The sequence below is a fragment of the Lepidochelys olivacea genome (genome assembly GCF_965140295.1).
Source record: "Lepidochelys olivacea isolate rLepOli2 genome assembly, chromosome: 2".
NCBI classification, from domain to species: domain Eukaryota; kingdom Metazoa; phylum Chordata; order Testudines; family Cheloniidae; genus Lepidochelys; species Lepidochelys olivacea.
Window position 1 is genome coordinate 193,794,686 of NC_140412.1, and position 71,483 is coordinate 193,866,168.

General features: G+C 44.5%; 2 protein-coding genes across 6 annotated transcripts; both read left to right on the forward strand.

Annotated features, from left to right (window-relative positions):
* Window positions 1–10,855: 10,855 nt before the first annotated feature.
* Window positions 10,856–41,907, forward strand: ENTPD3 (ectonucleoside triphosphate diphosphohydrolase 3). 5 transcript variants are annotated; one of them, XM_084620213.1, is made up of 12 exons: window positions 11,136–11,422; window positions 12,806–12,856; window positions 16,950–17,077; window positions 19,463–19,580; window positions 24,981–25,131; window positions 26,687–26,846; window positions 29,711–29,941; window positions 30,950–31,225; window positions 31,330–31,440; window positions 35,004–35,141; window positions 40,604–40,754; window positions 41,409–41,552. In XM_084620213.1, exons 2-12 carry the CDS (start codon window positions 12,817–12,819, stop codon window positions 41,414–41,416), a joined length of 1,512 nt encoding a protein of 503 aa, XP_084476339.1. In that variant the 5' UTR covers window positions 11,136–11,422; window positions 12,806–12,816; the 3' UTR covers window positions 41,417–41,552. The 5 variants fall into 5 exon arrangements, with proteins under 5 accessions (XP_084476337.1, XP_084476339.1, XP_084476336.1 ...); XM_084620211.1 differs by lacking the exons at window positions 11,136–11,422; window positions 40,604–40,754 and adding an exon at window positions 10,856–11,123 and having other exon boundaries at window positions 41,409–41,907; XM_084620210.1 differs by lacking the exon at window positions 40,604–40,754 and having other exon boundaries at window positions 41,409–41,907.
* A 9,574-nt stretch (window positions 41,908–51,481) lies between these two features.
* On the forward strand, window positions 51,482–56,863 carry RPL14 (ribosomal protein L14). Its single transcript, XM_084621976.1, has 6 exons — window positions 51,482–51,635; window positions 52,627–52,728; window positions 54,490–54,584; window positions 55,472–55,571; window positions 56,027–56,080; window positions 56,765–56,863. The coding sequence occupies exons 1-6, from the start codon at window positions 51,633–51,635 to the stop codon at window positions 56,825–56,827; spliced, it is 417 nt and encodes a 138-aa protein (XP_084478102.1). The 5' UTR covers window positions 51,482–51,632; the 3' UTR covers window positions 56,828–56,863.
* The last annotated feature ends 14,620 nt before the right edge of the window (window positions 56,864–71,483 follow it).

A 71,483-nucleotide genomic window follows, 5' to 3' on the forward strand; every position in this document is an offset into this window, starting at 1 on the left:
GGTGCCCATGACAAAACCTGTGACCTTTAGGGTTTATTCATGGTCTCTGTCACTGTGGACAGCCTGCTACTGAGCAGTCTGCTAAGAATTTCTTAAATCTGAGTTGTGTACATGCCCATTGTAGCAGAATATGGATTTTTAAGTAGTTTTAAACTATTAGTGAAATATTATAAAATGTTTTCAAACTTCTTTAATTGTAAAATAAAGGATATTGATATGACTTTCTCTCATAATTTCCCATGACAAACAACTTGGAATGAATTAATATATTGTGTACTATGACTATTCCTTTTTTAAACTGTAATTCTGATTTTCCTTATATTTTTGTTATTGGAACAATGATCCTTATGTCCTGGTCCTGCAAGCAGCTTTGCAGATCCCTGTGTCTGTGCAAAGCCATGTTGACTCAGCCCACACTTAGTACAGGTCACTTCAGCTCTGCGCGGGAACAATGGTTCACCTGTATAGAGCTGCTTGCAGTTATTAGTGTGATTATGATCAGATGCAGCTAACCTGCCAGTTTCTCTAATACTAAGTATCCAGAATTCTAGTTTAGTACATACTATGCCATTTAAATGCAGTCTCCCAGTTCCTCCACTGTTATCCAAGATATTAAAATGTGTTTTGTTGTCATCCGGCATATTTAGAAAATACCCCTTCAGCTCTCTGCTTAGATGTGCACAGTAGAATTGCACACTTGTATTGTCCCGAAAGAAGGTGTCCACAGAAGAAGAGGCTACCTTGGGGCAGAACAGGAGAATATCTATTGTTTCTGAATGCATTCAAAGAGTCTACTGTTCTGTAGCAGCTGAGGGACAAAAACTCTGCAGTGGGGATATCTTTAAATGTGTGATAAAGTGGATGAAGACAACTGTTTTGCCAGGACTGTGGAGGAGCTGTGCAACCAGTGCAAGGTGTTGAAGAAGAAAGACTTAAAAGCAAAAGGGAGACAGGTCAGAATGGCTCTAAGCCTATCTGAATTTCCTTACTTTGACCAGATGAACAAGAGTACTGGGAGCAGGCTGGCTGTGAGAACAGGGTGTGGACTTGGCTTTGGTGGAATAAAGGCAAAAGGACAAATTCAAGAGCTGGTTTGAAGAAATAGAGGAGAAAGTAGACATGCAGGCTGACTACTACCAATTTTGAACAGTGCAGTCTTAATGCAAATTTATATTCATTTGTATTTGTGTACAGGCTGCCACCATGGACAGAAAAACATCCGTGGCCTCTATTTTCAAGCCATCATTGGTGGGAAAAGAGCACTCTAAGGCCTGGTCTACACTGGTGGAGGGGGTGGGGGAGATGGATCTAAGATACGCAACTTCAGCTACGAGAATAGTGTAGCTGAAGTCGACGTATCTTAGATCTACTTAGAATCACTTACTTCGCGTCTTGCGGCACGGGATCGACGGCGGCCACTCCTGCGTCGACTCCGCTTCCGCCTCTCGCCGTGGTGGAGTTCCAGAGTCAACGGCAGAGCGATCGGGGATCGATCACTACCCGCTGATCCAGCGGGTAGTGTAGACATGGCCTAACAGTTACAGTCAGCGCAAACAGTACCTTCATCGGGATGTGTCTGCCATGGATCCCAGTGCTCAGGCCATTAAGATCTGTTACACGTGAGTGATATAATAACCTTAGATATGCAGGCAATATCTGTGTCTTAATAGCTAGGATTTCATAGTACATTCATCACCATCATATAGAATATAAGAATGGCCATTCTGGGTCAGACCGATGGTCCATCTATCCCTGTCCTGTCTTCCGACAGTGGCCAGTGCCGGATGCTTCAGAGGGAGTGAAGAAAACAGGGCAATTATTGAGTGTTACATCCCAGTTGTACAGTCCCAGCTTCTGGCAGTCAGAGGTTAGGGACACCCAGAACATGGGGTTGCGATCACGAACATCTTGGCTAATAGCCACTGATGGACCTATCCTCCATGAAACATCTAATTATTTTTTTTACCTAGTTATAGTTTTCGCCTTCACAACATCCACTGGCAACCAGTTCCACAGGTCAACTGTGCATTGTGCGAAGAAGTACTTTATCTTTGTTTTAAACCTGCTGCCAATTAATTTAATTAGTTTCCCTAGTTCTTGTGTGTGTGTGAAGGAGCAAATAACATTTCCCTATTCACTTTCTCTATGCAATTCATGATTTTATAGACCTCCATCATATTCCCCCCCCTTAGTCGTCTCTTTTTTAAGATGAACTGTCCTAGTCCTTTTAATCTCAACTCAACTCATAGGGAAGCTGTTCCATACCCCTGATCATTTTTGTCCCCCTTCTCTGTACCCCCTTCCAATTGTAATATATCTTTTTTGAAATGGGATGACCAGAATTGCATGCAGTATTCAAGTTGTGGGCGTACCATTGATTTATATAGTGACATTACGATATTTTTTGTCTTATTATCTATCCCTTTCCTAATGGTTCCTAACATTCCGTTACCTTTTTTGACTGCTGCTACACATTGAACAGATGTTTTCAGAGCTCTATCGATGGTGACTTTTTTGAGTGGTAAGAGCTAATTTAGAACCCATCATTTTGTGTGAATGGTTGGAATTTTTTCCATTGTGCATTATTTTGCATTTATCAATATTGAATTTCTCTTCCATTTTTTTGCCCAGTCACCCAGTTTTGTGAGATTCCTTTGTGACTCTTTGCAGTCAGCTTTGGACTTATCTTGAGTAATTTAGTATCATCTGCAAACTTTGCCACTTCACTGTTTACCCCTTTTTTCAGATCATTTATGAATATGTTGAACAGCATTGGTCCCAGTACAGATTCTTGGGGGATCTGTATTTACCTCTCACCACGGTGAAAACTGACCATTTATTCCTACCCTTTATTTCCAATCTTTTAACTAGTTACTGATCCATAAGAGGACTTTCCCCCTTATCCCATGACTGCCGTCTTTACTTAAGACCCTTTGGTGTGGGACCTTGTCAAAGGCTTTCTAAAGTCCAGGTATACTATATCCACTGGATCACCCTTGTCTATATGCTTGTTGGCATCCTTAAAGAATTTTAATAGATTTGTGAGGCATGATTTCCCTTTACAAATCTGAGTTGACTCCTCCCCAACATATCATGTTCTTGTATGTGTCTGATAATTCTGTTCTTGACTATAGTTTCAACCAATTTGCCTGGTACTGAAATTAGACTTACTGGCCTGTAATTACCAGGATTGCCTTTGGAGCCTTTTTTAAAAATTGGCATTACATTAGCTATCCTCCAGTCATCTGGTACAGAGGCAGATTTAAGCAATAAATTACATACCATAGTTAGTAGCTGTGCAATTTCATGTGTGAGTTCCTTCAGAAGAACTGTGGTGTGAATACCATATGGTCCTGGTGACTTATTACTGTTTCATTTATCAGTATGTTCCAAACCCTCCTCTATTGACACCTCAATCTGGGATGGTTCCTCAGATTTGTCACCTAAAAATAATGGCTCAGATGTGGCAATCACCCTCACATCCTCTGCAGTGAAGACCAATGCAAAGAATTAATTTAGCTCCCCCACAATGACCTTGTCTTCCCTGAGTGCTCCTTTAGTACCTTGATCACCCAGTGGCCACATTGATTGTTTATGAGACTTCCAGCTTCTGATGTACTTAAAAAAAATGTTGCTGTTAGTTTTTGTGTCTTTTGCTAGTTGCTCTTCATATTCTTTTTCGGCCTGCCTAATTATACGTTTACACTTGACTTGCCAGAGTTTATGCTCCTTTCTTGTCCTCATCAGGACTTGACTTCCAATTTTTAAAGGACGCCTTTTTGCCTCTAACCATCTCTTTAACTCTGCTGTTTAGCCAGGGTGGCATTTTTGGGGCCCTTTTACTGACTTTTTTTATTTGGGGCATACTTTTTAGTTTGAGTCTGTACTATGGTGTTTTTAAATAGTTTCCATGCAGGCATTTCTCTCATCTGACTGTTTCTTTTAATTTCCATTTAAGTAGCTTCCTCATTTTTGTATAGTTCTCCTTTTTGAAGTTAAATGCTACTGTGGTTGGTTTCTTTGGTATTTCCCCCCTACATGGATGTTAAATTTAATTATCTTATAGTCACTATTACCAAGTGGTTTAGGTATATTCACCTCTTGGACAAGATCCTGTGTGCCATTTAGGACTAAATCAAGAATTGCCTTTCCCCTTGTTTCAGAGTAGCAGCCATGTTAGTCTGTATTCGCAAAAAGAAAAGGAGTACTTGTGGCAAGAAAAGTACTCCTTTTCTTTCCCTTTGTGGTTTCCAGGACTAACTGTTCCAAGAAGCAATCATTAATTGTGTTTAGAAATTTTATCTCTGCATCCTGTCCTGAGGTGATGTGTGCCCAGTCAATATGGGGATAGTTGGAATGCCCTATTATTATTGTTTTAGTGGTTGTTGTTGTTTTTGTAGCCTCTCTAATAATCTCCGTGAGCATTTCAAAGTCACTGTCACCATCCTGGTCAGGTGGTCGGTAATATATTCCTACTGCTGTACTCTTATTATTCAAGTATGGAATTTCTAGCCTTCGAAGTTCTATGATACAGTTTGATTCATTTCAGATTTGTACTATACTGGACTCTGGTTTCTTCAATATATAGTGCCACCCCCCCACCCCAGCATGACCTACTCTGTCATTCCTCTATATCTTGTACCCTGGTATTATCATGTCCCATTGATTATCGTCATTCCACCAAGTTTCTGTGATTCATATTATATTAATAACCTCATTTATTACCAGGCTCTCAATTTCACCCATCTTACTATTTAGACTACTGGCATTTGTATACAAACATTTTAAAAAATTGTCAATATTTAGTTGACTGCCTTCATGTGATGCAGTTTCTCTCCAGTACCTACCTGCACTCTATGAACTTCTATCCTCTCTTCTTTACTAGGATATAGAGTATCTGCTTTAATAAATCCTCCCTTAAGGCATTTGTCTGTCTGAACCATGTGCTCCCCTGCACCTGTCTGCTTTCCTGCAGCCCTTTGTTTTAAAAACTTCTCTGTGACCTTTTCAATTGTACATGCCTGGTTCTATTTTGATTTAGGTGGAGCCCATCCTTCCTGTATAGGCTCCTCCTTTCCCAAAAGGTTCCCCACTTCCTAGTAAACCTAAACCCTGCTCCCAATACAATCATCTCATCCATGCATTGAGACCCTGTCTAACTGACCCTGTGTGTGGAACTGGAAGCATTTCAGAGAATACTATCATGGAGGTCCTGGACTTTAATCTCTTACCCAGCAGCCTAAATTTAGCCTCCAGGACCTCTCTCCTACCTTTCTCTATGCCTTTGTTACCTACATGGTCTCCTTCCCAGCAAAGCACATAAGCCTCTCTAGATGTCTTGAGAGGTCCACAACCTTCGCACCCAGCAGGCAATTCACCATGTGATTCGCCCAGTCAACTCAACTGTCTATATTGCTCATAATCAAATCCCCCATTACTATTATCATTACTATTATTATTCCTAATAACTGTGGTCCCCTCCCCCAGAGGGGTATCCTCAGTCTGAGACATCATCTGCAAAGAGTGCCCCAACTATGGGATCATTTACCTCTGCTCTGGCTTGATGTTTTCCTTCCTCAAGACTTTCATCCTCAATAGTATGGAAGCTGTCAGACTGTGGGTAGGACTGCTCTGCTGTGTCCCTGAAAATCTCTTTGATGTACTTCTCTGCCTCCCTTAGCTCCTCTAGATTAGCTACTCTGGTCTCAAGAGCTAGTACTTGGTCTTGAGGGCCATGAGTTGTTCACACCAAATGCACACATATGCCATCTCCCCACAAGGCCGGTAATCATGCATGCTGCATTCAGTGCAATAAACTGGATAGCCCCCACTCTGCTGCTGGACTTCTGCCTGCATTCTCTTTTTACTCCTGTGGGGTCTTTTTGTTTGTTTGGTCTTCGTTTTTGTTTTTGTTTTTTTTTTGGGGGGGGGGACAAAGGGTATTGACCTTTGTTTAGAGAGTATGTTTGTTAGGTGTATCTGCCTCTCACATTCCCTGTTTAAACATCCTCACAAAACTCCCCGGTTCACTAGTTCCTCTGGTCATTTAGATGCTGGATTTTTAAACCCCTATTTTCCCTGCGTTTGCCCCACCCCCTTGTCAAGGGATCATAGGATAGTAGACTAGAGCCTGGTTAGTAAACTCTAAGCTTAACATAGCAGGCCTCTTGGCTCAGCGCACAGCCCCCAGAACAGACCTCACTATCAACTTCAAACATACAAGCACACAACAAACAACAAACTCATCCCAAGGGTCACATAGTCACTCCTCCTTCACCTGGAGAATTCCCTCGCAAAACTCCTGTTTACTAGTGCCTTGCTGCTGTATCGCCAGTCCTCACATTGGTAGAGGGAAGGGAAGTTAATGTGAACATGTGTAATTTTTGGAATAGGGTAAATGTTAGCCGACGGCCAAGGATGTTTGGTGAGGTGCCAGCTATGCCCGTTTATACCATCCGTGACTTTAACTGCTAGAGCTCAGAGCTCCTTCGCAGCGGGCAGTCAATACTGACTGACAGGTGCCCCAACGGCAGCACTAAGAGCCTCTCCACACCCGTGACTTTAACTGCTAGAGCTCAGAGCTCCTTCGCAGCGGGCAGCCAGGATTGACTGACAGGTGCCCCAAGAGTTTGCCCCGTGGAGGCGGCACAACTCAACGCTAGGCTCTTAGTACTCTCACCTAATGGCCAGGCTTTAGAGCCAAAACGGCTGAGGTTCTTTAATTGTGTTGGCTGCTTTACAGTAAACCAGAGAAAACAAGTCAGGCTTATGCATAAATGGTTACCAAAATTTATTAAGCTAGATTCTAATCATGTGGTTACAAAATTGCTAGTGCCTACTTATTTAAATGTAGAGATGTTACACATACAAACAAGTTACAAAACTGAAGCCACAATCCCAAAGAAAGAAAACAAAGTATAGAGCTCTATTTCAAAATATGTGTACACTAAAGATAGGAGATCAGGTGTGGGTGCTTCTTACCCTCCTTGCATCTCTCGATTCCAGCGGTGCCAAGGCAGGATCGGTCACTCAATTCCGCGGAAAGACGAATAAGGGACAAGGCGTAGGGACCCTCTTAGCTGCAGAAGCCTTGGGAGGCTGTCACTTATCTGACCAGCAGATAGATAGTGAAAAGCACTCAAAAATCATGGTGCTGTAGGTCCCCTACTTATACCTCTGTACTCCTTTATTCTCTTTCTCCTTTCTTATGCCAAATTGAGGCTGGTCTGTCGGGGTGACGCCAGCTTTCGCAAGAGTAGTTTACACTTGCAAAGGAGAGAAACAATAAGTTTCGACTACTGGACATTTCTTTTATCAGGGTAAATATTTTCCCACCTAGGATGTTGGTGTGTGTGCATCACGCTATTTAGTTGGGGCTAAGAGCCATGTCTGTCACAGGGCCTCTGCCTGCTGTGAGCTTAATCCTTGTATCTGTTCCCAGAGGCACATTGTAGCAGCACACCTGTGCTTTCACAGCTTCAAAGGCTGTGCTGGAATATATGTTAAGTGCCCTGTTCCTGCTTCCTCCTGTGTTTCCAGCAATGCTGGTCTGGGGTGGGGGGGGCTGGCTGTCTGGCTACAGTAAATCAAGGGCATTTTTAAAATGTTGCTAAAGTCTTGGGAAAAAAATCTTCAGGAAAAATGGTGCAAGCACCGAATTTGAACCAAAGAGCACCACGCTCTTAGTGATGAGTCTCAATGAAATCAGCACAAATAGCTGGGAAGGCAGCAAAAAAATAGCAGGAATTGAATCGCCATCTGCTTACACAACTTAAGAAAGAATCTTAACCAATGCCTAAACCATTTCACAAGTTCTTCCTGAGCTACTGACTATCATGCAAGGTAGAGGTGCCCCTTATTATTATTAATCTTGTTTATTACAGTCGTGCCTAAGGACCCACCAAGAGTGGAGCCCCATTGTGCTAGGCACTGTACAAACACAGTAGTAGAGGGTCCCTGCCCCAAAGAGGTTACAGTCTAAATGGACAAGACAGGTACAGGGTAGAAGGGATAGAACACACCAGCAGAGGGAACAATGTGATGGCAGCATATGGCATGTCAGTCCTATGATTTTATTGATGGGGTGTGTGCCGTTAGGAGGGGATAACCTAAGGGGAAAGAAAAGAGAAGGGAGAGGGGACACTGAAGGAAAGGGAGGTGAGGGTACAGGGTAGGGGGAGAAGAGGGTAAGAGATGAAGAGACTGTAAGAGAAGTGGCGGGAGAGGGCTGGAGCAGACAGCCAAACCGCACAGGGCAGAGAAAGTCCAGTCAAGACTGTACAGCTCTATGAATGTCTGAGGGTCCATGTTTTAGCTGCTCCTGTAGCTGCTCTTACTCAGTGTAGTCTCTGGCTGGTTCCTCTCTGCAGTTTCCCCCCAAGGACATGTGGTTGGGGGGCACTAGTTTCCCTTGAGTGTGTGTGTGGGGGGGCATGTTTCCCCTTCACAGTTCTGGATCAGGGAGGGTTCTGGGGGACAGGTGGCTCTGGGTGGACACATTGTATTCCCTCCTCCCTGTGCAGCAGTCTCTGCTTTGGCTACTTCTGCAGCTGCTCTTACAGGCTGGAGTCTGGATGAACCTTGGTTGACCACCTCCCCATCGCCATTCCTCCACCAGCATTTTGAATACACTATGGCTCTCCTTTGGATAATGTTTTTGAGGCACCTAACATTTCAACACCAGCAGTCTGGGCCTTATACTTGCAGTAGACCTAGTGGTTCTATGATCAGTTTGGTCAGGATGGTATTCTTCAGGCTATTTTCCTGTTACTGTTGATGATGATGATGATTAAGGCTCAGATTTTGTCACAGATATTTTTAGTAAAAATCACAGACAGACAGGTCATGGGCAATAAACAAAAATACCACAGAAGCCCGTGACCTGTCTGTCTGTGATTTTTACTAAAAATATCCCTGACAAAATGGGGAGGGAAGAGGGTCCAGCACCCACAGCAGCTGGGGACTCTGGGGTCCCCTCGCCCCCACCCCAGCGACTAGCAGCTATGGGGTCCCCTTGCCGCCAGCCCCCACCTCCCCCTGCCATGCGCTGCTGCTGGGCAGCAGTGAGGGGCCCTGCTGCCTGCGGGGAGTGGGAGATCCAGGGTCCCCTTGCCACCTGCGATGGCTGGAGCTGTGTGTGTCCTGCCACTCTCAGCAGCTGGGAGCTGTGGGATGCCCCTGCTGCCCTCAGCGGCTGGGCACTGCATTGTCCCCCTGCTGCCCATGGGGCAACAATGGCTGGGAGCTGTGGGGCTGCCTGCTGACAGCTCCAGACCCAGGGCAGGAAATGTCACAGAGATCTCTGGAAGTCATGGATTCCATGACTTCTGTGACAGTCCATGACATAATCGTAGCCTTAATGATGATCCTGTACTGTGGAGGGGTGTGTAATGCAATTACCTGGTGTACCTGTGAAGCAATAATCACATTGTAATTTGCACACAGTAATTGCCTTGTTTCTGTAGTTTTCATAACCATAGTTCAGCAGTTGATCACAGCACTTTGTCTGTGGCACGTGCCTGTGAAACTGCAAAGGCGGTGCATTGGTTTTTACTGAAAATGTTTACAAGGTAACAACTACAACCCAGGCATATACACTTTTCCTTAGGTTGTCAGCAAACCAGTAAATTTGTAGCTTTTAAATAAGTGTGTAGGTAAGATTCCACCTCACAAGAGCAAACCAATGAAGCCAATGGGTTACATGCATTAAACAGAGGACAATTGGAATAGGAGGAGAAAGGGGTGCCAACTAGAAAGAGGGATATAGGTGAGTGGATAGGAGTAAGGGGAGTGGAGTGGCAGCTAGGAAATGAGGGGAGGGCTGTTTATAGTGGGAAGAGTAGTCAGGTGGCATGGGGAAGGTTGGGTGAAGGACAGAATGGATGGAAGATGTCAGCTGAAGCTACACACCGTAGGTGGAGCCAAGCGAGAGCTAGGGTGGTCAGGTGGAGGGAAAATCTACCAGGAATAGGACGGCTGAGGGAGGAACTGAAGAGGAGCCAAAGGGCATAGGTGCTAGAACTAGGGGTTCTGCAACACCCTCTGACTTGAAGTGGTTTCCTTTATATACAGTTTGGTACAATGGCTTTCAGCACCCCCACTATAAAAATTGCACCTGCACCCCTGCCACAGGGGTAGGTTAAGGAAGCTGGAAGCCAACATGGGGAGAAGAGCTGAGAGGTGGGAAACAGAAGGATCTGTGAGAAAGCTGGGCATGATGCCGGAGGGGTCTGAGCAGGCCTGGGAAGGAGCAAAGAATTTTGCGGCTTGACTTAGAACCTACTTTCTGTAAATGGATTGTAAAAGTGGCTGGATGATTTTATGATCAGTACCAGTTATGCTGCCAGCATAATGTTAGCATAATAATACATGTGACCATAAATCATATGCTTCTGGACATCAGCTGATCTCTGGAGCCCTCCGAAAGGAGTAATACCCTCTCCTCCCTGCCACTGCACAAGTGACTAGGTGCAGTAGGGGTTGTTTTCTTCTCTTGCCTTCCTCACATCCTGTTTTGGCCAGGGCTGCAGGCTGGATACAGGACTTGTCGAGCATGGATGGGCATGGAGTGCTTTGCGCTTGGTGTTGTCGAACTGGCACAACAGGACCAGCATCAAACCAGTTTTAGAAACTAGTAATAACATCCAGGGGTGTGGGAGGCACCCTCTCATTCACCCTGTGGTTGGGCTTTGGAGGAGGACGGGCCAAGGGAGGAGGTTTGGGGATGACAGCTGGCTGCCAACGAGGCTGACGCGGGTTCCTTGTTCCCAGGGAATTGGGAACCGGCGGAATTCGGAGCCACCTCTTGGCTCAGCCTGCGTGGGCACAGCCCCGAAATTACAGGGGGGCGGAGTGGGTGGGAGCCCAGAGGGCGGGAGAGGGTCCCGCTGCCGGGAGGGTGACACCTCTCTCCACGGAGCCTCAATTAACCTCGCTGACGTGTGTGAGCAAAACAAAAGGGCGAGGGCGCGGCGGGAGAGCTGTGCCGCTCGGCGGCCAGCAACCAGCCCCCGGGGGCCACCCGCCAGGCCCGGGGCCAGCGATCAGCGGCAGGCCACGGGGCGTGAGGCTGGCTGCGCCGCCCAGCGCTGTGCAGCTTCCCGCCTGCAAGGGGCAGGGCTCAGGTGAGCCGATCCGCGGCTGAGCGGTGGGGGTAGGACGAGGGTCCCCCCTCCCGGCTCTGTCTTGCGCCAGGGAGGGCAACGTGCGAGCCGCCCCGAGGCTCCGGGCTGCGGCAGCTCCTCAGGGGCGGGGCCAGCCGGCACCCCGGGCTTTATAGCGCCGGCGGCCGCCTCTCCGCTGAGCAGGTTTGCGCCGCGCGCCGGCGGTGCCCTCGCCTTCCTCTTCCCACCGGTCCCAGCCGCTGTGCAGCCCGCCTGCCTGCCTGCCTCGCCACACTGTCACCCCGCAGCTGCGGGGACCGGTAAGGGGCGGTGGGAGAGGTGGGGTGTTCGTGTTCTCAAGGGATAGGGGTGAGTGTGAGTGTGTGTGTGTGAGTGAGAGAGAGCGCGCGCTCTAGGGGACGGGGGTGTGTGTGAGTGTGAGTGAGAGAGCGCGCGCTCCAGGGGACGGGTGTGTGTGTGAGTGTGAGTGAGAGAGAGAGAGCGCGCGCTCCAGGGGACGGGTGTGTGTGTGAGTGTGAGTGAGAGAGAGAGAGCGCGCGCTCCAGGGGACGGGTGTGAGTGTGAGTGAGAGAGAGCGCGCGCTCCAGGGGACGGGGGTGTGTGTGAGTGTGAGTGAGAGAGAGCGCGCGCTCCAGGGGACGGGGGTGTGTGTGTGTGTGAGTGTGAGTGAGAGAGAGCGCGCGCTCTAGGGGACGGGGGTGTGTGTGTGTGTGAGTGTGAGTGAGAGAGAGCGCGCGCTCCAGGGGACGGGGGAGCGTGTGAGTGTTCAGCGTATACTGGCTTCCACACTGGAGTTGGGGGTCGGGGGGGGGGAAGAGACTTGTGGGAACATTAGCTGGTGTGTGTTTAAACGGTGCAGAGTGCGTAGGCCTGGGAGAACAGAGCAGGTTATGGCAGACCAAGGGGCGATCCAGGGAGAGGGGAACTACCTCAGAAAGGTTCTGGTCGGGAGGTTGATAAAGAAGAGCTCCATTTATGATCTTGGATAGTGATGCTATGGGTATCATTGCAAACATAGGTGCATAGTTATGAGAGCTGCTTATTGTGTTCAGTGATCGCAGCTGGTGATAAGCTGGCAGAATCAGAAGCGTGTGTGTGTGGCATGGGGGAGAGAGATGCTCATATGCTTGGATTTTTTTTTTTTTACAGCTTCCTCATTTTTTTTTTTTTTGTAGGATGACACTTGCATACTTTAACTGTTTGTTTTACATGGCTTATACAGGTGAATCTTTCCTAATGAGGTTCTAGCCAGTAATGCTGTATTTTAGGGATGGGTGAACCTGGAGAAGGTCTAGAGATTCAGCCACAAACTTTAGTTTAGTGAGCTGTAGCTCACGAAAGCTTATGCTCTAATAAATTGGTTAGTCTCTAAGGTGCCACAAGTCCTCCTTTTCTTTTTGCGAATACAGACTAACACGGCTGCTACTCTGAAACTTTAGTATATCACCTGTGGATTTTTTTTTCACCCTGGGAAACTATTTTCTTTCAACCTGCAGTCCTCCCCTAAATGGAACACAGGCCTATAAAAGGCTCTGCAAATAAAAGCTAAGGCATTCTAAAATTCTGTATCTTAATGTTATTGGTAGTCCCATCCCTGCATCTTGTGACTAAACTTTCATCTTAAGACCACATGTTCTTATTTTTTAAATGATAAAAATATGTATATTTCTCCCATTATGCAGTTTGGAAAAAGATGTTTACAGTACTTTCCCGCCAGCCGTGTCGGAAAACAGGTCAGTACCTAAAATAGGTTGGCATAGCTGTTTCAAGTCAATTAAAGAAATGAATCTCAACCTATAATATATGTTTGTATTTATATAGATGTATATTTAACCTTCAGCGTTCAGTACTATGAAGAGGTTTAGTCACTGAGCCAACTTTCCTTTACGGAACTGATTCTTTTTATCTGCAGTAAACTATAGGAAATGAGAAAATGTTCTTTCTTTCAAATGTATTCGTGTGTGGTCCATTATATTTAATTTAATAGGGACTGAAAGTTGCCTGTATTTACTTTATTACTTGTGCCAGAATGTTATTGTTTTTAGTAATAAAGAGCAACGGCACTTTAATATTTCATCAACATCTATTTAAATTATGTTGTTGGCTCTTTGCCTAAAATCCACCAATTTAGCTAGAGTGAGCCAAATTCTGCTCTCACTTACATTCATGCAGTCCTGTGGAAGTCAACAGGTCAAGTTAATCCCTCCTGCAACTTCCGTGATTGGCATGAATTTTGTTCTCTTGCTGTGTGTGTGTAATCCAGGAGGTTGCCTGGGTGTAACAGTGAGCAGAATATGGTCTTGTGCATTTGTTCCACTGACATGAGTCTTCTAGACTGTTGCACAGTCCAGCTACCATGTAATTAAAATGTTTAGCTAACTGCACCGGAGCATGAAATGTAAGGTGTACCTCTAACAAATGGGCCCAGATTTATAAATTATGCTCTAATGAAATTGTTTTATCTGGGAGAGACACTAGATTAAAAGAGGAATGTCACACATGATGATCATTTGCATAATACTCTTCCAATTGAAGAGATTTCTGAAAAGTGAAATCCTTTTAGATAGGGTCAAATCCTGGTACCAGTAAAGTCAATGAAATTTTTACTATTGACTTCAATAGGGCCAGGATATGGCTTACAGAAATTTGTGTATAACCCATTAAATATATAGGCATTAGAGTGCATTGTGTATAACCCATGAAATATATAAGCATTAGAGTGCATTGCTCCCTGCTGAAAAGGCTATAGCAGAACAACAATATTTCAACAGTCATAGTAGGTGCTCTGAAGTAATAAGAATAATTAATTATTGATTTTCACTTTTTAATGGGGTTTGACACCTTCAAAGTTCTGTACAAATATTCACTAATTTGTCTTGAGCATTTATCCTTTGATAATGACTTAGTCTCTTCCATTTCTACAAGTCAATCCTTTGATCCATGAAGAAAAGATATTTATTGAGGAGTAAATAGTTGAGCTCTCACCCAACTTTCAATTGTATGCTATTTTGTGATCATGGAAATCTTACAAATCAGCAAAATACACAAGGAGAAGGATTTGTTACAAAGGCAGATGGTCTTATCCCAGCAGCTCTCATTCCCAGATGGATTGTTAGAACTGGTTTTTTAATCTAATGAGAGGTCTGCTTTCAAACCAATGTATAGGAATAATTTCCATTAACATTAATGGCTCTTAAGCATAGGTTCTAAAGGAACTGACCTCTAGGTAATAACAAATATTTTAGATATAAAAATAGGGTTTTGTCCTGTCACTCTCATGTTTCCTATACAGTACTCTTCCTTGAATTTCAGAATCCCTCAGGACAATAAACCAATAAACAATTTACTGTCCGGAAATCCACTATTATTGTAATTGGTGGTAGCTTAATGATTTTCATGCAGAAATTTCATTATGATTAGTACTAGTGAAAATGAATTGGGGTGTTGAAGTGAGAGGCTAACCTTAAAATATAGAGGTCATAAGTGTGTCATTATAAAGAAACTTCAGAACTTAGATGAGTGCATAAGATATTGAGCATGTTAGTCTCAATTAACTGACATGCCTCTGAGTGAGTGCTTGGTGTGGGGGATAGAGTCTAAAGAGACTTCTCTATCATTTGCATGTACCTTGCGGGGCTTGTAAGCATGCTGTCCCTGCAGTCGGGGGGCTTACAGGGACTGCTCCCTGTATGCACCCCCAGTGCGCAGATTGTCCCAAAGGGGGCATGAGAAGACAGTGCTGTGGTCCTGACCATGGTCCACACTGTGTTGGTGCAGTGGACCCTGCATAATAGCAGGAGTAGACTGTATTTCCTGAAGGCCTCAAGTGGCAGGTGTGCTCTCCTTGGGATGCTGCTACTCCCAGCACCTAGCTGTGCTTACGTGGCGTGACAGAGTCCGAAAGAAGTTTCTCTTGATAAGTCACTGGCAGACAGAACTCGGGCACTGGAAAACATACAAATATTGGAAATTCAGAAGCAGAATCTGCCCTTCTCACGTTATATTTCAATTTGCTATAGCTGCAATATTCCCCTAAATTCTTGTCTTCCTTGGACCCTTTGACCTCTAAGTATCCTTCAACCCTCTTCCCTTTCCCCCCTGTTTACCATGTTGCTCCAGAAGATTTTAGAGCTCCTGCACATCCAGAATTGCCAGTCTGGCCCTGCTAACAACACTGTTTGTTTCCCTATGCAGCCCTTGCAGCCAAAATCCTGTTTGTTTTACTTGGGTGAGCAGTCCCACTTAAGTCCACGAGCAGGACCTGGCTGTACAAAACTTCTGACATTTGCAATATAATAGTACATAATTGCTAAGATCTTTCCTTTGAGCAGAGCCCCTTCATATTTGCATGATCTAACATGCACGATGGGCTGCACCTCCTGGTTATGTAAAGGTGTTTTCAAGAAAAAAAATCAAGGGGAAAAACTAGCACACAAGTTTCCCAGAGTTTTAATTCTCTGTTTTTGATGTTGAGACAAGTGTGTGTTTGTTTTGTAATGAGCGCAACAGGAGTATATGCTCTCAGGAAGGAGGGATATTGGTTGGAGTCAGTGTGAGAAGCTTGGGCAGCATGGGAAACTTGCACCGTTGCTGTGTCTGAGTTGCATCTGTTTTGTGGTTAGAGAACTTTAGTGTCCAGGGCCTTTCACAGGATCAAATTGTACCGCTACATAGTGATACTCTCTCTTTTTCCACCTCACCCTGGGGAGTTTCCTTTGCTTTCTTCCATTAGTAGCTGGGGGTGGGAATTCCTTCCCCCCACCCTGTGGAAGAAAGTGAGGATCTGGCCATCAAGCTCCATGGAATGTCCTGGGATCAGTTGGGCACATGGCCATCCACACAAAGGCCTTCTACCTCTACACCAGCTCTGGGTCTCCGGTGGCTGCCTGCCTCTAGGAGCCACCTCTTTAAGGGAGTTCCCCACCACAGAGTGAGCTCCTAGGAGAAGTTAACCTCCCAGCTTTCCTCCCTGATCTCTTTTGTGCAGGGAGAATGATTGATGCAGCTCCTTTACTACCCCCAGCCCTGTTTGCAGCCTGCCCACTCCCTTCCAGCCTGCCCTCTCCACTCCCCTTCATCCCATATGCCTCCTTGGTTCTGCTAGAGCCTTCCACAGGGGAAGGATGAGGTTGCTGCCTCATGGCACTGAAATGGGTGAGGGTAGTGAGGTGAGGCCTGCCCAGTGAGGGCCACCTCTGCACGCAGCTCTAAAGGGTTAGTAGAAATTAAAATGAAAACCAGAACAAATCCTCCTCCTTGAACTCCTTAATGAACATTTCCAGTGGAGCGTGGAAAGAGCATTGTCTTTAATGCACAAAACAGCTACGCTTAACTTAAGCGTGTATGTGCAAACTAACCCTAAGGTTTGGTTCATAAGCTCTTCAGGGCAGAGACCTTATCTTTTTACTAGCGTGTAAAGCATCTAGCATAACTTTGGACACCACACAATGATAATGCTTTCTGTATTTATTTACATGCACATGAACATACCCTGTGTTTCACTGACACATCAGCTCCTAGTTAGAAAATGTCTGTTATACAATGCTTAACTCATCTCTAGATTGTTTTAGACAGTTCAACATGTGATACTCACCTACTGAAGTGAGACTTTTTGTTACAGGGATGGATTAATGGTGGCAAAATGCATCTTCCAACCAGGTCCTGAGCAGAGTAGAGACTCTCCTACTGGCAAATCCTGCAGCTCGTACTTAAGCAAAATTCCCATTGTGATTTTACTGGGAGTTTTGCCTGAGTATAGGCTGCAGGGTGTGGCCCTTAGTGATGATCCCTGCACTCCTTTACATGCATTTTCCCTTTTCACTTTAGGTGTCAAGGTGCTCTCCAAAACTTCAACCATTATCACTTTGGTATTTCTGTTTCTAAGCATAGTTGTTGTTGTTGCTGTTACACTTGTTCAGATCAACCACAAAGAGGTCCTTTCTCCTGGACTGAAGGTAAGTTTTAAAGGGTATAAGGAAACAACAATAGACTAAAATGTTCTATCCAATAATAATACTGTGCATTTCTACGGTGCATTTCACCTGATAATCTCAAAGTGTTTTACAGGCAAGTGTTAAAGTCTCACAATGCCCCTGTGAGCTAAGCATTATGGTGTCTATTTTATAGATAGGGGAACTAAAGCTGAGAGAATAAGTGAATTGCTCAAGGTCACACACATAAGCCAGAGGAAGTTTGGGCAATCTCTCACTGGAAGTTTTTAAGAAAAGGTTAAACAAATACCTGTCAGGAATGGTTTAGTTATTTCATAGTCCAGCCTTGAGTGCAGGGGACTGGATTAGGTAACTTCTCGAGGTCCCTTCCAGTTCTACACTTCTGTGATTCTATGATTTTTTTCCTTCAAGTCATCTCTCTTTTACTCTTTCTCATTTCCACTAGACAGTAGCAGAGTTCCAGCTCACTTTCATTTAATTTTTGTTTGTCCACCCTCTCTTACTAATCCTACAATATAGTCTACTGAATAGATCATTGCTGAATATTAAAGAGTGGTCATGATTAGAGTTGATGGGAAATGGTGGGTGAAAATCCCAATAAAAAAGAGAGAGGGAGAAAAACTATGGTTTTTTTTTTTTTTTTTGGCTGCTCTGGTCTTTTTTGACCTTTGACTCAAATTATGTTCTAGCAATAGGTGATCTTTCTGTAAGAACATAAGAATGGCCATACTAGGTGAGACCAAAGGTCCATCTAGCTCAGTATCCTGTCGTCCAACAGTGGACAGTGCCAGGTGCTTCAGAGGGAATGTACAGAACAGGTAATCATCAAATGATCCACCCCGATGCCCATTCCAAGCTTCTGGCAATCAGAGGCTAGGGACATAATCACTGCCCATCCTGGCTAATAGCCATTGATGGACCTGTGGGGACAAAGAATGATCTGGTGGTTAAGGCAACAGACTAGGACAGGGGAAAGCTGGGTTCAATGCCCAGCTCTGACATAGATTTCATGTGTGACCTTGGGCAAGTCACTTAATTTCTCTGTGGCTCAGTGATGTCCTCTGTGAATGGAGATAATGATACTTCCTCTCTCCCATCTGTCTTATATAGTTAGACTCTGTAAGCTCTTTTAGGCAGGGACTGTCTCTTACTATGTGTGTGTACATTGTCTGGCACAGTGGGGCCCTAATCTCAGAGGGGGCCTCTAGATAGGACTGTAGTATAAGTAAAATAATACCTGGCAAAGAGTAAGCCCAAGGGAAGGGAAATCCTATTTGCTTAGATATCACTATGATAAGAGATATTAAAATGTACATGTTGTGTAACCATTTAAATATGCAATGACACATTCATCCTTAGTGTGATGCTATTGATGATAGTGGCTTTGCGGCAGGTATGAGACTGCATCCAGAAGAAGGAAGGAATTGGTGTCCTGTGTATATTTGGATTGTATTCCGAAAGAAACAATAATTGTGTTGTGTTCATGATACTGTCGGGCAGGACTTCTCCAGGCTTCTAGTTGCATTGCACAATTGTACATTAGCACTTAAAGTCAGACAATGTCAATGCTGATTGCTAAGGCAGTAACATACATTTGACAAGATACATGAAGCATCTGAGTCTCCTTAAAGAAATCCACACACCAAAGTACGGTATTACATTACCTCCCATAACAGCTGCATTTTTAGAGCAATTTAGATTGAGCACAAATAGATATATTTCCCCAATTCTGTGACCTGCTTGTGTGAGCACAGAGGAAGCACATTCTTCATACAGCCTTCTGTTAAATTGGAGCAGTCAGCCAATGCTCTCCATTAAAATAATGGGATTGTGCTAAACAATGGATCTAAAGAAATGCCAGGGGACCATGCTACATTAAAGTTAAATACTCCGTTTGCTGTAAATGCTTCCAATCTGAAAATCAAGCAAGGATGGCTTTGTCTGCTAGTTAATTTCCTGGAAGTTGACAATGTTTGGTCAATCGAAAGAGGTGATTTGTGGCTATGATGGCTGAAGGGGAAAGCAGAATTCTGCCTGATATGGCACTTCACTTGTCAGCATCTGTAACATGCTGCTGCTCCTCCTGGAAATTGTAGTTGCAACCAAAATAGACAAGTTGTGGCATGTTTGTTTGCTATGCTATGCACCAGTTTTTCATTAGGAATCACTCAGACTCTGCGGCCTGACTCATGCAGATTGTCCAAGTACCTGATGTTTTTAGTTAATATGACTCTAGTACATGTCAAAGCATTCCTTTGGTGTTTAAGTAAATGTGTGGCACAATGACAGGTGATGAAAACCTTGTGGTAGTTTTTTTTTTTTTTTTTTTTTTTAAAAACAAAATGCTGACAAATTTTGGATTTTAAACTGTAACCCCTTTTTTATCAGTATGGAATAGTGCTTGATGCTGGATCATCTCGGACTACGGTCTACCTGTATGAATGGCCAGCGGAAAAAGAAAATGATACAGGAATAGTAAGCCAAACCTTCAAGTGCAGTGTGAAAGGTGAGGATCAAATGGAGATTTGGAAATATCAGTGTGATGCCAAAAAAGTTACTGATCCCTTATTCAGAGCCTGACGGGTCCTGGCAGTAGTTAGTGTAGCCTGTGGGCTGCTTTTACTTGTGACAGAGGAGGATCTGTGTAGTAGAGCAATGCTCCTTCAGGTATTTTCCCCTCACATGCTTCCTCCTTCCCCAGCATGACCCTTTCACCGTAGTGGGGTGGGACAGCTGGAGCAGGAACTGCTTCCACTGGGCTTACATCAGCAGAGTTCTTGTGAGAGAAATGTTCTGGAGACCATTTAGGGCTAGAATCTAGCCTCTTTGTACTGCCTGAATGGCACAGAGGGACCAGATCGTACCGGTCAATCTGACCCTTTAATGTCTAGTGCTTCTAGTGTCTTGAGCTGTTCTTTGAAAAAGCTGTTTCATGTAAAAATAATTAAAGTAAAACTCCTCCGAAAGGATTAGGGGCTCAATTTCTACTGGAGTTTTGCTGTTGATTTCAGTGGGAGCAACATAGGGCCCCAGCTGTACTAGCAGTTTGGCGCATTATTTGCTTTTCTTTTCTGGAAATCTGAGTTACTTTTTTTTTTAATGTTATTTTCTTTACAAGTTTGTTATAAGTGACTTCAGTGCTTGTGAATGAGACTAGACTCAGAATCCTGGAAACTGAAGTCCTCTGTCTAAAGAACAGATACAAGAGCATGGGAAGCATAGGTGCAAACTTTCTCCCCCTTCCACCCTCCCAACTTCCCGGCTCCATCAATCTCTTGATTGAAGAGAGCCTCTAGTGATGAGAGGAGAGTTTAGTTTCTATGCTCATGGATTCCTGGACCTCACTGCTGAAACTGCCAGAGTTGTGATTATGATTTTGTGATGTGGATATTAATCCACTAGGAACTGGACTGGAATCATTTCACATAGGGCACTGAACAGCCAGCAGATGATAACTTTCGAACACTGCTAATCTGGGTCAGTTTAACATGGGGTCTTGAACTGAAAAGCTCTATTCTTCACCAGTCACACAAGTCGCACATTCCCTTTATTTTGTAGGTTCAACTTTGGCTAGGTGTCTCACCTAGTGGACATTTCTATGTATCACAGCCATCAAGTTAAGCATAAAACTAGCATGATGTGTTCAGGAGAAGCCCAGGAGTGGAATAGCAGGGCTGTTGCAGGTTAGCACTTTGGTGTGTTTGCAGAGCTGCATGGGGAAGATTCCTAGATTCCAAGCCCAGAAGACAGGTTTCAGTGGTAGCCATGTTAGTCTGTATCAGCAAAAAAACCGAGGAGTCCTTGTGGCACCTTGGAGACTAACAAATTTATTTGGGCATAAGCTTTTGTGGGCTAGAACCCACTTCATCAGATGTAGGAAGTAAGAGACAGGAGCAGGTATAAATACTTGAAAGGATGTGGGTTGCTTTACCAAGTGTTAGGTTAGTCTAACAAGATAAATCAATTAACAGCAGGATACCAACGGAGGAAAAATAACTTTTGAAGTGGTAAGAGAGTGGCCCAGAAGAGACCCTGATGATGATCTAGTCTGACACCCTGTATAACACACTCCCCCAAAATAATTGCTGAGCACATCTCTTAAATCCAATTTTAATTTAAAAATTGTCAGTGATGGAGAATCCATCATGGCCCTTGGTAAATTGTTCAGTGATTAATTACGCTCACTGTTAGAAATGTATGGCTTGTATGCAGTCAGAAAATGTACACCTTATTTCATCTAGCCAATGCTGTCAGCCACTCATTAGTGAGCCTGGAAATTCATTCAATCATCTGAGAGAAGAAAAGCTCTCTACACGTTCCAAGGCTCTTTAAAGGCCTGATTTTGCCAGGTGCTGGGCACCCTCAGCTCCCACTGAGGATACTCTGTACCTCTCAAGAGCAGACCCCGGAGAAAGTTTTTACTCTGCTTCAAACTGTGTTTTTTATGTTCTCTGTGCATGTGGAAGAGGGTGGATCTGATTTTTTTTTTTTTAATTGTTTTGTCGGGCTTTAATCCAAGCACATGTTCTAAGGCCCATGTGCATGCCTGGGCTATGGCTTGTGTAAAGTGAAATTTCAGCTGTTGGGTATTAACCCATAAAAAAATTTCTTTACATGCACAAACTCTTCTAGTGCTCTTGCTGTGATACAGGGCAGTATTCTCTCCAGTCGTATTGTGCAACAGGATAATACAGAAACAGGAGTAGGAGCCCGTGCAGGTGACACGAAGAAAGGAAAATGAGAGAGCTGAAGGAAAATTAGAAAGAAAAGTGACCAGCATCATTCTTTTATTTTCTCTGGGCTAGAGTGTAATCCCTCAGCTTCTGTTCCTCACATGGGTGAGCAGTTACTCACACAGATAGTCCCATTGAAGGCCTATTAGTATTAATTCATTAAGGGCCTAAGCTAAAGATCACTGAAGTCAATGGACGTCTTTCCATTGACATCTATGAGCTGGGGATGAGACTCTAATATGCTGATTTGTGTGAGTAACTGCTCATTTATGTGAGCAAGGGGACTGCCACAATCTAGCCCAAGGTTAAGGAATAATCAAATGCAGTGTTTCTTTGCCAAACCATTTCTCAGCTATAATATTCCCACAAATGCTAGGAAACATCCATAAAAGTATAAACCTTTGAATTTTTTTCGTTCAGTCTTATCTGAAAAATGCTTTGCCTGATGACCCCCACAACGTTTCAAGGAAATTATCCCCTGGCTCAGGACAACGCTTGGCATTTTGGGGGAGTATTGGTTTAATTTTGGCAAAGTTAGGTGTACTGGGGAGAGAGGAGATTCAAAATCAGTTTTATAACAATGGAGAGAGACTAATCATCTCTCCCTCAGACATTTGCTGATCCATGATATCAGCACTAACCTCCACAGGTGACTTTTCCTTTCCTTCTCTCTCCAGAACATGCACCAGTGAGGATTATGCAAAAGCCTATATCCTGGCTTTTGTCTGGAAATAAAAAAAAAGTAGAGAAATCTAAGCTTACACAAGGAACAAAACATGGAAGAACTGCACTGGGACCTGCTATGTCCTTACAGGTGCAGGAGTGGCATGCTGCCTGCACTGCACAGCATATCTGTGGCTGCACATTGACATCTCATGTCTTGGCTAATTAAGAATGTTGACCTTAGGGTTTTTGGTGTGAGAAAGCTGCATCGTGAAGCTGAGCCACTCTGCTGCCCTAAAAACACAAGAGGGAGCACTTTTAAAGTTGGTTTTATTGTTTTTCTCCCAAGAGAGACAAGAGAATTATAGAGCATAAGGGGCCAGGTGACTCTGTACAGGGGTATTGCGTGAATCCATACAAAGGTGCCTCAAACTACAGTAGCCGAATATGTGCTAGTCCCTGTGATACTATGTTTGAAAGGGAGTCAAACACAGCCTGTCTGTAGGGTGACAGTGTGGAAAGGGAGAGCAGTAACCAGCAGCATGCTTCTCCCTTCTTCCCAATCCTCCACCAGCTGTGCTGCATACACACTCCAGGCCTCCTCCGGAGGTGGTGGAATAGGAGGAGATCTACTCTCCACTGCGTTCTTCTCCCATCAGCCCTGTGGCGATTGGGCAGCCCAGCCTAGTGCTGACCCAGTCCATATTCCTTTATACAGTGGCTCTACTCTGGCTGTGATCACTGTGTTGTATGAGCACCTTCCAGATATTGATGTGCTGCCCACCCATGTGCATTCATGTAAATAAGTACAGTATACTCCTGAATAGCATGCGGGGCAAAGATTTCATTTGGATAATTGGAAGGGCAGGAGCAGCAGCACAGTGATCCCTCTGCAGCTTCACTGTCATGGCCCTGTTCACTCGCTCCCAGCACAGCAGGGCTGCAGAGGGCTCCCTGCACTGACACGCCTGCCCTTTCAAATGTTGCAGGTGCAAAGTTGTGGGGGGAGGCTGCCTTCCTAGCAGGGCACAGTGAAGATCCCTGGCCAGGACTCTGCTCTGCCCTACCAGAACTGCAGCCTCCCCTGCAGGAATCAATTGTCACCGGCCCTCTGGAGTTCCACAGTCACACCCTACTCATTCACAACAGTGGGGTGGCAGAGGTCTTTCTGCACTGCCACAGAAGCTATTCAGCAGCAAGGTGGCCTGCCCCGCAGCTGGGAGTCTCTTCTCTCTTGTCCCCCAGCAATGACAAGGAAGGGATTCGGATAATGCAGAGGTTCAGATGATAAGGTTTTGGAGAATCGGGTGTATACTGTAATAATAATAATAATTAATAGCTCTCTCTTCTCATTCCCCTGTCCACCTTCCCCCTCCCCCACCAAACATGTTGTCGAGGTTTGTTATTTTCTTTGCTTTATGGGCATTTTTGTTTTACTTTTTATTATTCTGATTAATTATTGCTGCTATTGGAAAGCTATGGTGAAGAGGCTTGCATTTCATCCTAGAAGCAGTCTGGTCTGTGGTCTTTCTTTACTCTGGTAGGATGAAGTCGCATGGCTGGGGGCCAGCCACTTAGAAGGCTAAGTCACTTGCTTTCACTAATCTCATATTTGTAACTGATAGTTCCATTGCCCCTAACTGTAGGGTTACATCCTTATTCCAGATGGTTCCTGAGCTAGCATGTCTACCTTGGAGTCTGGATTTGATCATGAGCCTCTTAGGTAACTGAGTGCCAAAATCTATATGTTGCCCTCTTGCAAGTTTTCTTGGGGGAATCGGTTCTCCTGATGATGATAATAATAATCATTCCCCAAGTGCACTTCAGTTGTGATGTTCAAAGCACTGAATAAAGTAGAATTATTCTCCATTTTACAGATAGGTAGACTGAGGCAAAGAAAGGGAAACGACTTGTCTAAAGTAATTTAGCAGGTCATTGGTAGACATAGGAATAGACCCCTGGTTGCTTGATTCCCAGACCAGGTCCCTCTCCACTGGACCATGCTGCCACTAAGTCCAGTCAAAGGTCAAATTGCAGCTCACAATTCATTATTTTGCTTCCAGTAGGATGCTACTTCCAGATCTGGTCTGACATATGCCAGTTTGTTAGGTGTAGTCCACATGATTTAGGACACATGGGGATGGAGTTTTCTATAATTTTGGAGATCCAGGAGGTATTTTCCACCCAGTAGGTGGATTTTTCTGCTGTGCCTGCCACATGTAATATATTTTTCCCATTAATGTGGCACTGTTGTCAATTTGCGCTTATGTACAGTGGAAAGGATGACAGTGTTGGGGGAGGAGTTGTGTCAAGAGTGCTGCCCTATATAAAAGACTTGAAGGCATGTTCATTAATATTTTTTTAGTCATTAAGATTTGTAAATTAAGTCCTTGTTTAAAGATAAAACATCTTTTCAAAATGGAATATTAAAAGGGGAAAAAAAGCTGTTTCTTCTGATCTCTGTTGCTAGGCCCCAAGACAAATGAAATCAGCCACTTGCTCTTTTTTAGGCCCAGGCATATCCAGCTATGGGAATAACCCTCAAGAAATTGTCAAACCCATTGACGACTGCATGAATAAAGTAAAGGAGAAAATTCCATCTCGCTTGCACAAAAATATCCCAACGTATCTGGGAGCTACAGCTGGAATGCGACTACTGAGGTATGGTCAAAAAACCCCAGTACATTTAATAAATGTACATAGAACAGCTGCATGTGAAATTGATATGGAAAAATGTGTTAGACAGCTCTCTGTTTGCCAGGAATTCTGATCTGTCTCAAAAGGAAATCCAACTTAGCCAGTAAAGTTAAAGGTTTGGAACTTTTGGTCTAATTTTTAAACCAATCTGCTTTTCTTTTATCATATTGTTTTACTGTATTGAAAGGAAGTATTTGCTTGCTTTGCACTACAGCAATGTAAGGTCCAAATTTCTATCCTCAGCACATGGGGTCAAATCCCACTGTGTAAATGAGAACTGTGTGGACATATTTGAGGGTAGCAAGCCCAAATTCATAGTTGGGGTAACTCAGCTGGAGACAAGGAGTTACACTTAGGCCACATCTACACTATCCGCCAGATTGGCGGGTAGTGATTGATCTATTGGGGATCGATTTATCGCGTGTACACTAGACGCGATAAATCGATCGCTCTGCCATCGACTCTGGAACTCCACCAGGGCAAGAGGCGGAAGCGGAGTCGACGGGGGAGTGGTGGCCATCGATCCCACACTGCAAGGATGTGAAGTAAGTGATTCTAAGTCAATCTAAGATACGTCAACTTCAGCTACGCTATTCTTGTAGCTGAAGTTGTGTATCTTAGATCGATTTCCCCCCCCAGTGTAGACCAGACCTGAGTGTGATGCTAAGTGGTTGCACTGTATCTATGCATGGGGCTTTTGAGACAGGCACTAGCTGGCTTTTTTGTTCTCAGTTTTAGTTATAGTTTGAATGGGCCTGGAGACTCGACCCTGTCACCGCTGGAGATGATCCCTCCAGAACAGGGTTGAGGCACATTAGCAATGCAAATTTCCCCACGAGATTTGCTGTACTGCACCTGACTCTGTGGCTAAAGAGAGATAAAGACTCCGTAATGGTTAAGCCAGCACCTTTCACATAAGCACTCAGTTCACTAAATACAATCTTACATGAGGAACAAAATATCCAGGTGCTTGCAGTGTAAACATGGCAATTGTTGGACACAGGATATGTCTACACTGGAACTGGAAAATCTAATTTCCAGCTAAAGTAGACATACCTGCACCATCTCTGATTTGAGCTAGTGTGCTAAAAATAGAAGTGTAGCTGCAGTGGTGGGAAAAGTTAGCCATCCCAGTAGGTACCTTGGGTCTCAGATGGGATTGTATTTGGAGCAGCTAGCCCACTACAGCTACACTTCTATTTTTAGCATGCTAGCTTGATCAGAGCTACTGCAGGTATGTCTGCTTAAGATGGCAATTAGACCTTCTAGCTCCAGTGTAGACATGCCCACAGCTAATGTTCTACCACCTTCAGAGTTGTTTTAGCCAGCTGTGCTTGCTAAAACTGGCTGTACATCTAACTTAGGTGTTCCTTATTAAAGGCTGTCCCTCCAGACCAAAATGGACTCAGATTGTCAGTAGGAAATCATGGGCATTCCTTTAGTCACTAGGTTGATAAAAGAATAAAGGTAAGCTTGTCTTTCCAGATACTCAGCATTTTGTGTTTTGTGAATTGCTTAGGTTGCAAAACAAAACGGCAGCCAATGAAGTCCTTGGGACCATTCAAAACTACTTCAGATCCCAGCCCTTTGAATTTAGGGGTGCTCAAATCATAACTGGGCAAGAGGAAGGGGTGTATGGATGGATTACAGCCAACTATTTAATGGGCAAGTTCTTGGAGGTGTGTGGAAAAAAATGCATGTTTTATTTTATACTGTTGCTTATGAATCACAAGTTTTGGAGGGGATGCATGTTAAAACAGAGTAGCCATTGGTTCCACATTTCCACCAAAAGTAGATCACAGACAAGCTTTTGCTATAGAGGGAGAATAAAACGAATAGAGTTTTTTATCCTAACTAGGAACAATGGAAATATTTAAAAGGCATGTTGATGGCCAAGGTAGAACTCATAACAAGATACAGAAATAAGATTCCTGTCTAAATGGAATATCTAATGCTTAGTCTAAACACAAAAATTGTACTTCTTCCCCATATCCCATCATCTGGGTCTGGATCATTGTGCAAGCATTCTCCAGCTTTGTCTGTCCCAGGCAGCCCTCAAGTCCACCTGCTTATCATCTTCTTTAATCCAATCCATCTATCAGTTCTTCAGCTTTCCCCAGGGTCTCTCTCCTGCCACCCTCTCATTCATGCCCTGTGTATGTCCAAACTAGCCAAGTCATGCTTCCTGGATTTTTGTCAACCACATCTTGGACTTTATCTTCCATCCTAATACTTTTATTTGTACCATTCTATCTATATCGGCATAGCTAAAGTAGTACAACCCCCTTAGCGGGGATGCAGTTATACCACGGTATAGATGATTATAGCAGTATAGCTATTTCTGTGTAGGAAAGGGGATAATCTAGACTGATATGTGGCAACTTTATACTAGTATAGCTGCATTCATACTAGGGGTTGTACCAGTTAAGTATCTTGGTAAAAAATCCCACCCTTAACTGACATAGTTATACTGGTACAAAATCAGGTATAGACAAGACCTACCTCTAGCTCAATTGTGTGTGTGGAATTAAACATACAGCAGTGATCTTCAGTGCTCAGTTGTGTTAATTACAGGTGTTTACTCCCCAAAATATTTGAGAGAATTATCCTAGTTAATCTTGCTAGAATAAAAAATTCAATTTCCTGCATGGTATTAACTTTCCCTATTGAACAGTTACTATTGGATCATGACAGTTTGCAAAGTGGATTTTGATTATCTTAATCCAAAATAATATTTTGCTCCGAACACATTTGCAGAAATCAGTCACATAATTGATAGTATATGAACACGGTGAAAACACAAATATCCTGATATCAAAATTGCACACCCTGGGACAAATTTTTCCCTCACTTACATCCATGCAACATTGACTTCACTGAAGGCAGTTTCTTACTATGCAGGCCTTTAATGATCAAAATTGTGAATTCTGCTTGGCAAATTCTTAGATTTTTTTTTTTTTTTTTAAGGCCACAAGGGACCACGGATGCTGGGAAGCCAGTTTAGTACATGGAGTTCAGATGAGTTGAGCTTCATGAAGATTTTGGCACACAGTATGAAACTGAAAAAAATTAATCTTTTCACCAATCTTGTGATACTGGAAAAAGTCTAGGCGTGAAATCCTAGCCCATTGAAGTCAATGGGAATCTTGCCATTGACTTCAATGGAGCCAGGATTTTACTCTAGGAGTTTGCCTGTAGATGTTTGCTGGAGCATGCAGTCTGTTCTCACTTCTCCCTTCCCATCACAACACATACTTGCGCAAAAGGAAAACTCCTTCAATAAATAATGGCAATATTAAAAGAAATTGTGGAGGGTGCATACTTTTCCTTTTGATGACCTGCAGATCCAACAGCGTTTTGCTGTTTTCACACAAACACAGGCAAATAGGTGGCTAGAAAAATCCAAATAACTTCTCAAAAACTGAAAACCACCAGATAAATGGGTCTTGCTTATAGGCCTACTATGATGGAATTATTTTTAAAATATAAAAACCTTCATAGAAGCTCTCGGGCAGATCCTCAGCTGGTGTAAATTGCCGTAGCTCCATTGACTTCAACAGAACATTCAGCTGAGGAGCTGGCTCTCTAGCTACTGGGCAGAAACCCAATTTTCTGTTTCACAGGGAATTCCACTGTTTCAAAAAAAATTTTCATTCAGAAATTGAACAAACAAAATTCAAATTAAAAAAATTGCAATGAACTTAAAAATGTTTTGGGTTGGTCAAAAACCTTTGATAAAATGTAGACATTTAGTCCCAATTTCTACCGTTTTAAACTTTTTACATGTTTTTCCTGTAAAAAACAATGAATTTCATTTTGAAAAGTTGTTTCAAAATAAAGCAAAACGGTCCATTCTGAAAAGTCGAAACAGGACATATTTTGATACTATTGAAACTCTTGGTTTTTAATAAACTAAATTTTGTGACAGTGTTTTTTTCCAAAATGTTTCAATTTTGATTAAAATGGCATTTTTCATTAAGTGTTTTCATTAAAAATTTCCTGCTGCCAGCTCTACCAACTCTGTTCTTCATTCACTTCTGGCCTGTCTTTTTATTCTTTTGCACTGTAACCATCTCAGACCTTTTAATATTTTATTTCTCCTTTATTAATACTTTACTTACTGTTTGTAAAGTGTTACCTTCAGACTACCTCTGTCAGGAAAATAAGTGAATATTATTTCCATTTTACACATACAGAAAGATTAAGTGATTTGTCCAAGTTCACATACAGAGGCAGTTTCAGAACCAGGATTAGAGGCTGCCTGACCTGTGCTCTGAACACTAAGCAATACCTCTCTCTGAATTTTAGTTATGCTTGACCTTCCCTTCATTCTTCAGCTTCATTTCCCTTTGTGAAAAAATATCACCCTAAACTAAAAAACTTGATGAGACAATGCTTTACACACAAGTGAGCTTTTCCTGAGTGATGTTTTACACTATTACAGCTATATTGTAGATTTAAAAGTAATTTAATGAGTGAAAGAGCTTGAAGAAAGAACATAGAAAAGCAGATGACATTTCAAACTTACCTGTTTAATTTTTAGAAAACCCTTTGGAGGAGATGGGTCCATCCTCATGGAGCAGAGACTACAGGTGCGCTTGATCTAGGAGGAGCCTCCACTCAACTATCATTTGTCCCAGAAGAGTGTATGCAGAACTCCAATAGCACATTACAGGTGCAGCTGTATGGCTATGAGTACAGTGTGTATACTCACAGCTTCCAGTGTTATGGAAGAGATGAAGCAGAGAAAAGGCTCTTAGCCTTACTAGTGCAGGTACATTCAGGAACTGTGTTGTTTGGTTTGTATTCAGTAACTCTGAACATGTTCTCTCCTGCTATAAGTTCTTATTGCAGTATGGCTTAGAGGCCTCAGTTAGGGCCCCATTATGTTAATTGCTGTGCAGAACATATTGGGTTCATTTTATACATTTAGCCAAACTGAGTATCGCTTATTTTTCTTTTCTTTTTAATATCTCTTTTTGAGGATAGTTTTGTAATTGTGTTTACTTATTTTTCAGTTAATGCCTTGACCCCCTAGGACAGTGGCTCTCAACCTTTCCAGATTCCTGTACCCCTTTCAGGAGTCTGATTTGTCATGTGTACCCCCAAGTTTCACCTCACTTAAGAACTACTTGCTTACAAAATCAGAAATAAAAATACAAAAGTGTCACAGCACACTATTACTGAAAAATTGCTTACTTTTTCATTTTTACCATATAATTATGAAATAAATCCATTGGAATATCCATATTGTACTTACATTTCAGTGTGTAGTATTAGAGCAGTATAAATAAGTCATTGTCTCTATGAAATTTCAATTTGTACTGACTTCGCTAGTGCATTTTATGTAGCCTATTGTAAAACTAGGCAAATATCTAGATGAGTTGATGTACCTTCTGGGAGACCCCTGCGTACCCTCAGGGGTATGTGTACCCCTGGTTGAGAACCACTGCCCTAGGAGTCAGGCTGTTCAGCTGTTTTGTATAACAAGAATGAATCCATTGTTAAAACTTAACCTGTAAGCCTACTTTCTTCCCTCTGCCAAGAAATATTCTGCTAAGCAATTAAACTAGAAATGTGAATCTTTGCTTTATTTCACAAGTGCATTCTGTGAGATAGGATTTGCTTTGTATGATAATGATCATTAGATCGTGCTTTATTCAATACTCTTGTTATGGCAGAGAGGAGAATGGGAGAATACAAACACATATGGTTAAAATACTATTCACATGAAATTAAAAGCTTTCCTGTTAAGACAAAAAAAATTTACTGTTTCCCTCAGAATTCAAGAGACAAGGCCAAGGTTGACAATCCATGCTATCCTCATAATTATGAAACCGTTTTAACGATGAAACATTTGTATGGAAGCCTTTGCACGGAATCTCTAAGGCCAACAAATTACAACCCAGGCCAACTCATAAATTTCAGGGGAACCGGAGACCCAGCTCTGTGCCAGGAGAAGGTGTCCTTATTGTTTAACTTCACTGCTTGCAATGACAAGGGGAAAGACTGTTCATTCAATGGAGTCCATCAGCCAAAGCTTAAAGGGAAGTTTGTGGTAAGTCTGCAAGCACAGTGTTCCTTTTTGCAGCATTTCTTCCCTACCTCTGATTTATATAGGATCTTGAGAGTAAAGTGCCTTTCATCTGGTTTTATTTATAGGCCTTTTCAGGATTCTACTATACAGCCAATGCTTTGAATTTAACTGGACGCTTTCCCCTAGCTGACTTTAATTCAAGTATGTGGTTTTTCTGCTCACAGAACTGGAATCAGGTCAGTATGAATTTTCTGCATTTGGAAAGGGGAAAGATCAAGGAGCACATCACATAGAACTATAGGAAACTGGACCACTTCTGTTCACAGGGATTCATATGAATAATTTTTTAAAAAGTTCATAGGAATTCTTGCCTTCCTTTCCCATGAGTTTCAAGTTCCTTCCAAACTATAACATAATCCTAGGGTACTTAAACCATGGCCCAGGTTCATGAAACTTTTCCATGATCCTGGGTTGAGTTTCCTACTTGTAGTGAAACAAGGAACTAGGCAAAATGCATACGTTTTCTATTTCATTCTGTGAGTCTTGTGCACCTGTCATGTCACATCACAGCAAATGGAGCATATTTTTGCCAGAAAGAAACAAAGGGCTTGACTCTCATCTATACTCAGGATCCTTTATACTGTTCTGGCACCATAGAGGGGCCTTAAAGTGGGTAAGTGGTATAAAAGAGCCTTACTGTAAATAAGAATCAGGCCCACTTCTCCAGGAAAAACTCTTGTACTGAACAATCTAAATCTTTACAGTTATCAGTCCACAAATAAAGACATTTTCAGGAAGACGCTCTTTTGCTGAACTTCTATATTGAATGTCAGCTCAATGGTTACAGAATGAGTGATTACACATGACCAATTTACAACTTCAAGATGAAAGTTTTTAGTGCTATGTCTACACATGCAGCTGGTTATGTGATTCCCAGCTTGAGTAGACATACTCACACTAGCTCTCATCGAGCAAGCAGACTAAAAGTTGTAGTGTAGCCGTAGTAGCGTGGGCAGTGGTGAGCAGCAGCACGGGCTAGCTGCCCTGTGTACAAACCCAGTTGGATCCCATGGATATGTGCTTGGGGCAGCCAGTCCATGTACTCTGGGTGGCTAGTCCGTGCTGCCACTTGCCACTGCCCATGCTTAACAACAGTGTAGCTGTGGCACTGGTTAGTGAATCACACCCCCAGCTCTAAGTGTAAATGTAGCCTAATTGAAGCCTCTCTGGCACAAAACTACAATATGGAATGTGTTTTAGTATTTGCTTTTTAATTTGGTTGTGACAGTCATGGTCCAGACACCACAGGGGACAACAGAAGATTTAAACTACAAAAAATAAGCAGTTAAATCAACTGTTGCCAGTGTTGCTCTACTACACAAATATATTGAGTAAGGTCTTTTATGAAAGCTTGTAGTGTTCTGAACACGATGGTCATTCTGAGGGTGTGTGTGTGGGTACAATTGTAACTGTCATAACTGTGGTGCAACTCCAACCTCACCTCAGAACAGGGCAGGAAAGCAATCAGGCAGGAAGGGGCTATCTTCCTAACCAGAGGAAACCAGTTTTAAGAACCCATCCATTGGTCCAGCTCAGGAAAAATCTATGGTGGACCATTAAAGTAATGAAAAGATAAAGATATAGATATTCAAAAAGTGAGGGAAATATAGACAATTTATAGACAATTGGGGATTTCCCCCACTTTTTGAATATCCTATAGCGACTGAAGGAAAAAACCTGGAAGTCTTCTAAAATGGAAGGGGGTTGAAATGAAATGTGTCCAGAAACTGAGGGACAGTCACTTGGTGCGGGTGCTGTCCATGAAATGCTGGATCTTCTTTATGGCTAGGGGACATGCTGGGAAACTGTTCACAGGCAAAATAACTTTTATTAGAAAAGTGATTTTTATCTAATATGAAAGTATGAAAACCTGAGGTTCTGTCTGTCTCTTTTTACTGTGTAACTTGTATATGATTGCTCTCCCTTGCTATTTAATCTTTGAATCTGTGGCTTTTCTGTTAAATAAATCTTTCATTTATTTTTACCACAAGCAAGTCTCTGGTATGCAAACTGTATGTGGGGGGTGAGGGGAAAAGAGAGAGAGAGAGTGTCATGGTCAGCTGGGGGGGTTCACACTTTTGGGATGATGAACCAAAGGGGAAACATCTGAGTGCCTGGTAGTTAAGAACTTGGGGAGGATGAATTTGGGGAAACTTGGGACTGGAAGGGCTGCTAGTGTCATCCTGCAAGGAGTAACCAGCTGGTGAAAGCCAGGGTGAGACCTTGTGCGTGTGGGCAGGCTACTGGTGTCAGGGGTCTGAACCAAAGCTGCATGAGGGCACCAAAAGTTACAGGGAAGGCAGTGACGGACCCGCTTACTGGTCTAGGTCAGTCCCGAAATGTCACATAGGGGTCTGCTCTTTGTTGCTGGTACTTGTAGGGAAGGAAAAATTATGCTTATTAGTGTACCTACCTATTGCAATGGAATCATTAGACATTACTTATGTCCTTTATGGTTTGTAATATCTAAGAAGAGCCCTTGAGACAGGGAGAGCCTCAGTATTCCAAGGCTTTTTGCTTGTTTGTTTTGAGGAGAGGAGAGAGTTTGCTTAATAAGAGCCATTATCTTGATGTAAGGATTCAATGCAATAAATCCAGAAAGAACTACACTTCTCTTTGTACTAAGTGTACTTTGTACATTTTGTACTTCATCCTACTTGAGATTAAGTCAATGGCAACATTTCCGTTAACTTAAATGGGAGCAAGATTGGGCCTGGAGGCAGATTTATTCTTCGTCGGTCACCAGGAGAATGAGCATAATTTAGAGTGGTCCTTAAATTTGAAACCTGCAGTGAAGCTATGCTGGGCCCCAAAGTGGCACTCTGCCACTTGTCATATTGCTCGTTCAGACTGCCGTGCTTTGTGCTCTGTGCTGCTTGGTATTTCTTCTCTGATTTTAAGATTGTTTATCAGTTGCTGTGCTTGTACTCTTCAGGTCACCTCTCTGTTCTCATAGCCCCTCTGGCCCCCACTAGCACCCTTGTCAGTGTTAAATGAAGTGGGGGATCTTAGCTCTTCACGCATAACTTTGTACTCAAGCTGTTACCACACTGGCTATCTTCAGAGAGCATCCCACTCCAAAATGATCACCAAAAACCACCCCACTGATATGCACAGTATTTGACCTACAGGACTTTTTATGTCAAGCAGCCATACTTTCTCAGAACCTCTTGTCAAATCTGTGCTTCTGTACTGCATCAGCATATACTGCAGACAATATTCTGATCTTAGCTACATCAGTGTAAATTCACAGTAACTTGAGTGACCTCAATGGCGTTATTTCAGATTTACATTGAGGTAGCTGTGTCACAAACTGGCCCTGTGTTCTCTGCCAGCACTCCAAACTATAATTGTACATCCTTATGATCTGATCACTTGTTGTCACACTTAGGATGACTGTGCAATCTTCTTGAAGAGCTTTGCCCCTGAAATTTATTACCACAATTTTTTAGATATGCTACAAGGATCAGATTGAAATTGTTAGTCACTACATTTTCTTTCATGCAAGTTTTATTTTTAATTATTGTTTACACTACAAATACATCAACAGCATAGTCACTTCCCATTAAATTGCCATGTCTATTTGCCTACAATAATATTTTTCTTAAGATGTGTCTGAAAACAGCAGGTAAGTACTAATTAGATTGGGAAGTGTACTGCATGCAAGTCCTTCTTAGTTAAAAGAACAGTGTTTGGTATTTTAATGTACATGTTGATCGTATTTATTTTTATTTATCAGCTTCCATTTATGCTGCCTAAGTTTGAAGAAACATATGCTAGATCCTACTGCTTTTCAGCAAACTACCTCTATTACTTGCTTGTACATGGATATAAATTTAACACAGAGACTTGGCCCCAGATACATTTCCAAAAAGAAGTGAGTATTAGTTATTTATTTGTATTAATTATTATTATAACATGAAGAATTTGGAAAATGGTGATAGGACATCTTACCTTGCAAATACATACTGATTGTGGGCAGCTTCTGCAGAAGATTTTTAGATATTTAGAGCTAAGTAAGGGCTGTGTCTTTAGCTCCAATGCCAACTCCTAATGATTCCAGTGGTGAGAAAATGATTCGATGATCCTAGATTCTTTAGAGTTTTAAAGAGCGAGATAAAAAATTCTGCTCTCCATTACACCTGTGCAAATCCACGGAAGTCACTTGGGCTGCACAGCGGTATGTAATAGGATGGCAATATTTGCCTGAAACACCTTGCCACGACTAAGTGAGTTCTGTTGACTCACTGAGTGAGCGATAACTTGTTACCACCTGGATATAAGGGAGGGAGAGAAGATGAAAGGCATGATCTGAGCAGTCCTGAAGGAGGGATCATATGAGTAGCTAAGCCTAGTGGGGAGACAGTTTCAGCTAATCTTAGTTACCTTATTACTCTTCTTCATTAACAGCCAAACTCCAGGGTGGTGGGTGCGAGTTTGGACTTTACATACTGTGTCTATAGAGCAGTTTGAGAAAGATGTCTGCTCACAGGATGTAACAGAAAGCAGAGTTTGGCCCAGTGTGTAATAATCTACCCAGATGGGATCCCACTGAAATCAACAGGACTCTCTACAGGTAGTAGGGTCTGCCCATAAAAATTAAATGGCAGGACTGGGGCCCAAATGAGGGCACTGAAAAGCAGGCCTCTGTGTTGCCTTTTTCTTAGGGTTGATGGGGTGATCGACTCCTAGGTTTTATTACTTTTACAGAAGTGTAGAGGACAGGACTGTAAACAAACTTTCTGCACCCACCACCATTTAGATTCTGTGACAGTTACAGCAGTATTTCCTTTGAGTAATCAGATTCGTCTATACTGTGATTCCTTCCTTCCCACTACAAGTCTTATTTCTGCAACTTGTTTCAATCAGATTTGTAAACTCTTCATGGAGCTTTCAAACGGGTTAGCATTGGCCCATTACAACATGAGGTAACACAAAACGAAGAGGGTGCAGACACTGTACAATAAAAGTAATCCTCACTGCACTTGAGAACAAGGCATCAAGAAATTCTGAGAAAGATTTTTCTAAATAGCAGAGCTCCATCATTTGGGCAAATCGACCAGTATAGAGAAGGAAATAATTACTCTGCCTTCTTTGCTTTACCATGTGGGGGCCAGCTACTAGAAGATCTCCAAGTCTTTGCAGTAGGTAAATTAACTCCTATGCAAAAGGCCAGCACAAAGGTTATTTTGAGGTCTTTAACCAGAACATCTCTGTTGCATAAGCCTTGTATTGGTCCTCAGCACAAGGGTGAATTTCACTTATGATTGTTCCCTCACGGCCAGCAGCACAAAGTACTGATCCAGGTGAAACACAAAGTACTTATTTAAAAGGACATGTTTCTGAATGACAAAGAATAGTTATTTCTAGGAGTGCCACCAGGGCCCAAACCTGCTAGGCAAAGGGATGACAGACAGCCCACTCCTACAGTCTCCAACCAATCCGCCTAATCTCACCAGTTGCCTGCAAACAATCCCCCTTTCTCCTGTGTTGGGCAAAAAGAAGGGGGTCAATGACTTTATAAATACTGAGGAGCTACAGCAATCAACAATATTGCACTAGAACAAGAGTTAATATTAATAATAATAAGAGTGACTGACTGATTTGGGGCTTTCTCCTGGCCTTTTTTTGTAGGTGCCATTTTGTAAGAGGCTGTCTTTTGAAAATTCAGGGTTAAAGTGTGTGTGTGTGTGTTTTAATTCAAGTGTAAGTAGACAAACACCAGGATGGTGAAAGCAGAGTCCAGTTCTATAATTGTTATGCTTGCTGATATCTTAAATTGTACTTCAAACTAAGATATTTATAGTGATACACACACATTCTAAATAGGATAGATTAAGATAAAATAGATGAGATAGTCAGAGCCATACCCAACTCATTCTCAGTGTGGGATCCAATCGGATGTCTTTATCTCAATTGTTTAAGCCAGGTGATACAATGATTTTTTGCACACTTTACAGGATTCCACTTTCGTCCCTCTATGTAATATTGAAAGATTTAGGGACGTACCTGTTCTCCAAAAATCCTTGCACGCCTTTGGGCTTGGCTACAGTTGCAAGTTAGAACACTTTTAGTCAGCCCCGGGTGCCCTAAGTCCTGAGGTGTCCACACTGGCAAGGCACATAGAGCTCCCAGACTCCGGGGCTGGAGTGCTCCTGGTAATCCACCTCCATGAGAAACGTAACGCTTGCTGCGCCCTGTCTGGAGTGCCACGGCGCCAGTGTGGACGCCCTGGTCTGTTAGTGCACTCTGATCGGCCTCCAGAAGTGTCCTACAATGCTTGTTCTAGCCACTCTGGTCATCACTTTGAACTCTACTGCCCTGCCCTCAGGTGACCAACCATCAGACCCGCCCTTAAATTCTCTGGGAATTTTGAAATTCCCCTTCCTGTTTACTCAGCCAGGCGTGGAGTGCTCTCAGCGCATCTTTCCAGGTGACCATGCCGCCACATGATCCCCAGTATGGAGCAATGGCGAGGTGCTGGACCTCATCAGAGTTTGGGGGGAGGAAGCTGTCCAGTCCCATCTGCGCTCCAGCTGTAGGAATTATGATACCTTCAGGCAGATATCAAGGGACATGATGGAAAGGGGCACACTGCAGTGCAGGGTTAAAGTGAAGGAGCTGCAGAATGCCAACCACAAAGTGTGGGAGGCAAACAGCTGCTCTGATGCTGCCCCCGTGACCTGCCGTTTCTAAAAAGAGCTGGACGTGATACGTGTGGGCGACCCCACCTCCACTCTGAAGAGCACCATGGACGCTTGAGGCCATAGCAGCACAGAGTTCAACAAGGCAGGAGGAGGAAAGCGTGAGTGAGGGTGCTGAGGAGGAGGGGGACAGCCCAGCATCCCTAGATGCATGCAGCCAGGAGCTGTTTTCAAGCCAGGAGGAAGGCAGCCATTCGCAGTGGACGGTGCTTGTGGAAGAACAGTAGAGGAGGTGCGCGGTAAGTGGCTTTTGAGAAGGAAGTTGTTCAGTGCGGGCTCTCGGGGTGAGGGGGGTTAGGGCTGCATGCATGCCTAGATGCAGAATAGGGAGTCTATGTGCTCTCTCACATCGTGGTAATCAGCCTCAGTGATCTCTTCAAAGGTCTCATGCAGAAGCTGGGCAATCTGCTTGCACAGGTTCCTTGGCAGAGCTACTGTGCTCCTTGTCCCAGTCAGGCTAACATGTCTGCGCCACTGTGCCATGAGAGGCGGGGGCACCATTGCTGCACACAGGCAAGCTGCATATGGGCCAGGGCGGAAGCCGCATTGCAGTAGAAGACCCTCTCTTGCTTCCCAGGTCACCCTCAGCAGCGAGATCTTCCAGGATGAACTCATCCTGTGGAAAATGTGGGGACAGTGTTCAGTATAGGGGCCCACTGCAGCTGTTTGCTCTTCCCAAGGCACAGAACCCCAGAGGACAGTACAGCCGTGAAACAACCAGTCCTCCTTGCCCCTTTGCTTACTCACCATTTTGGGGCTCCTGTGGGTTACATGCGCTTGCTTTGGGACAGGCAATTTCTGCTATTGTATACACTGTACTTGTCTTTAAGTTCGGTCGAATCATTGCTCTGTCTGGTGTGAACAATGCTGCCTCTGTTAAGTGTTGCATTTTGGCTTTACAGATGCAACCTTGAGATCCCAGCCTTCCTTGTTATCAATGGCCGAAAGACTCCAAAGAATCAGGAAGCGTCCATGAAGAAGCAAAGAGGACCTGCTGCATAAAGTCATGCAGCAGTCCCTTAATGAAAATCAAAAAGTGCATGAGTGGCGGGAGAGTGAAAGGAGGGTCCGCCAGCAGAATGCGGATCGCTGGCACCAAAGCACGGAGCGGCTGTTAAGCATTATGGAGCGCCAAGCAGATTCGATACAGGTGCTCGTAGCAATGCAGACAAAGTTCATCCACGCCCGCCCCCCCCAGCCCTTGTCCCAAAACTTTCCCTTGTGCCCCCATGTCACCGCCAAGCCACTTTCCCCAACATCCGGGTTCTTATCGCCACCAGCTGCCTCCAACACCCATAGCTTCACCACCCAGCCCTGCAAACTATGACCCTTACACACTGCACTCAACCCCCATCACCATGCATTTTAGCCAGCCTGAAGTGCAGCACTCATTGCACAGCACTCTAGACAGGAAGGCTGAGTATGGTAACAGGACATACGCAAATCTGTGATTGTCCCATTCTCCCCCCCCCCGCCCCCTTCCGTCCTCCCACAGAGATCAGATGTGTCGTGCCCTTTTTGTTTCCCAAGCGGTTGTGTTTCTTTTCAATAAATGAATTTTTTGGCTTTGAAAACATTCTTTATTGCATTAAGTAAAAGATACTGTAGTCCAGAAAAGCAACAGGCACTGCAAGTCAGTGGCGTCGTATGTAGCAAACACAGATGCTACTAGCATTGGAACCACTGCACTTCACTCCTGTGGAGGGCACCAAACATTACTGGTGGCTTCAGCATCAAATTGCTCCCTCAAGTGATCCCTAATCCTTACAGCCCTGCGCTGGGCCCCTCTAATAGCCTTGGTCTCTGGCTGTTCAAATTCAGCCTCCAGGTGTTGAACCTCCGAGGTCCATGCCTGAGCGAAGCTTTCACCCTTCCCCTCACAAATGTTATGGAGGGTACAGCACATGGCTATAACTGTGGGGATGTTGTCATTGGCCAGGTCCAGCTTCCCATACAGACAGGACCAGCAGCCCTTTAAACGGCCCAAAGCACACTCAACAGTCATTCTGCACCGACTCAGCCTGTTGTTGAACCGCTCCTTGCTGCTGTCAAGGCTCCCTGTGTAGGGTTTCATGATCCACAGCATTAAAGGGTAAGCGGGGCCTCCAAGGATCACTGTGGGCATTTCGACTTCCCCTTACAATGATCTTCTGGTCTGGGAAGAAAGTCCCAGCTTGCAGCTTCCTGAACAGGCCAGTGTTCCGAAAGATGCGTGTGTCATGCATCTTTCCGGACCAGCCTGTGTTAATATCTGTGAAACACCCACGGTGATCCACAAACACCTGGAGAACCATAGAGAAATACCCCTTCCGCTTTATGTACTTGGAGGCTAGGTGGTCTGGTGCCAGAACTGGATATGTGTCCCATCTATCGCCCCTCTGCAGTTAGGGAAACCCATTTGTGCAAAGCCAACCACAATGTCACGCACATTGCCCAGAGTCAGGGTTTTTCCGCGCAGGATGCGATTAATGGCCCTTCAAACATGCATCAACATGATTCCAACAGTTGACCTTCCCACTCCAAACTGGTTAGCGAGCGATCGGCAGCTGTCTGGAGTTGCCAGCTTCCAGACTGCAATAGCCACCCGCTTCTCCACCAGCAGGGCAGCTCTCAATCTCGTGTCCTTGCACTGCAGGGTGGGGGCAAGCTCAGGACACAGTCCCATGAAAGTGGTTTTTCTCATCTGAAAGTTCTGCAGCCACTGTTCGTCATCCCAGACTTGCATGACAATGTGATCCCACCACTCAATGCTTGTATCCTGAGCCCAAAAGCGGCGTTCCACTGTGGTGAGCATGTCCGTAAATGCCACAAGCAATCTTGTGTTGTATGCGTTACGCGAGTCGACATCATCGTCTAACTCCTCACTGTCACTTTGTAGCTTAAGGAGTAACTTGACTGCAATTCATGACTTGCTGGCGAGACTCATCAGCATATTCCTCACAAGTTCAGGATCCATTCCCTTGGACTGAAAGGGAAGACAGAGCACCCAGTACAAAAAACTTTGAAAGATGGTGCCAAATGTAGACTGAAGCACAGGGATTGCTGGGATGCAAAGCGATGCATCACAGGGCATTCGGACAGGACCCAGAATGCCCCATCCCCTTCCCACAAGCCACAGCGCCAGAATGGGAAGAGGTGTTCTGAGGGATAGCTGTCCATAATGCACCACTCCCAATGCCGCTGCAAGTGCCGCAAATGTGGCCACGCCACTGCGCTTGCAGCTGACCGTGTAAACATACGGCAGCGCTTTCCCTGCTGCGGTCTCCGAGGGCTGGTTTAACTCACAGCGCTCTACATCTGCAAGTGTAGCCATGCCTTTTGCTAAGGCCTTGCCTCCAGTATTTTTAGAATAGTAGCCAGTGTCAGCTGTGCTGCAGCTTTTGGATTCTCTGGCCTTTAGCAAAAAAGTTTATATGAATTTTTTCTTTTTCACATTTCAGGTTGGTAACAGCAGTATAGCATGGTCTCTTGGTTACATGCTGAACCTCACCAACATGATCCCAGCAGAAAGCCAGCTGATTCAGTTACCTGTGAGCCCTTCTTTGTTTGCTGGTCTCCTCTTTTTCTTCACAGCCGTGGCATTGCTGTGTCTCATCTTTGTGGTTTACTTGTGCGTTGTTTCACGCATGCGAAAGAATATCCGTCAGATGGACCATGTACTTGCTACAGAATGAACACTCAGTGACAACAAAAGACAAAAACTTAAATGTTCTTTGAAGAACTGCATTTTAGAAAACCAAGGGAGAAATAAATAAATATATTTATAAAAAAAGGAAAAGGGCCAGAAACATAAGTAAAGTGGAGAACAAAAATCAAGGAAATGGTATTTATAATGCATTGGATCTCTCGAGAGGTCTCAGCACTTATTGCTATAGACTTATGGTGTTATAGTGCAACAGGAAACTCGTTAGTAAACTGTTTTGTTTGTTAAACATTTGGGGGTGGGAGGGTAGGGGAATAACCACCATTCACTATAAGTTATTTTGGCATAAAAGTCTCCAGTAGATTTAACTGGTCAGTAGCTCCAAGATACACGCAAGAGGACAAAACCATAGGCCAAAGGAAGAGTGGCGATACTCCTCTGTTGAAGTGAAGCTAAAAGAAAAACTCATTTCTGAAACTGGTAAGGACATTGGGCGCTATCTATGGATTGTAACTGTGACCTGCACTCAGGAAAAAATACTATTTTCCTTACCATGTAGAACATGACAGAAGATTTAGGCTACCATGTAAACTTGATCACTAAATTATTGAACAACTCCCTTCTCATTTATTTATTTTAAAAAACCCAAGCCCACGATTGCATATCACTATACATTTTGACATTCAGTATATCGGAGGCATCAGCAGCAGCTCTGCAGTAAAGGTTGCATCAACATTTGTCCTGAAAGCAAGCCTAAAATCCCTCTGTTTTGTACTTTAATCATTAAACGGAGTCTCCAAGTGTGCCATACCAATTCTCCAGAGAGCAATTGAATTTTGTCATTTTTTACTAACTTTTACAAAAGAAATATTTAAAAGGGCTCCCTTACCAAAATGTTGACCTGTTGTCCACATGCTTGTTTGGGTCCTAAACAATTACAGACTGTCCAGACTTCATATTCAGATAATATCTAAGCCATAGGCCCCTTCTGAAACATTAACACACCAAGAGTTTTTCCTCTCATTCAGGGTCAATAGGATAGGGGGCTAGACTCTGTGGCAACGGGGCACAGACCGGGATGTGGGGTGTCTGGCAGGGTAACTGAGTCTTTGGGGAAATGGGGTGGGGAATTTGCAGGGATGCATAGGCCTGGAAGAGAAGAGGCTTGTGTACAGAAGAACCAGGAATGTATGGATGAGCGCCGAAGTGTATCCCCCTGTCCGAGGCAGCAGTGCCATGGGCAGTCCTTCAAGTGCCAGTGTCTCAACACAGACACTCTGTTCCTTCAGCACTGCAGTTCAGCTCTCTGGGGTACCAAGCAGCAACCAGCTGCCTGTACTGATGTGACAGATTTGTGTTACCAATCTGCCTGAGGTGTCAGGTGATCAGGTTGAGGCCACAGGATCGTTAAGGGAGGAGATGATGGAGCACACCAAGTGTCTAAGTTTTAAAGCTTTATTGATAAAATAATAAAATAACAGCGGAGAGTGATGGGTGCTCCCCACATCACTCAGAGGAAGGAAGAAAGCGTTAGTGCCCCAAGCCCTAAGCCACTTTCATACTCATACCTGCACTACCTGAGGCTGGCCAGGCCTGGGTGTAACATAAGAGGAAGAGGAGGGATGGACAGGAGTTCTGTCCTGTGCGCACAGGTCATCCAGGGTTCGCTGCCAATCTCCAAATTGCTCCAGCTCTCAGGAGGGTTTTAAGTCCTGGACTCCTTTGGGTGTGTTCCATTCCGTGACCTCTGTTCCTGGTGCTCTTTGTGCCAGTCCAAACCAGCTTTCTGTGGTCTTCTCCGCTTTCCCAAAACACAATGGCTCCAGGGAGACGTAGCTCTGCTCCCCCTTGTCGTCTCGCCGGTTTTCCTCCTCGGCAGCCCTGGTTCAGTGTACTTTTTCTTTTCTCATGGCTGGCTGTGGCTGGGTGAGATAATTTTTCATCTAGGGCCGTGTCATAAATATAAAGGGAAGGGTAAACCCCTTTGAAATCCCTCCTGGCCAGGGGAAAGCTCCTCTCACCTGTAAAGGGTTAAGAAGCTAAAGGTAACCTCGCTGGCACCTGACCAAAATGACCAATGAGGAGACAAGATACTTTCAAAAGCTGGGAGGAGGGAGAGAAACAAAGGGTCTTTGTCAGGGATAGACCAGGAATGGAGTCTTAGAACTTTTAGTAAGTAATCTAGCTAGGTATGTGTTAGATTATGATTTCTTTAAATGGCTGAGAAAAGAATTGTGCTGAATAGAATAACTATTTCTGTCTGTGTATCTTTTTTGTAACTTAAGGTTTTGCCTAGAGGGGTTCTCTATGTTTTTGAAGCTAATTACCCTGTAAGATATATACCATCCTGATTTTACAGGGGGGATTTCTTCATTTCTATTTACTTCTATTTTTATTAAAAGTCTTCTTGTAAGAAACTGAATGCTTTTTCATTGTTCTCAGATCCAAGGGTTTGGGTCTGTGGTCACCTATGCAAATTGGTGAGGCTTTTTATCCAACATTTCCCAGGAAAGGGGGGGTGCAAGTGTTGGGAGGATTGTTCATTGTTCTTAAGATCCAAGGGTCTGGGTCTGTGGTCACCTAGGCAAATTGGTGAGGCTTTTTACCAAACCTTGTCCAGGAAGTGGGGTGCAAGGTTTTGGGAAGTATTTTGGGGGGAAGGACGCGTCCAAACAGCTCTTCCCCAGTAACCAGTATTAGTTTGGTGGTGGTAGCGGCCAGTCCAAGGACAACGGGGGTAATATTTTGTACCTTGGGGAAGTTTTGACCTAAGCTGGTAAAGATAAGCTTAGGAGGTTTTTCATGCAGGTCCCCACATCTGTACCCTAGAGTTCAGAGTGGGGGAGGAACCTTGACAGGCCGTGACCTTGGACTGGGGCCAGCTCTTATCATCAGACTGAGCTTGCTAGCTGCAGTGTTGAGTTAACCCATTCTCTGCTCTCTTTCTCCTTCCCCCTTTGGCCTTTCGCAGCCTGCAAAAGAATCTTCCACTCCCCACTCACACCTTTGACCCTCCCCAAATTGCCCTGTGACGCTTGCAACAGCGTTAGCAATATACAGTGCTGATCTGCCTCCCCCAGGGGATCCCCGGGGCGGGGGGCTGGGGTGTGACACTGAGACATCTCATCAAAAGTGTCCCAATGTGCGGTTGCTTTGGTGCTCCAGGGAGCTGACCTCATAAAACCCAGCACTGGTTCCCTCTGACCCAGGCCTCCAACCAAAACACTTTCCGCACACCCCCAAATGATCCACCTGACGTCTCCCCATCCCTGCTCTTTCTAGCCCCCTCCCTACCCCTTTACCTTCCCACCCCCTCAGTGCTGCCCACCACCCTAGACACAGTGAGGGAAGGCGGGAGTGAGGATGTCAGAAAGGGCAGGGGGGCTATAGGACAGGTGAGCAGGGCATGGGTGGCAAGTCTGTGCACTGGTATTGAGGCATCAGTGTATTAACTGCTGTCCTAGTGCTGCAGCTATGCACTGGAGAGCTGAGGCGGCTGCGCTGTAGCACCCTGCAAGCCCAATGCCTCAGCACCAAGCCACTTGGCTCCTCTACCCCAGGCTTCATATACAACTCCACCCCTCCAAGCCAGGCCTCCCACCTAAAAACTGGCAAAACCTCCCCATGCTTCCTCAGTTGTCCTTGGCTCACCCCACATTCCCATGAACTCCCCTTCTGGTTCCATGTGCTCACCATACAACAGCACCATGTGGAGCCATGGAGGGAGGGTGAGTGAGAAAGGCAGGAGAGCATGAAACAGAAATCATGTTTGCATTGCATGGGGCCTGCAGTGGGAGCTGTAGAAGAGAAAGGTGCAGCTCCTCCCACACATCTATGAGTCACTGTAGTCCCATGCCCTCGCTGGATCCTGCTCCCCTAAGGACACTAGCTGGAACACATCCTCACTGCAGTGTATTGCCTCCATATTCCCAGCAGTGATGAGTTCTTCAGCAAGCTCTACGCGAGGGGGTCGGTTGGTAACTTTCTCAGCCCTTGCTCATATTTTCAATTTTTTCCTTTATTTCTAAGGTTTTATTTACACACTTCAAATTAAATCCTGTTCAAACCTGCCTGATGAGTTTAAAAAGGATTTTAACACCTTTTTATTGAAATAAAAGAGTCCGAATATTTTCTCGATTAAAAAGAGACAAACTAAGACCACATTTTCTCTGGTTCCTTGACCAATGCCTATTTCTTGGTCATGGCAGATAACATTAGCGGGACAGAAACATCAAGATGTTTCAAATTATCTTCCAAAGAGATGGAAAATTGGCAGGCTGAAGAACTGATCTTGTGAAGTCCTGGGAATTGTGGGGGTTCAATACCCCAAAAGTTTGGTTCCTCAGTGCCAGGTCTTCAGGATATATTCCTCAAGTGGTTAAAAACTGACTAGCAGAAATAAGCCCAGTGATTTTCAAAGGCACAAACGGTTGTTAAGCCTCTAACTCCTATTGACTTTCTGTGCAAGTTAGGTGCCTGCCATTTGTATCTTTGAAAATCATCCCCTATACCATAAAATTCAGCATTAGAGACCCACTTTGAATTCACATATTCTGAGAAAGGTCAGAGTTGTGGTTTTGATACAACTTTCATTTTTTAAGAATGGTAGAGTGGTTATATTTTGAATCGGATTCCAAGCCCCCTTAAAGTTCAGGCACATTTACACCTAGGGCTTTGTTTCAGGTTCACCTCTTGACTCAAAATGTACATGCCAAAGACAAAAAAATGAAACATATAGATTTCCAACCTACAAGGATACTGACCAGAGAAAGGGAGAGTAGAAGATGAGCCGCCTGAGACAAAAAGACTGTTTCACAGAAAGCAACACCTTGGTCAGGGAGAAGTATTTAAAAACTAGCTGCATAGGAGAAACCCATGAGAAATGAAATGGAGATGTCAATGCAAGTGATTTCAATGCACTGCAAATTCATTGTTGAAGTTGAAAAGGTACCTAGACAGGACAAAGCTCTCACATGCAATACAAATAACCCTACACTGATAGGTGTGACAGGGTATATATACCCTGCACTAGCATGGAAGGGGCTAAGGAGCTGCTATGGGCTGGAATGGCCCCACACCTCTGTGCCTGCAACTCGTGCTAGGACTGGGGGAGGAGTTAAAAGGAAGGGAACCCAGACTTGACAACCCTGGGAAGGGAGCAGACTGTTGATCTCTTCCAGCCCTGAAGAGAGGGCTGACAGTCTGCAGAGGAGGGTACAGGACCCCTGAGCAGAAGGGGAAAGAGGCCTGATACTTACACTGGAACCCCAGTGGACAGTGATACTTGCCCCAGGGCCCCTCTGAAACAGAAGAGATCCATACCCTGGAGGGAGCTACAGACAGCTTTTTCTTTTCTTTGACCCCATTCACTGACTGCAGGCTGTCCTGTTGTTTTGCCTGGGACCCCAAAAGGTGCTGAGACTTCAGAGGCCTTGGCTGGAGGGTTGAGCACTGGCCCACAAGAAAGATGCCCTGCAACACCTGCTAAGATGAGGGATAATTGAATTTGTGTGTGTTCCTCATGTAGTGTCTAGAAGGGGTGCCCTACCACAGACAGTAGGGGAATGAACCATGATTCTTCTATCTCTAATTTTTAAAGAATTTGGGGAAGAGGGTAAAATCAGCAACAAAACTGAACCTGAAAGTCATGCTGAAAATTCCCCAGGTGGGAAATGGCCTATCGTCTGTAATGCTAGTGGGCGGCACCCATGCTTACTTCCTCAGTACTTTTGAATATTTTTTTCTTTTGGGAAGTAACAGGAGGGAAAGTTAATACACAGCCACCTTCTCAGCTAAGTTTACACAGGACTGAGGTAAGGCTAATTTTTCAAAAATATTAATAATGGGGAATAATTAACCTTTTCTGTGCTTTACATCCACACATCCAAGGCCTTCTTCAATGGCGTCCCATTATTTATAATGGCACAATAATAGCATGTGTAGTATAGTCAAAAGCCCCTGCTGATACTGCTTCAATGGCTATAAACTGCACCCCTATAATATGGGTCACCTAAGTGGCACCTTGGCTATTCATATCTCGCATCTTTGATACAGTTAAATCCCATTTCAAATACTGAATTTTAACAGGCCATAACCCAAGTCTGGTATTCCTCTAAGTGTTAGCAATTCATGAACTCAACAGTAAGCACTACAGTCCTCTGTCAAGGAAGATGTAAATACAGATGTGTGGAACTTACATTTATGCAAATTAGGTACAGCCCTCAAGTTCCTACCAAGTTGTGAAGACACCCACTGGCGCTGTCAAGTTTGAGCATCTCTGATATAAAGGTGAAAGTGTGATTAAAAGACCAAGGAAACACCTTCTCAGGAAACTCCTATATTTTCCTTATCTTCTGATTTGTCAAGTATGTAATGAGCCACAGATGAAAAAAGCTAATCATTATTATCAGTCCATTACAGAATGGAAGAAATCCAGAATTGCTGATGTGACCTTACACCTGTTTAAAAAAACAATACTGTGAATTTTGGGTAGGGTTTTCAAAATAACCTGAGGGAGTTAAATGCTCATCGACCCTTTGTGAACTGTTCCTTGGGTGGTAGCCTACAACACTCACACTGAATAATAAAGCAATCATTTCCTTTTTAAAACATCTTCTTATAAACCAAAACAATATAATACACTAATCACCACAAAAACTAAATTTCAGATACATTTGAACTATTTCATTACACCACTTACAGGGACAGAAAATCAAGGGTACAGCTGTTTCACAACAAGGCCCTTGTTCTCTGTGCCACACTCAGAATCCTTCTCTCATTAGCAAAACCATTTTGCTAATGTTTAGAGGAGTAAAAATCTTCCAAAATCTGAACCACATCACTATCTTGATGTATGTACATTAAAGCCAGCTCTGTGAGTTGACTTTCACATAAAGAGCTTTTTAGCCATGTCTTGACTGTCTGCAATACCCTTATATGTTTTTCAAAGCAACACTGATTGGCATGGTGGCCCAACAGAGAGGGCAATGTTGAGATCAGGATAGGATGCTGGCATCAGCTCTTGAAGAGTGCTGAGAATGCTGTTTGGCTGTTCATCCCTTGGAATGTCTATCCATTTTTCAGGCCATCTTTGTAGTTCTGCTTTAAAATTATCAAGGTTAGAAAGGTCCACTTTGTATGCACCATTCAGAGCCATCACCGTATTTTCATTCTCTAATACATGAAGTTTATCTGGCACAAGGAACTGAGCAAGAAAACGTGAAGAGCAGTCTATCACTTGCTTCTGAAGCTCTGAAATTACATGGTCCAGGAATGGAATGAATACATTCCTCCTGTCATATTCACCAATGTTATCATAATTCATTTTTCTGCCATGTGTGGGTAGAAGTGACTCTTCAACAGAAACAGCATCAGCCGAACATTTCACTTCAGCATACAGGGAAGCAAAATGTGGGTTGTCATCCGCTCTCAATCTCCTGAGTCTATGAAGAAGAATATTTGCTTCATCCAATACATAAATTAGATCTACAGTACAATGCTGCATATATACGTGCAGAGATTTTGTACATGAAAGTACGTTTTCAACGCACACCATATTAACCAGAAAGTCAAATTTCGTGATGAAATACAACAATCTCTCAGCATCACCATCATTATCAACTATTTTCTCTTAAGTAATCAACAACCACAACTGACTGTTTTGAAGCTACTCATTGTATCCATCTGACTCATCCATTGTGTGCTGCAATCGAAAGGCACGCCCTCCATAATTTGATCCTCTTCTTTCTCACAGAATTTATTCAACAAGCTGTGAGCTCCTGCAGTTCTGTAGGCTGAATGCTAGGATACTTTATAACAGCTTTCAGCATGGTTATGATTTTGGAGAAAGCATAAAAAAAGTTAGCCACTTGTTGCACTGCACAAGACTGAACAATTGCTGTGTTCAGCTTGTGCATCCTGCAGGCTGAGTGCATGGCTGCTGGAAGGATTTCACAAATTCTTGCCTTCTGACCACTTACATTGCTCACCATGTTACAGCCATAGCCCCTCAGCAGTTCCTTCTGTAACCCCCAAGTGGCTATTCTAGCCATGAAAAGCTCTGTAAGGCTTTGTGTTGTATCAAAGGCTTCTATAAAATCAATGAAGTCTTCATGGAGTTCTACTTGCCCATCTTCATTTCAGTGGATGTAACGTATAGCCAGTGAAATGTTTTCTTTTGCTAGACAAGCACTAGCTGCATCAGCAATTAAACTGAAAAATGGTGCTGCTTTTACTCTCTATAATCTTTCTCCGTATATGGACTCCTACCAACGTTGTGAGCTCATTTTGCATTTGTTCTGATATGTCCACTGTACTACAGGGTCTATAACTAAGCTGCTCTTTCAAATTAGGGTCCAGTCCTGTGATATAACATGAAAGTGCATGTATAATCTTAGTGTTTATTACTTCTCCCCTCACTAAAATGTTCTGCCTTCCACAAAGGATGGTAATTTTAACTATTTGTTTCAGAGCATGCTGATTGCAGTCTGTCAACTTTTTCTTGTGCTCAAATGCAATGAATTCATCTGACTTTGCTATAGCGAGAACATGTTCTTTGGATTTGCTGTCTCTCAAGTATTTTCTTACCATTGGACCAGTCTTTCAAGGGAATGGAAATCAAGACTGCTTCCTTGCTGTTGTTAAACACAAAGAACACTCACAGAACACAAAATCCAGATGTTTGCAGTAATGTGCAAATTTATACCCTTGTAAGAGCTGCACTCTGCAACAACAATATTTCTGAGTAGCTCCTGAGCCCATTAGTGTTTTAGGAAACTGAAATTTGAAGGAGGCAACTTCCGAGTTGCTAAGATGTCCTTCTTCTGATTCTCAGTCAAGTTTACACAATTTAGATGGCCAATGTCATTATCCCTCTGGAAGCCCTGTAGAATGTCCTCACCTTCTCAGTCCTTGACTTGAGGTATGGCTGTTCTATAAAAACTTTATTTTACAATAGAAAGATTCAGTACTTCTCCATTGTGGCTTTCCTCAGCCTTCCTTCCAGATGTAACTTCACAAATAGCATGACCTGGTGCACTGAGACCTTCTTGGAATTACAGCAAGGAAGGCAAACATCACTACTGACGCATTGTAAACTACAGTGCTGGGAGTACCTTCATCATCGTTATTCTTACTATTTACAGAGCTGACCAAGTGTACAAACTGACTGCATTAGAAAGGAGGTTGTGATTTTGGGTCACTTCTGTTTCTGTTCTGAATCTGGCTTGGGATTTTTTCTCATTTAAGCACCAGTTTCTCGGCAGGGCTGACTCCATGCTGAGACAACTGGTGAATGAAAGCAAAGACACTTGTTTAACGGGGGACTAATAAGATCAACTATCCTCTCGCACTGCAAAGGGAACCCCCCCCCCCACACACACAAACCAGCCAACGGCCCATGGGCAGCAAACGCACGGGCTGGCACAGCATCACTACGGGACATGCACCCTGTGTCCGCGCCCCGGCCCCGGCCCCGGCCCCGGCCCGCTGCCCGGCACCAGCTCTGGGCGCACCCCGCTCTGCGAACTCCAGCCCAGGCCCGGCCGGCTCCAGGCAGGACCCGCGCGCCCGCTGTTCCGCTCCGCGACAGGGCGCGCGCACGGAGCCGCCAGCCTCTCACGCATGCGCATCACAGTCGGGCCGCGAGCGAGACACTCCCAAAACAAGACCGCTTACTACGCATGCGCATTGGTGAGGCCGCATTCTCGCCCCTTCCGCGCCCGGCGTGCTTGCCACGCATGCGTTGAAAAGGATGAGGTTAAAAAAACTCGACCCGCCCACCTCGACCGTGTGGCACGCATGCCTATTGGAGGAGGGGCGGAAACGATTCCCTTCGACAACCCCCGGGAGCGCCTGGCGTGCATGCGCACTTAGTGAGGCAACTCCCACAAGGAGCATGCGCATCTGGAGGGCGAGCTTGCGCCCGCCTTCTCCAGCGCGGGTGCATGCGCAGTAGAGGATCGGAAGCGGCGTCCGGGCGCGGCGGAAGCGGCTCGCTCCTTTCTGCTCGCGGGCGGCCATCATGGTGAGTGCGTGCGGCCGCGGCCTCCGCCACCAGCCCGGGATTCCGCCCCTCCCCCCCCCCAGCCCGGCGCGGTGGGAGCCGGGCCCGGCAGGGCGCTGAGCCGCCCCCTCCCAGCGACCGGAGCGGGGCCGGGGCCGGGGCGTGGGGACCCCGGGCGGGACCCCACTCGGGGAATGTGTTCTGCGGAGCGGGGCTCGGCCACGTCTCCATTGGCGCCTGCTGCCCCCCATCCCCGAGGGGGGCCTAAAGCTCCGGTCCATTGGCGGCCTCACGGGCCGGGCCCCCAGTCGCTTGGCTGGCGGGGCCGATGGTCGGGCGAAGGCGCTGGGCCGGGCTGCCGTTGCCAGATTTTGCACAACCTGCCGCCCCCGGCCTGTCACGCTGGAAGCGAGCGTGCGTCTCCCGCGCCACCTTGGACCGGCACCGTCAGCGCTGAGTTTATAGCCAGATTAACACACTCCCCCGACACACACGCCCCCACGCGCGCCCACACCCAGCCGTAAACTCTGAGGGGGCATATTCCACCCCCGGCCCTTCGTGTGGTGCCTGCCACCGAGCTGGTCCCACCCCCCGGCGACCAGTCCTTGCCTCCCATCCTTAGCGATAGGATATATTACTCCCCTAGCAGGGGAGGGAAATGCGGGGTGCAGTTGGCTTGGAGTATGATTGACTCCTGCCTGAAATGCAAGTGAAATTGTGGGCCACATCTGTCTGTCTCCTGGTTTCCCTTCTCCTGGAGGGGCCTCTTCTGTCTTACCTGAGCCTACCTCTAATGAGGGATTTTCAAATGACATGTACAATAGAAACACAAGACAAGAAGGAATCGCTGCATTTTCTGAATTCTAAACTGAAACTGGTCTGAATGTGCTAGATCTTCTGTCCCATGGGGCAAAACAGCCCCTGCAATTGAAGGTTTTGTAGATAGCAATTTCTGGTTTTGGTCATATTACTTGTGTGCACACTCTTAATTTCAGTAAATCATTTCTTCCAGGTGTTCAAACGTTACGTTGAGATTGGCCGAGTTGCCTACATCTCCTTTGGGCCACATGCTGGCAAGCTGGTGGCAATTGTGGATGTTATTGACCAGAACAGGGTAAGCTTAGAGACCTTTAGTCTTTCCCCTCCCCAATTCTTTCATCCTCTATTTTAAAGGTATTTTTTTGTACAATATTGATTAAAATACTTCAGTTTTCTATATATCAGTTTTTCCAAGGGGTTTACAGTGTTAAGGAAAATGGAATACAAATACTCATGTGCACTTAAGGTTTTAAAAATTAATCTTTGTATGGAAACTCTTGTAAGGTTCCAAAAAGTTAATTTTTCAAACAGTTATGTTTCCCCTCTCAGGATCAATAGTAAGGATTAGAAGGAAGGTCCTCTAGTGGATCAGTAACTGGTTAAAAAACAGAAAACAAAGGATAGGAATAAATGGATAGTTTTCAGAATGGAGAGAGGTAAATAGTGGTGTCTCCCAGGGATCTGTAGTGGGATAGTTAAGTGCAAAATAGACTGCGAGGAGTTACAAAGGAGTCTCAAAACTGGGCAACAAAATGGTAGATGAAATTGAATGTTGATAATTACAGCGTAATGCATATTGGAAAACATAATCCCAACTATACATTCAAAATGATGGGGTCTAAATTAGCTGTTACCACTCAGGAAAGAGAGCTTGGAGTCATTGTGGATAGTTCTCTGAAAACATCCACTCAATGTGCAGCGGCAGTCAAAAAAGCTAACAATGTTAGGAACCATAAGGAAAGGGATAGATAATAAGACAGTAAATACCATGTCATTATATAAATCCATGATACACCCACACCTTGAATACAGTGCAGTTCTGGTTGCCCCATCTCAAAAAGGATATTAGAATTGGAAAACGTAATCGAAGAGCAACAAAAATGATGAGGAGTATGGCTCATAAGAACATACTACTTCACACAGTGTACAGTCAATCTGTGGAACTCGTTGCCAGGAGATGTTGTGAAGGTCAAAAGTATAACTTGGTTAAAAAAAGAACTCTAGATATGTTCCATGGAGAATACCAATGGCTATTAGCCAAGACGGTCAGGGATGCAACCCTATGCTTTGGGTGTCCCTAGCTTCTGACTTGCAGCTTCTGGCAGATAGGATGGATTGCTCAATAAATTGCCCTGTTCTGTTCATTCCCTCTGAAGTACCTGGCATTGGTCACTGTCAGAAGACAGGATACTGGGCTAGATGGATCATTCATTGGTCTGGGCTTGTATGGCCATTGTTGCATTCATATCTTTCTAACAGGAGCTGAATACCTATATTGGATTCTTGTGATTGGCAGAGGGACACTGCCTCCAAACACCTCATCACAGTTTCTGCTCTTCTTTTTTTAATTTTCCTGTCTTTTATTTGTACTCATTTTCTTTAACTTTTTGCTTCCTGAGTCTCCCTGCTCATCAACTGAGCCTGTAGTCATATATAAAATGAACTGTTCCTTCTTGCATTAGGGAGGGGGAAGTTACACAGAAGTGTTCTGCACCTTTAGTTGCACCTGTGGGAGAACATGCATGGATGAGGGAAAGGGGATGCATCTGAGATTATGAAAGTTTCCCAGTCCAAACTCTTTCCTTTGTCTCCATTGGCCTTCTGTGTTGGGGAAATAATGCTTTAAATAAATGCCAGTTGATCTTGCCATAGAGTTTGGATAGTTTACTCTACTCTCGTTATGTTCTCCAGTGTTCCAAATGCATAGTGCTCTCTTCCAGTTTGTAACACTTTCTTCATGTTGATGGGTCACAGTTTATTTGGAAGTAACTTTCTGTAGTCTGTCATGGTATATTGGAAAAATGTTAGTGAACCCATTCAGTCACTCTTGTTCTAGGCGCTGGTTGATGGCCCCTGCAGTGGTGTAAGAAGGCAGGCTATGCCCTTCAAGTGCATGCAGCTAACCGATTTTGTACTCAAATTCCCACACAGGTGAGTTGTCCTTCCTTTTGGGCTGTGCAAAAGGTACTGACTGTTTAAACCTGACTTAATGTGAAGCTAATTTACATTGTTTTTGATTTGGTGGAATTTTGTTTCTACATTTTAGAAAAGATATGGATATATAGGTGTTTTCTTAAGTTATCCCTAGGGTCTAAATTTCAGAACTAATCATCTTTTATAATGTACTAAGTGATTTAATGTGTGTGCTGTTAAGACCTGGCAGACCATATGATCATGGTTAAATGTATTGGATTCATTGCTATGAGTAGCAGATTTGACTGAGGCAGATACTGGCCTGTATTACATACAAGGAAAAATTCTAAATGAATCACAGTAATGCATAACTTCATGCGTTGTCTCCTAAACAATAGACTATGGCTACATATTCAAAGTGAAGTATTCAAGATTTTCTTTATTTGGAGAACTATGTACCTTATATGTCGGTGGATTGAATTCCAAGTCTTTTCTCTCCAGCTTTTGTGATACATAAAATCACTAAGCCACAATCACTATTGGGTACAACTATGAGACCTACTATGCTGATAAAGCTTCCATAACTTTGAACTCATAATTTCTGTTTTTTACTAACCATTTTAGATGAATGCCAGGAGAATAGTATCCCAGTGCATTTTTCTAGATTGCCCCTCCCTTCAGTCCTAACTGCCAACACCAGAAAGAAGTTTAGTATACTTTTACAGGACTTTGATTACATTTGCTGTGTGTTTAGCACCTTTGACATGTACTAAAGATGTAACCTGTCTACTTGGTGTTTGACTTCACTTATTTAAAATTGAAAGCTGGAGCAGCACCAAAGGAATTGATTTGTGTATGATGATGATGCAAATAATATTTATATGAGATTGTTTGTTTAAATGCAGTGCTCGTCAGAAGCATGTGCGAGTTGCCTGGGAGAAAGAAAATATTAATGAAAAATGGATAGGTACAAGGTGGGCAAAGAAGATTGAAGCCAGAGAAAAGGTATGTTTGATCTGCAGTGTGATATAAAATACTCAACACTGCACTTAGCATGTTACTAAAGTTGTCAAATACAATCTAGTAGAAAAGTTGAGATTAAGTTTGCAGAGTAAGACTAAAGGCAGAGAAAACATGGGTTGTCAAGTTGTAAAGTAAGTTGTGTTATTGAAAACCAAATGGTTTTACCACTAAATTTAATCATCTATTTTTCTGCTTTGCCATCTCTACAAAATGTTTTTTGCCTATTGTCTGCATCATCTGATACTTCCCAGCTATGGAGATAAATGACATGTACACTGATTTGTAAAACCACCACTAAAATGAATTTACAAAGTTCTTTTGAGTTGTCTGGTTGAAAAGCGCAAAATATTTTTTTTTGCAAAGTTACATTTAACTAAGAAATTAAACACTGAAGATTTCAGTTACCTTTTAACTGAAGTGCAAATTTTCTTCAACAGAAAGCCAAGATGACAGACTTTGATCGCTACAAGGTCATGAAGGCAAAGAAAATGGTAAGTGGTTAAATGTATAGCTGTCTTTGGATAGTTGATTTGTGGTGTGTTACAAACAAATATAGCTCTTTATTCTGAATCAGATTCAAATACATAATTCCTTATACTAATTTTTCTGTTCTTTTTGGAATCAGACTTGCAGAAAACTAGAGAAGCAATATAAATTTGACCTTTGAGTTCACTGATGCTTGTTCATCACTGTTTTTCTTTTGAAACACTTACTTCAAGTTCAGTCTATATTTCTCTCTTTTAAGTCCATGCTAGCCTTCAAGGCTATGTACCAGACATCTCTGCAGTTGAGAACTGAAGTTGTCTCCAAAATTCATTGATCCTTTGTGAGGGATTGCTCTTGACAATATGAAACGTTACTTTTCCTCTTTTTCTCAGAGCTACGTATTGCTGTAATAGCAATGCTGCCAACCTGTGAAAAAATAAACTGACTAGGAGTCTCACCCAGACTTGTAGCAGTCCTTTGCCACTTGAGCCATCGAAGTTTCTGAAATATGTCACGCCACTATATATAGTGCATGTGATATCTTTCTGCAATTTCAGTAAAACCTACATCTGCTGAACAAACAGTGATTATGCTAAAAGGAGAGAATTTGAAAGTCATGAGTAGCACAGATTGTTCATTTGCTGCTCTTATGAGACTTAATGTTACAAAATTATTCCTTTAATTTACAGAGGAACAGGATCATCAAGCATGAAGTAAAGAAGCTCCAGAAGCAATCTTCCAAAAAAGCATAAACTGTCAGTAGTCAAATAAAGTTCCAGTTTACTATACATTTAGTGTCTGTCTTTGTGTTGTAATATTTACAAATATTAAGGTAATGTATATAGATCACTTAGGGTCTTACCCAACAATAAGTAGCTACCTGAGCAATTTACATTGCTATGAGTTGGCGGTGCTCAACACATCACAAGAGCAGGCCCTAAACCAGCAATGAGAAATGAGTGCGTTACTGCTCGCTTTTCATGTGCTTCTGGACTACAGTACCTATAATGTTGCATACCCAAGTTAATAGTAAATAGCCATTAAAATCCTCAAATATATTTTATAGCAATTTGCTATGGAAAAAATGTAGCATTGATGAAGCTACTTTACAAAAAATCATACTTGAAACACAGGATTATTGAAGTAGGGTATGATCTTTCTGTACAAATCCAGGGTGTAGGTTAAAGTGCGACGTTGTCTCTGTATGAAGCAAGAAACAATCCATGCCCTGCAGAATTTAAAACCTGTGTAAGTGCTAATGTTTTGCATTCTTTTTAAAGGCTCAGACAAATAAGAACTATTCATGGTTAAATTCTATTCTAAAATACATCCTGCTTCAAAATTTACTTCCACTACTCTTCTAAATGGTGTAGCTCTGTCCTCAAATACTTCAGAATTCTAGGCATGTCTAGTGACAAGATAAACCCTTGTCCTGTGTGGCAGAATTTTATACTGAATAAAATCATGTTATAAGGTAAACACTTCTGGAAACTATTTAAAGAGACACTAATTTAAAATCTAGTTGCTTAAAGTTAAATGTGTTTTCTGTTACTACAATTGTCCATTAGGCTATTTGTCATACAGGACCATTTTCTTAATCTTAATTTTTTCTCTCCTATTGATGTAGAAAAAGCATGTACAAACAAGAGAAACTAAGGACTATGCGGGGGGGGGGAGGAATGAAATTGCCTATATATTGAAGAATTGACTTTTCCCTGTAATGTTGTAGTTTTAATTAAAAAAAAACAAACAGGTAAATGATTTTTGTGTTTTGTCCATTTTAATGGTAATTGAAATGCGTACTGAAGGCATCTGTTTGGTCTACTACAACGGTTGCAGTTTATCAGTGCTTACTAGGTCATCAATGGGAAAGATTAACAGCTGCAGAGGAACAATTGAAAGAACTATCTCCCAGGTTATTAGCTATTCTGTAACCATCCAGGATGTGTAACAATTAGCATATACCCAAATCACAACCCTTAGAATTTGTTCAGTGCTTATACTGGAACATAGGGCTGCATTTTGCATAAGTCTTCAATTCACAACATTGGTTTAATTTTTTCCCCTTTATTAAAATACCAGTGAAGAGCTAAACAGCCATTAATGTTTTCCAAAGACTGATTCTAATGTGGAAATACCTGCTGTTAACTCTACTGTGGCAAAGCTGCTGTGACAGTGGGAGGAAGGCTGGTCCAGTGGGTACGGTGCTAGCCTGGCAATTGAGACCCAGATTCAATTTCTTGTTCCATCAGACTTTGTGACTTTCACTAAGGCCCATGATGGCAGCACAGCTATGGTACTGTAGTGGTATAGTGTAGATGCTTCCTACGTCCATGGAAGAGTTTTTCTTTCTACATAGAGTAATCCACCTCTCGAAGAGGCGGTAGCTAGGTGGACAGAACAATTCTTTTGTCAACTAGCCGCTTATAGATTCATAGATATTAAGGTCAGAAGGGACCATTATGATCTAGTGTGACCTCCTGCACAATGCAGGCCACAGAATCTCACACACTCCTGTGAAAAACCTCTCACCTATGTCTGAGCTATTGAGGTCCTCAAATGGTGGTTTAAAGATTTCAAGGAGCAGAGAATCCTCCAGCAAGTGACTTGTGCCCCATGCTACAGAGGAAGGCGAAAAACCTCCAGGGCCTCTTCCAATCTGCCCTGGAGGAAAATTCCTTCCCGACCCCAAATATGGCGATCAGCTAAACCCTGGGCATATGGGCAAGATTCACCAGCCAGATACCCAGGAAAGAATTCTCTGTAGTAACTCAGATCCCACCACATCTAACATCCCATCACAGGCCATTGGGCCTATTTATCATGAATATTTAAAGATCAATTAATTGCCAAAATCATGTTATCCCATCATACCATCTCCTCCATAAACTTATCGAGTCTTGTACGTTAGGGATTAGTTAGGTTGACCTATGTTGCACAGGATGTGAAATTTTTCACAGCCCTGAATGACTTAGCTAGGGTGAACTAATTTTTAAGTGTAGACCAGCCTTGAGTCTGCGAGCCTCAGTTCCGTAGCTGTAAAGTGGTGATACAGCATTTTCTTCCAGGGATGTTGAGGATCAATACATTAAAGATTGTGAGGCACTATGGTAATGGGGGCCATAAAGTACCTTAGATAAGGTACTTAGCGTACACCTAAACTGCCAAAAAACACCCCCAAACTGCAGCAGCGAGTCTGAGCCCCAGTGAACTGACTTGGGATTGTGCTATGGGCTATAAATAGTAAATGTTTGGGCTCATGTGAGATCCCAGGCTCTGAGACCCTCCACGCTGGCCGGGTTTCAGAGCCAGGGCTCCAGCCTGAGCCTGAACAACACCACTGCTATTTTTAGCCCTATGCTGCAATTCCCATGAGCCTGAGTCAGTTACCTGGGCTCTGAGGCTCTCTGCCATGGGTCTCTTTTGGCCATGTGAACATACCCTTAGACTCGTAATACCTTTGCTGTGGACAGCTGTGGACCTTCGCTGAGTTGGCAGCAGGGGAATGAAGAATCCAGCCTTCGTTTTCATTCATAGCTAATAGAAAATAAGTTGAAGCCCAGACACTTGGCTCGTACCATATACATTTTTGTATAGTAGTTGTACCTGCCTTTGTGCAGTGCTAAGTACTACTAGCATTTGCACTTCAAGCAGTGTTTGTCATAGAAAAATTAATGTTTGGCCCCTTATGACGCTTTCAGTAGCTACTGCTGTTTTTGTAGCAATACTCTGCCTTTCTGTAAAACGCAGATTCTGTCATGCTGGTGTGTTGACTGCACTATTGAAAATCTGGAGGGAATGGAAATAACATTTTGTAGCTTGTTAAATTTCTACTCTGCTCTTTAAAGCTAAATGACAGGATATAAACTCTTAACTATGTGTACATGCTAAAATGCTTTCTATTTCAAAGCACTGCTCATGCACGAATATGACAGCTGAAGCTGTTCGGAATGTTTCTTTTAATCTGCCTATTCCTACAGTGTGATAGAAGCCGTTACAAAAATTCAACATGTATTCAGTAATCTGAAAATACAAACAGGATTTAGAGGTTTCAGAGTAGCAGCCGTGTTAGTCTGTATCCGCAAAAAGAACAGGAGTACTTGTGGCACCTTAGGGTATGTCTACACTACGAAATTAGGTCGAATTTATAGAAGTCGGTTTTTTAGAAATCGGTTTTATATATTCGAGTGTGTGTGTCCCCACAGAAAATGCTCTAAGTGCATTAAGTGCATTAACTCGGCGGAGCGCTTCCACAGTACCGAGGCTAGAGTCGACTTCCGGAGTGTTGCACTGTGGGTAGCTATCCCACAGTTCCCGCAGTCTCCGCTGCCCATTGGAATTCTGGGTTGAGATCCCAATGCCTGATGGGGCTAAAACATTGTCGCGGGTGGTTCTGGGTACATATCGTCAGGCCCCCGTTCGTTCCCTCCCTCCCCCCGTGAAAGCAAGGGCAGACAATCATTTTGCGCCTTTTTTCATGAGTTACCTGTGCAGACGCCATACCACGGCAAGCATGGAGCCCGCTCAGGTAACCGTCACCCTGTGTCTCCTGGGTGCTGGCAGACGCGGTACGGCATTGCTACACAGTAGCAGCAACCCCTTGCCTTGTGGCAGCAGATGGTACAGTACGACTGGTAGCCGTCATCGTCATGTCTGAGGTGCTCCTGGTCGCCTATGTGAGGTCGATCAGGAGCGCCTGGGCAGACATGGGCGCAGGGACTAAATTTGGAGTGACTTGAGCGGGTCATTCTCTTTAGTCCTGCAGTCAGTCCTATTGAACCGTCTTATGGTGAGCCGGCAGGCAATACGGACTGCTAGCAGTCGTACTGTACCATCTTCTGCCGAGCAGCCACGAGATGGGGATGGCATGCAGTCCTTCTGCACCGTCTGCTGCCAGCCAAAGATGTAAAAGATAGATGGAGTGGATCAAAACAAGAAATAGACCAGATTTGTTTTGTACTCATTTGCTTCCCCCCCTCCCCTGTCTAGGGGACTCATTCTTCTAGATCACACTGCAGTCACTTACAGAGAAGGTGCAGCGAGGTAAATCTAGCCATGTATCAATCAGAGGCCAGGCTAACCTTCTTGTTCCAATAAGAACGATAACTTAGGTGCACCATTTCTTATTGGAACCCTCCGTGAAGTCCTGCCTGAAATACTCCTTGATGTAAAGCCACCCCCTTTGTTGATTTTAGCTCCCTGAAGCCAACCCTGTAAGCGCCCCTCCCAGCCTCAGAGCAATGGCAAACAATCGGGCATCTGAGAGTGCTGTCCAGAGCAGTCACAATGGAGCACTCTGATGGGGCTAAAACATTGTCGCGGGTGGTTCTGGGTACGTGTCATCAGGCCCCCGTTCCCTCCCTCCCTCCATGAAAGCAAGGGCAGACAATCATTTTGCGCCTTTTTTCATGAGTTACCTGTGCAGACGCCATACCACGGCAAGCATGGAGCCCGCTCAGGTAACCATCACCCTATGTCTCCTGGGTGCTGGCAGACGCGGTACGGCTTTGCTGCACAGTCGCAGCAACCCATTGCCTTCTGGCAGCAGACGGTGCAATACGACTGGTAGTCGTCCTCGTCGTGTCCGAGGTGCTCCTGGCCACGTCGGCTGGGAGTGCCTGGTCAGACATGGGCGCAGGGACTAAATTTGGAGTGACTTGACCAGGTCATTCTCTTTAGTCCTGCAGTCCTATTGAACCGTCTTATGGTGAGCCGGCAGGCGATACGGACTGCCAGCAGTCGTACTGTACCATCTTCTGCCAGGCAGGCAAGAGATGAGGATTGCTAGCAGTCGTATTGTACCATCTTATGCCAGGCAGGCAAGAGATGAAGATGGCTAGCAGTCGTACTGTACCATCTTCTGCCGAGCAGCCATGAGATGTGGATGGCATGCAGTCCTTCTGCACCGTCTGCTGCCAGCCAAAGATGTAAAAGATAGATGGAGTGGGTCAGAACAAGAAATAGACCAGATTTGTTTTGTACTCATTTGCCTCCTCCCCTGTCTAGATCACACTGCAGTCACTCACAGAGAAGGTGCAGCGAGGTAAATCTAGCCATGTATCAATCAGAGGCCAGGCTAACCTCCTTGTTCCAATAACAACGATAACTTATGTGCACCATTTCTTATTGGAACCCTCCGTGCAGTCCTGCCTGAAATACTCCTTGATGTACAGGCACACCCTTTGTTGATTTTAGCTCCCTGAAGCCAACCCTGTAAGCCGTGTCGTCAGTCGCCCCTCCCTCCGTCAGAGCAACGGCAGACAATCGTTCCGCGCCTTTTTTCTTTGCGGACGCCATACCAAGGCAAGCATGGAGGCCGCTCAGCTCACTTTGGCAATTAGGAGCACATTAACCACCACACGCATTATCCAGCAGTATATGCAGCACCAGAACATGGCAACGCGATACCGGGCGAGGAGGCGACGTCAGCGCGGTCCCGTGAGTGATCAGGACATGGACACAGATTTCTCTGAAAGCATGGGCCCTGACAATGCATGCATCATGGTGCTAATGGGGCAGGTTCATGCTGTGGAACGCCGATTCTGGGCTCGGGAAACAAGCACAGACTGGTGGGACCGCATAGTGTTGCAGGTCTGGGACGATTCCCAGTGGCTGCGAAACTTTCGCATGCGTAGGGGCACTTTCATGGAACTTTGTGACTTGCTTTCCCCTGCCTTGAAGCGCATGAATACCAAGATGAGAGCAGCCCTCACAGTTGAGAAGCGAGTGGCGATAGCCCTGTGGAAGCTTGCAACGCCAGACAGCTACCGGTCAGTTGGGAATCAATTTGGAGTGGGCAAATCTACTGTGGGGGCTGCTGTGATGCAAGTAGCCCACGCAATCAAAGATCTGCTGATATCAAGGGTAGTGACCCTGGGAAATGTGCAGGTCATATTGGATGGCTTTGCTGCAATGGGATTGCCTAACTGTGGTGGGGCTATAGACAGAACCCATATCCCTATCTTGGCACCGGAGCACCAAGCCGCCGAGTACATAAACCGCAAGGGGTACTTTTCGATAGTGCTGCAAGCTCTGGTGGATCACAAGGGACGTTTCACCAACATCAACGTGGGATGGCCGGGAAAGGTGCATGATGCTCGCATCTTCAGGAACTCTGGTCTGTTTCAAAAGCTGCAGGAAGGGACTTTATTCCCAGACCAGAAAATAACTGTTGGGGATGTTGAAATGCCTATATGTATCCTTGGGGACCCAGCCTACCCCTTAATGCCATGGCTCATGAAGCCGTACACAGGCAGCCTGGACAGTAGTCAGGAGCTGTTCAACTACAGGCTGAGCAAGTGCAGAATGGTGGTAGAATGTGCATTTGGACGTTTAAAGGCGCGCTGGCGCAGTTTACTGACTCGCTTAGACCTCAGCGAAACCAATATTCCCACTGTTATTACTGCTTGCTGTGTGCTCCACAATATCTGTGAGAGTAAGGGGGAGACGTTTATGGCGGGGTGGGAGGGTGAGGCAAATCGCCTAGCTGCTGGTTACGTGCAGCCAGACACCAGGGCGGTTAGAAGAGCACAGGAGGGCGCGGTACGCATCAGAGAAGTTTTGAAAACCAGTTTCATGACTGGCCAGGCTACGGTGTGAAAGTTCTCTTTGTTTCTCCTTGATGAAACCCCCCGCCCCTTGGTTCACTCTACTTCCCTGTAAGCTAACCACCCTCCCCTCCTCCCTTTAATCATTGCTTGCAGAGGCAATAAAGTCATTGCTGCTTCACAGTCAATGCATTCATTCATCACACAAATAGGGAGATGACTACCAAGGTAGCCCAGGAGGGGTGGTGGAGGAGGGAAGGAAAATGCCACACGGCACTTTAAGCACAGCACTTTAAAAGTTTACAACTTTAAAATTTATTGAATGACAGCCTTCTTTTTTTTGGGCAATCCTCTGTGGTGGAGTGGCTGGTTGGCCGGAGGCCCCCCCACCGCGTTCTTGGGCGTCTGGGTGTGGAGGCTATGGAACTTGGGGAGGAGGGCGGTTGGTTACAGAGGGGCAGCAGTGGCAGTCTGTGCTCCAGCTGCCTTTGCTGCAACTCAGCCATACACTGGAGCATACTGGTTTGGTCCTGCAGCAGCCTCAGCATTGAATCCTGCCTCCTCTCATCACGCTGCCACCACATTTGAGCTTCAGCCCTGTCTTCAGCCCGCCACTTACTCTCTTCAGCCCGCCACTTACTCTCTTCAGCCCGCCACCTCTCCTCCCGGTCATTTTGTGCTTTCCTGCACTCTGACATTATTTGCCTCCACGCATTCGTCTGTGATCTGTCAGTGTGGGAGGACAGCATGAGCTCAGAGAACATTTCATCACGAGTGAGTTTTTTTTTCTTTCTAATCTTCACTAGCCTCTGGGAAGGAGAAGATCCTGTGATCATTGAAACACATGCAGCTGGTGGAGAAAAAAAAAGGGACAGCGGTATTTAAAAAGACACATTTTATAAAACAGTCGCTACACTCTTTCAGGGTAAACCTTGCTGTTAACATTACATACATAGCACATGTGCTTTCGTTACAAGGTCGCATTTTGCCTCCTCCCACCGCGTGACTACCCCCTCAACCTTCCCCCCTCCCTGTGGCTAACAGCGGGGAACATTTCTGTTTAGCCACAGGCAAACAGCCCAGCAGGAATGGGCTCCTCTGAGTGTCCCCTGAAGAAAAGCACTCTATTTCAACCAGGTGACCATGAATTATATCTCACTCTCCTGAGGATAACACAGAGAGATAAAGAATGGATGTTGTTTGAATGCCAGCAAACATACACTGCAATGCTTTGTTCTACAGTGATTCCCGAGTACGTGTTACTGGCCTGGAGTGGTAAAGTGTCCTACCATGAAGGACGAAATAAGGCTGCCCTCCCCAGAAACCTTTTGCAAAGGCTTTAGGACTACATCTAGGAGAACCGCAAATGCCAGGGCAAAGTAATCCTTTCACATGCTTGCTTTTAAACCATGTATAGCATTTTAAAAGGTACACTCACCAGGGGTCCCTTCTCCGCCTGCTGGGTCCAGGAGGCAGCCTTGGGTGGGTTCGGGGGGTACTGGCTCCAGGTCTAGGGTGAGAAACAGTTCCTGGCTGTCGGGAAAACCGGTTTCTCCACTTGCTTGCTGTGAGCTATCTACAACCTCCTCCTCCTCCTCATCTTCTTCGTCCCCAAAACCTACTTCCGTATTGCCTCCATCTCCATTGAAGGAGTCAAACAACACGGCTGGGGTAGTGGTGGCTGAACCCCCTAAAATGGCATGCAGCTCATCATAGAAGCGGCATGTTTGGGGCTCTGACCCAGAGCAGCTGTTCGCCTCTATGGTTTTCTGGTAGTTTCACGCGGCACTGCTTCGGGTCCCTGTTATGGCCTCTGTCCTTCATGCCCTGGGAGATTTTCACAAAGGTTTTGGCATTTCGAAAACTGGAACGGAGTTCTGATAGCATGGATTCCTCTCCCCATACAGCGATCAGATCCCGTACCTCCCGTTCGGTCCATGCTGGAGCTCTTTTGCGATTCTGGGACTCCATCATGGTCACCTGTGCTGATGAGCTCTGCATGGTCACCTGCAGCTTGCCACGCTGGCCAAACAGGAAATGAGATTCAAAAGTTCGCGGTTCTTTTCCTGTCTACCTGGCCAGTGCATCTGAGTTGAGAGTGCTGTCCAGAGCGGTCATAATGGAGCACTCTGGGATAGCTCCCGGAGGCCAATACCATCGAATTGTGTCCACAGTACACCAAATTCGAGCCGGCAACGTCGATTTAAGCGCTAATCCACTTGTCGGGGTGGAGTAAGGAAATCGATTTTAAGAGCCCTTTAAGTCGAAATAAAGGGCTTCATTGTGTGGACGGGTGCAGGTTTAAATCGATTTAACGCTGCTAAATTCGACCTAAAGTCCTAGTGTAGACCAGGGCTTAGAGACTAACCAATTTATTTGAGCATAAGCTTTCGTGAGCTACAGCTCACTTCACTGGATGCATGTAGTGGACAATACAGTGGGGAGATTTTATATACACAGAGAACATGAAACAAGAGTGTGTGTTACCATACACACTGTAACAAGAGTGATCAGGTAAGGTGAGCTATTACCAGCAAAGGGGGGGGGGGGGATGGGACCTTTTATAGTGATAATCAAGGTGGGCCATTTCCAGCAGTTGACAAGAATGTGTGAGGAACGGGGGGGGGGGAGGGGGGTGGTGGTGGAAATAAACATGGGGAAATAGTTTTACTTTGTGTAATGACACCTCCACTCCCAGTCTTTGTTCAAGCCTAAATTAATGGTGTCCAGTTTGCAAATTAATTCCAATTCAGCAGTCTCTCACTGGAGTCTGTATTTGAAGTTTTTTTTGTTGAAGAATTGCCACTTTTAGGTCTGTAATCGAGTGACCAGAGAGATTGAACTATAAAAGGTTTTGTTCCCCCCCCCCCCCCGTAATAGCTCACCTTACCTGATCACTCTCGTTACAGTGTGTATGGTAACACCCACTGTTTCATGTTCTCTGTGTATATAAAATCTCCCCACTGTATTTTCCACTGCATGCATCCAATGAAGTGAGCTGTAGCTCACAAAATCTTATGCTCAAATAAATTTGTTAAACAGAATTTAGTTTCTAGAGCCTACCACAAGATGGTGCTGTTTAACTCCAATTAAAAGGTTTTGCAGTCTGAGGACATCTAGTCTTTTTCATCCACATCTGATGTAGGCAAATATGCTGTATTCAATTTGCAAAACATTCAGTGAAAAACAATCCTTTGTTTCCATGAAATAAACTAATTTGCAAGCATATTCTCAAGTGATGCATATTTAACTTTTGTTGCAAAATAGAAGGTAGTTTGCCAAGGCAAATGGGGAAGCAGTTCCTTGTTTAGTAGAGAGAGTTGTGTTGAAAGAAACTGAGAAGCAGGTGGACTTGAAATTATACTGTAAGACTGTCAGACTACTGTCATATATCTTCACAAAACAAGTAAACATGGCCTCTGAAAGAGAAACAACTGTCAGAGGATGCACCAGTGTCTGCAGGTACTTCGGGCTACTTCTATAACTGCTGCTAACAGCAAAGTCCTAAAATAAAAAATCTGCAGGAATGAATACTGCAGGGGGTGAAAATGGGACCCTCAAGTCTTTTGTCTCTAGATTACACTAAAATCTAGCCTGAGTTCATTCTTAACATCTGCCAGTTGCACTTGTCTAAATCCAGTTTGAAGTGGACTAAATGAATTACTACGGCTGTAGACTCCTACATCAGACATAATTTAAATGAAACTTCAACAAAAATCCATTTTTCCCTGTGTTTGGGTAGTACATGTAGTTTTCTTATCTTTTCAATTAAATAAACCTGCAGGAAGTCTCTGCACAGAGGAACAGTGTGGTTTTGATAACATTCCACTTGTTAAAATCTTGTTTCTAAAATACAATGTATGCACACGATAAAGCATACAAATATTTCTCAGGGTCCAATGACATCACAACTGTCTCCAGCTTCACTCTTATGGTTCCCAGAATGTTGTGAAAAGAATCCTTTAGTTTCATGATTACCCGTGTATTAACAACCCTTTTCTCTATCTGGAAGGACTGGTAGTGTGTTCAGGCCTTGAAAAATCCAGTCACTCAGGGTGAACTGAAAGCTTGCTCTGGTGAGTATGGGGCCCTGCTTCTGCAGAATATAAGCAGACTTGGGAGGGGAACCCCCCCCTCCCCCAAAGTGGCCCCTCAAACTGTGGGGTGTGTCTCTCTAGGGGCATGTAGAGGAATGTTTGGGTGGGAGTGTGTGGTGGGGCCTGGGCCAGGCCCCACGGGGGGTGGGGAGGGAGCACCACCCAGCCTTGCTCCATCCTCAGCTCTGTGCCAGCCCCACCGCCAGCCTTGGTCCCTGGACTGGGCTAGTTGTTGGAGAGGGTTTGAGGCATTGGCCTTACGAAGTGCTTTCTTCCCCTGCAGGAGACCTCACTTGCCACTTCGCAAAAGGGGAGATGGTCTCAAGGCACAGACCACTCCATCTGGGTCTATCTAGTGCAACAAGCTCCCAGGTTTTAATGTCTATCTTGCATGCTTTGAGGTTGGTCTTCAAGGTGTCTGTATTTGTGGCTGGGGTGACTCTTAGGGCGTGTTCCTGTGCTCAGTTGGCTGTAGAGCACCACTTTCAGGATACAGGAAACCTCTGTGCAGACCACGTGTCTGATCCAGCGAAGTTGACCTCTGATGAGCATACTCTCGATGCCAGGGATTTGGCATCTCTTAGTGTTGGCGATCCTGTCCTGCCACTTGATGTTGATGACATGAAGGTGGAAGCTATCCAGCTGTTTAATGTGGCATCAGTAGAGCATCCCGGTCTCACATCTGCAGAGGAGTGAGGTGAGTACCACAGCACGGTCGATTTTTATCTTAGTTCGGAGGCAGACTCCATGCTCCCTCCAGAGCCTGTGGGTGAGCCTGCCAAATGCCAAGCTGACCATTGCCATGCGCTGAATGACCTGACCATTCAACATGGCATTGCTGGAAAGTGTGCTACCCAGGTAGCAGAATTTCCTGACCAAGTTGAGAGCTGTATTGTCAATTGTGAGGATGGGCTTGTGGTGCTCATGATACTGATGGGCTGGGGCGGGGGCTGGCTGGTACATGAGCTGACTGGAAAGATGAAGCATTTTGAGGTACAGGCAAAATGGCTCACAATAAGCCAAATGTCCTCAAGCACACATGCAATGAGGGCACAGTGGTCACCAAACAGGAGCTCTCTTAATACCTGTTCAATGACCTTGGTGCAGGCCCTGAGTTGCAGTAGCTTGAATAGACCCCCATCTGATCTAAACTGGATGTGTACACCTCTCTCAAAGGCCTGGAATGCAAACAAGAGCCTGGCTGAAAGACAATGGCAAAGAGCACTGGAGACATCTTGCATCCTTTTTTGGTGCCATTGGTGACAGGGAAGGCTTCTGTTGAGTCACCGCACTCCATCACCCTGGCCATCATGACATCGTGAAATAAGCGGATGATAGCAATCCTCTCCTCTAAGCAACCAAATTTATGAAGCAGTTTCCATAGGCCCTCACGATTCACTGTGTCAAAGACCTGGGTCGGGTCAACAAATGCCATGTGCAGGTCCTTGTTCTGTTCACAAGCCTTCTTTTGTATTTGTTGGGCTGCAAAAATCATGTCCATGGTGCCATGGCCAGCACGAAAGCCTCGCTGGGACCTGGATACCCTGAGTCCACCAGATGGGAGACAAGCCTGATGAGGAGAGCCTGTGCAAGGATCTTCCCTGCTAAACACAGCAGTGAGATTCCACAATGGTTGTCACAGGTAGATACACTTTGCCTTTGGACAGATGGACTATGAAAGCGTCCTTATACCCCTGGGGCATGGTACCCTGTTCCCATGTAAACTTGAAAAGGCTGGTGAGTTTCCTGACTAGATGGGCATCTCCACATTTGTACACTTCAGGTGGAATGCTGCCAGGTTCTGGAGACTTGCCTGCAGACATCTGCTTAATGGCCTTAGTAACCTCATCTAAAGAAGGCTACCCGGCCAGCTCCTCCAGGACAGGATGCGGTGGGAAGTTGATATGAAATATAGTGCTCCCAAAAAGGATCCAGGTACCTGTTAGAAATCTTATCACCTTCCCTCTTTGTGTAAATAGAACAGGCTTCTCACAAGGACATTGGCCCTGTACTTTGCTGATGGAGCTCCCTGCCCCACCCTTGTTTTTCTTGTCTACCTCTAGCAGTCGGTACTAGTCAATATTTTAAGACCTGTATGTTTCTATCATTTTTTCTTATAGTATGGGCGTCCCTGAGATTTCCTCTGTTCTCCTTTAGCAAATGAAAAGGCCTAACTGCTGTTCCCAGCTCAATTAGCATGTGAGCTGAGTAGAACTTGCAAGCAAGAATATTTCCTGGAAACAGCTATTAAGGAAGCAAAGTAAGGTAATGGGTGGGCGGTGGTCTTGGCTCTGATTATGGGACCTTGGGTTACAGTTCCTGTTCCTTTGTCCTTTTGGTTTCTGTGAATAATATCTTCAAAATAGGAGGAGGGCTCTTGACTACAGCTGGAAGGGAAATGGTTTTCCTGTCCTGTGAAAATTTTTGAGACTATATCACATTTTCCTGGTCTCATTGGAGCGAAATCAAGACCTTTTGTTATTTTTTGGAAAAAGAACATATCTTTTGTATGGGAGAGAGAGACTAGGCTCGTGGTTAGGGGATTCACCTGAGTTGTGGGAGATTTGGAGTAAGGACTTGAACTTGGGTTTCCACATCCTACCTGAGTGCTATGACCACCAGCCTATAGAGCAGGGGTGGCCAACCTGGGGCTCCGGAGCCACGTGCGGCTCTTCAGAAGTTAACATGCGGCTCTTTGCATAGGCACCGACGCTGGGGCTGGATCTACAGGCGCCAACTTTCCAATGTGCCCAGGGAGAGGGGTGCTCACTGCTCAACCTCTGGCTCTGCCACAGGCCCTGCCCCTACTTCCCCCCTTCCCCCCAAGGCCCCCACTCCTTCCTGCCCCCTTCCCTGAGCCTGCCATGCCCTCGCTCCTCCCTGTCCCGCCAGAGCCTCCTGTATGCTGCAGGAGGCATGGGGAGGGAGCTGATGGGGGGCTGCTGACGTATTACTGTGGCTCTTTGGCAATGTACATGGGTAAACTCTGGCTCCTTCTCAGGTGCAGGTTGGCCACTCCTGCTATAGAGTCAGTCTCACTCAAGTTATCCTGTAGGCGGGACTGGAACCTGGAGCTCCCAGCTGAGTGCCCCAGGCACTGGGATATTGGATATTCTGTGGTGAGTCAGGCTGCATTTCTCTTATCAAAAACTCTGGCCTGGACACGAGAAACCTTCCTGATGAAGGTTTCATTGAAACCAGTCCTTTCCTGCAAAAAGTTTCAGTTTTGATGAAAAGCCATTTTGCTGAAAATTTCCCAACCAGCTCCTCTACTCACAGCATTGGGCTGGACTTGAGTCTGAATATTGGCACTACATCATCTCTTGCTCAGACATTTGGAGCTTGCATTGGGATCTTCATACCTCCGAACTAAACTACTGATTTTACTTGATTCTATATTGGATTCCTGGCTACCCGAGAATATTTGCATTTACTGTAGTATTTTATCACAGCACAAATATATGGGTATATAGGTTCTAAATGCATTGATTATTTGGCAGTCCTTCTGTAATACCTTTTATCTTCCTTATCTACACACACACACACAAAAGGTTTAATCGTTGGAGGCTGAAGCAGCCTTGACAACTGTAACTTCATACTGATATCAGTGGGAGCTTTGCCATACTTGCCCCATACACGGCTGAGCCCTAAAATTCAGCTATTGATAGAGAGAGACACTTGTAAATACATGGAAAACTCTATCTTTTATTGAATCACTTGCTTCATGTCAGTTTCCGGATTCAGGTGCCAGCCTGGCAATGCAA

What these genes read in the sequence shown, in the direction of transcription:
- ENTPD3 (XM_084620211.1), top strand. Translation starts at nt 12,817, where the DNA reads ATGTTTACAGTACTTTCCCGCCAGCCGTGTCGGAAAACAG. An exon ending in GCTGGAATGCGACTACTGAG is followed by an intron (nt 25,132 to 26,686) that starts GTATGGTCAAAA and finishes TGAATTGCTTAG; the next exon opens with GTTGCAAAACAAAACGGCAG. An exon ending in TAATGGGCAAGTTCTTGGAG is followed by an intron (nt 26,847 to 29,710) that starts GTGTGTGGAAAA and finishes TTTAATTTTTAG; the next exon opens with AAAACCCTTTGGAGGAGATG.
- RPL14 (XM_084621976.1), top strand. An exon ending in ATGTTATTGACCAGAACAGG is followed by an intron (nt 52,729 to 54,489) that starts GTAAGCTTAGAG and finishes CTCTTGTTCTAG; the next exon opens with GCGCTGGTTGATGGCCCCTG. An exon ending in TCATGAAGGCAAAGAAAATG is followed by an intron (nt 56,081 to 56,764) that starts GTAAGTGGTTAA and finishes TTTAATTTACAG; the next exon opens with AGGAACAGGATCATCAAGCA.